Below are 72,089 nucleotides of genomic sequence, written 5' to 3' on the forward strand. Positions count from 1 at the left end.
CCGTCTCTCTGGCCGGTGTCGACTCCTTTCCCGGGTAATATCTTTTCTCTTCATTGACTGTTCATGGAGAGTCATGGAGTGAAGATGGCGTGTGAACCTCCGTGCATTATAGTTGAAATAATAAAATTTACTTGCTGGTAAATGCAGTTTCCCGGTACCTCACTGTTCATTATAATAAGGGATGATTTTTGTAACAGCAGAGTCCATCATTAAAGTTGCCCACCAACAGGACACGCCCTCTACACAGAGTTGCCATCGAGATGGAGATTAATTGCACTGCTAAGGAAAGGTAACAAATTTGATGACCTGTAGGGTTAAGTTTGTTTCTAATTCTGATTCAGTTGCAGTGGGGATGTGCCAGTTTGAATTATTTGAAAGCATGTAAGAACCTCGTGAGACGAAGGGTTATACTGTGCTGTAATATTCTATGTTCTGTGCTCTATCTCTTGTAACGTATCTCACTACTTAGGTCCAGTCGATTAATTATTCTTTAGTAGTTAATTATTAATTATCTACTCTCAATACGCCTGATAATATTGCAGGATCATTTAACAACAATAGAACATAAATGTCAGTTCCGGCCACAGGATGATAGTGATAGTTTTGCTCAGAATGGACGTCAACTATTATGCAATCAGGAATTGTACTCGGTGTTCAGATTACGCTGGTCATGGGGTATGAAGGGAAGTATCCGGACAAACAGGAACATTAGAGATAGTCAGGAATGGCCAGGCCCTAGTAGGTCATGTCTAACCAAACTTAAAAAGTTTTCCGAGGTAGTTACCAGGAGTTGTGTTGACGGCAAGGCAGCGGATGCCGTCTACAGGGAATTCAGCAAGGAATTTGCAAGGTTCAGTATGGGAGGATGCTCGAGAAGGTTCAGTCGCTTGGCTTTCACGATGAGGTAGTGAGATGGATTCGCCACTGGCTATGTTGGGGAAGCGAGAGTGTGGCAATGCATGGTTGTCTGTCTGATTGGAGGTCAGTGACGAGAGGAGTGCCTTAGGGATCGTTGCTGTGTCCGTTGATATTTGTAATCTATATAAACGATCTCGATAATAATGTCGTTAACTGGATCAGCAATTTTGCCGATGACACCAACATTCTGGGTGTAGTGCACAGCGAGGAAGACTACCGGAGCAGGAGGCGGGATCTGGACCAGCTGGAGAGATGAGCTGAACAATGGCCGATCGGTTTTAGCCCAGGCAAATGTTAGATGTTGCACTTTGGGAAGACCAGCCAAGGTTGGTCTGACACAATGAGAAATAGGGCACTGCGGAGTACGATAGAACAAACGAATCTGGGAATGCAGGTCCATAATTCAGTGGAAGTTGTGTCGCAGTTACACAGGGTCGTAGAAAAATGAAGCTTTTCCCACATGGTCTTCATAGACCAAACTATTGAGTACAGGAGTGAGTATGTTGTGTTCATGTTGTTCATTGGGGTCTAATTTGGAATATTGTGTGCGGTTGGGTGCAGCTAGCTGCAGGAAAGATGTAAATAAATTTGAATGAATACAGAAAAATATTACACGGGACTGAAAGCTTTTAATTAAAAGGAAAGAATACCTATGTTAGCACTATTCCCGAGGGGCTAGAAGACTGAGGGGAGATTTGATAGAAGTATACAAAATTATGAGGCGTATAAATGCAAGCAGGCTTTCTCCACTGATGTTGGGTGAAAATACAACTAGAGTTCATGGGCGAAGGGTGAAATGTGAAATGTTTAAGAGAAGCATGAGGAGAAAATTCTTCACCCAGACGGTCGTCGGAGCGTAGACACTGTTGCCAAAGCAAATGGTAATTGAGGTTCCGATGTCAAAGTTTAAGAGATGATCGGATGAATACACGGATCAGAGGGATGTTGATGGCCAAGGTCCGGGTGAGGTCGATGGGAGTAGGCAGGTTAAATAATTCCTTACTGACCTGACGGGCTGAAGACGCTGTTTCTGTGCAGTGGCTCCCTGTGGCTGTCTAACTGTATATCTGGGTTAGAACTTCAACGTCTCGCAGGACCGACGAATCTAGAAATTCGTTGATACTGTTTGATCCCTCTGTTCTTGCACACACTGAAGAACGGAGATTGAGATCATGGATGGTTACAGCATGAGAAGAAGGAATCGCAGATGTGAGATGATGAAGGACGTTTGACACTGCACGTAAGGCAGTAAAGACAGTAGTTCCGGGTTGGAGGTAGGTGTGACAGTGATCCCAGTACAGTGAACGAAACTGTTCCTTCAGCGGTGGTAATGAGGATCATTAACCCCAATTCTATACTACAAAGGGTCAATTAATCCGAATCCTATCCTTGGTCAGAAATTGGAGGTCAGAAATCCTGGAAGTCGTTGGAGGCTTGGAGTTGTGGGGTCGTCATGCTTTAATTGTGTTGAATAGTATGCCGTGGACGATATGTTACCTTCTGCGTTTCTTTGTCTTGGAGTCGAAAGGGTTTAAAAAGTGCTATATGATTCCAATTACAGATGTTTGTTAACCATTAAACAAATAAGAGTATGTCATTTTCTGAGATATTTTGAAAATATGAATGCATTGAAGTTTTTTATATATTTATTTATTTATTAAATTTTAGAAAATTACAAAGAATAAAAGTGATGATAAAATAGTGAGAAAAGTAATATTAACCCTCCCCTCTCCCCTTAACGCACCCCCTTAACCCTTATCTAAAGAAAGAAAAAAAAAAGAGAGGAAGATTGCCTGGATAACAGAGGATCCCCACATGCTCCATGGAGTTCAAAATAATTTTAATATTTATTTTTACTTTCCCCAATTACTTTATAATTTTATCTTCAAAGGACCTATGTATTGAATCCTATCTTTTGTAGGTATGGGAGCCAAATTTTCAAAAATATATCTCATTCATTTCTTAGATTGTATGTATTTTTTTCAAGTGGAATACAACTGTGTATTTCATTATTCCAACGATCCATTGATAAATATAAACCAGATTTCCAGGTAACTGCGATAACTTTTTTGGCTAATGCCAATACAATTTTTATATTTTTTTTCTGATACTTATTCAATTTAAGTTTCGGTATTGTCCCTTCAATGACTCCTAATAAAAATAATACTGGACCATGTGGGAGTTGTACTCCAGTAATTTGTTCCAATAAAAGTCTTAGATTTATCCAAAAATGTTGAATTTTAAAACAAGACCAAGTAGAATGTAAAGAAGCATCAATTTCTTGATTATATAAACAAAATTATTTTCCATTATTAAAAAAGTAAAAGAGGATCTTGATAAATGGATGATGTTACCAATAACATTAATAGGTAGAGTTAATGCTGTAAAAATGAATATATTTCCTAGATTGCAATATGTATTTCAAACTTTACCAATACAATTACCTCAGAAGTTTTTTCAAGAACTGAATAAATATGTAAGGAAATTTCTTTGAAAAGGAAAGATGTCAAGAATGCATTGCAGTTTTGAAATATAGCACGAGAATTGGACATAAGTGAGCTCAGTTGAAAGAGAAAGAGAAAGATTGTAGCCATGAATGGCTTTATGTGAGTTGCGTGTTTCCTTTGTTTGTATTGGGGGGTTGATTCAATTAATCTTCTTTTTCTCCATACACCTGACAAAAAAAGGTGTTACCTTGCTGGAAGTGATTTCCAGAAACTGATGCGAAATTCGGAGGCTGCATATCTTTCCGAAATTCTATGAAGTACTGGTGTATGTGAGCCTCTGCTCTCCACATCTCACTCTCCTAAGCTGTTTTTTTTTAATGCGCGCTGAGGCCTTTTGTTTTGGAAATTGTTTGTTCTGTATTCTGTAATTGCCTGCGATGGTGTTGAAGGAAGATAAGTATGAGACCGGGTGATATCTTTGCTCGCTGTGTTTTCGTGTGTGTCGTTTTGTATATTTCATTTATTATTAAGTTCAGTGGGAGACACGGATTTCACACCAGCCATATGGATTCAGCGTTAAATGGATCGAGGTTTGAGCATGTTTACACCCGATGCGATGAAACCATATTTCAGAGGTATTGAGATAAATTGGTGCGTACTTGAATTGTCATTCTGAAAGGCCGGTTATTTTAATGAGCACCAGAAGCTGCTCTGAACACCTTTAAAATGCTGGTTTTAAGATGTAAGACTCCATTGGAAAAAATTATTCGGAGGTCATTGTAGGATAGGTCCTGTAATATGTAATTGACAGGTCAGCTTAGATAACGTGGCGGTGTAGTCAATAGCTCAGCGATTTGCTTCCATCGTCAGCCCAAATTCCATCAATTATCCTGCTGCTGTTCTATGGTGAGATTAAAGCGATTATTTCACCCAGCTCTATTTCTCGGAACACTGCAACCACAGAGTCCGAAAGTTGTAATATGTCTCAAAATTTCCACACTCCAAGCGGGACGCGGCTGACCGCTGTCTTCCAGCCAGTATACATTCTGTCTACTACATCATCTGCCTTCTGTTAGGAAGCCAATTATAAATCAAAGCAGTCAGGATTACCTGGATCCCATGCCCCCGACTCTCGGAATTAATACACCTACATCTACTATTCAGATTTTTCTGTTTGCTTTATTTTCACTTTTACAAATAGTTCAATCTGGCTCTTATAGGACAACATGCCTCTCAGAGAGCCATGTTGCCTTCTCCGTAGCCAGACTACGTTTCTCCAAATACTCATAAATTCCCTCTTCAATTATCCTCTTCAATTGTTTACCCAATACTGATGAAAGACTCAGTTGACTATACTTTTTAGGAGTACCCCTATTATTTTCCTTCCACAAATGAACAACATTTGCCACCCTCTAATCATCTAGTTTTCCTTCCGTTGGCAGGGAAGACACAGATATCCTGTCCAGAAGCTCAGCAATGTCTTCGTTTCCCTTCCAAAATCACCTAGAATATATCCCTTCCGGCACCAGGGAATAATCTGTCATAATATTTTCCAAGTTTCCAGCACATCCTCTTTCTCGCGTCGGCATGTTAGAGCATTATCTGCCTTTTGACGCTGTGTTCACAGTGATCAATATATTCAGTGAAGAGCTTCACCCCGTCCCTGGACTCCAGACACAAGTTTTCCTCTTTTACTTCTGATCTGCCAACACTCTCTCCAGTCTCCTCCTGTTCCTCACAGTGCAACTCGCCAAGGACATCTCCAGTCCCCTACTAACTTCTAACTTTTATTTATTTTATTAAATTCTCTGCTGTCTGCATTTTGACCTTCCATAATCCTACCTGACCCTTTCTCCCTAAAACTTAAGTACCTTTCTTTCTTCCCCTTGACGAGTTGTTCCAACTTCATTGTCACCCAGGGTTACCTTATACTATTGTCCTTGCGCTGCGACAGTGAGACAAGCCCTTACTGAACCCCATGTCAGTGCTCCCAAAACAATCTCCGCATATCTGTTGCGCATTTCTCTGAGTGCATCATCTCGCAATGTTCGTCCCCAAGTTCATGACAGGTAGCACCATAATTCTCAGCCTTCCAATTAAACACATTCCATGCTCCCTGGTCCTCTCCATGGAGCAAGGTAAATAGAGGGAAGATCTGCCCAATTGCTCTGAAATGCAGACCCACCGAGAGCTCCGTCACCTGATCCGTTTCCTTTTCTAATATTAGGTCCGGTATGGACTGTTCGCTAGTCTGCCTATATTCATGTAGTGACACGAATAGTTACTGGACACAACCAAAAAAAATATGCCACGCCTAGACCTTTTACTCTGGGTAAGTGCCAGAGAATATTCTGGAAGTTTCTGTTACCCGTGCCGTTAACATGGCCGATGTCAAATATCGGCTTCCGATCGGTTCTTCACCGTTCCCGGAGCACTTATTTGGTTGATCTGTTGGGCGGCTCCATAGAATACTCCAAACGGGGTGATCAGCTTCTTGTTTGTGTGTTAGTCGCACTATCTATTAATTAGTAAACGCTCCACGTGGTCCATACATTCTGCATCTGCGATACTATCCCTGGTTTCCCATCGCATTCCCTTTCCACTCTGTTACCCGACCCTGTCCATTTTTAAACATCTGAAACCAGGAAAGCCCTCAAGCCACCCCTGCCCTTGTGACAGTCGATTGTCTGTGACAGTTTGGAACATACTTCAACCGATGTAACAATCACGCCAGCAGCATTGAGCGTTTGTATTGCTATCTACCTGAGCTGTATGAAGTCAGCTGTCTTCCACCATTTCTGCAATTTCTGGATGAAGAGGTATATGATTGTTTGAATTTATGTCATATTTGCCAAACCTTTTCTTTTTAAAATGCTTTATTTGAAAACTCCGCTGAATCACCATTAGACGTGGGCGCTATCTACACAGATGGCCATTTAATGTAAACACATACTTCATTCCATTCCTTAGCTCTTCTCTGAATTTCCTCTGTGTCAGTGTATAGATACAAGTATTGGTGCACATGCTGAGAATTTGCAACAAGAACCCAAATTGTTGTAGGATGTATACCGGGGAACTCAAATATCTGTTCTGGTAAAAATAGTTTTGCTTTTGCCAGTTGAGGGTATGGGCTACATGGGGCATCCAAAATAATATGAAATTAGCTGATATAGAAAACAGCAAAATCATCGATTTTCTGCGTTTTTCCACCTCGGCATCTTTCTGAATGTCGGTGCCATGCAAAAGCCTTCTGCGGACTCTATTTGCCACAACGATATGTCTTACGGTTAACCCGTTAAACACCAGGATTAAGATGATTGGTAGCAATGGTGTTAAAATACTGTCCAGTAATTGGTATCCTCTCCACACTGGTGAAGTAGTGTATTCATATGTAGCTGTGCACCGCCACGGCGTGTTGTCAATGATGACGTAAGGTTCAAGGGCAAAGTAAAACGGAGCACCTCTCCCGCAGCTCACTATAACCACGATCACCATAACCACCGTTGCTGTTCTCTCGGTGCAGTATCGCTCCCGCAGTTTTCGGGAACATATTGCGATGAAGCGATCGAAGGTAAAACTGACCGTGAACCAAACAGAACAGTCCGTCGTTACAACCCGAAATACAAGTGTCAGAGCGCATACCGGAGTGATGAGCAGGGATCTGGAATAAATGTGGATATTGTTGGTCTGATCCACTAAAGCAACAACGATAACCACCATCAGATCCGCTGTTGCCATTCCAACCAGGTAACGGGTGATGCATTTGGAGAGTCCGCATTTTCCCCGAGAAAGGATCACAATCGCCGTTAAATTAACTGCAAGAAATTTGGAAGCAAAACAGAAATATGGTCAGTTCCCTGCATGCCCCCATTTAACCGATGCTATGCAGGGTATGGTCTGTTTGGAAGTGGAAAGCTGGATTCCAGTGTGTGCGGTCTCGGTCGCTGCACTCCGGCTGGAGGACAATGACGGATGTGAGTGTCAGTGGATTGGCGACCTGCCCACAGTTTAGAGCGAGGCATCCGAGTTCCACGACTCACGTACCGGTGAGCAGTCGATCCTCCTGTAAACACACCATTTCCGTTATTAGAGGTGAAAGAGCTGACAGGATTGTTTGTAGCGGTGACTAAGTGACATCAAGGAGATATAAAACACAAGTGCTCATTTACTGACTTACAGAAGAAAAGACCTACTTGTCGAAAATAGACTGGACCGTCATTTAAATAAGCTGCGACGGTGTTATAAGATCGAAGTGTCTGCACTGATAGAGACTCGGACCTGGAAAAGCAGAGACCAGCATCACTTCAGAAAGCCTAGCGAGGTGAAATTGTGAATCAGTGATATTTTCGGCACGAACGTAATTGTCAGAAGATGAAAACACTGTGATCCTAGTATGGAAAATGGATATAAAACAACCAGATGCCCGAATCCTCCATTCCGGAAAGACGCCGATAATAGCATCTGTGCTCAGTAACAGTGCGGATACCGCAGCAGAGTAACGACGGCACCATACATAAAGTAACCAGCTCCGGCATCTTACCGGGGACACCAACCGCTACAAGTGTGGGATAGAAAATGGCCGCGATGTAGTAAATCGCCGAATATCCCATGTTCTGTAGAAGCAGCGTTCAGTTATGCAGAAGGTTTCAGCTGCTCAGATGGACTGCTGGTCGGTTTAACAGACTTTTATTGAGGTGAGAGCAATTCCACTGAGACAATTAGCGTGGCAGTCACGTCAGGGACATTAGTGACAACCAGCTGCACAAACAATTACGTTAAACTATTTTTACTCACTCTGTCCCCGTATCCTGAATTTGTCTCCTCAAGGGATATTGTAATCTATTTACTTTAAAACAAAATATGATGTGAATTTTCCATGTTATTTTCCATGATACCAGGCTTCAGCAAATTATTAAATTTGTGCTTTAAAACAGACATTCATATTGAATTCGATTTATTTTGTAATATTTGACCGTGCACATTCGCTTCTGAAATTGAGGGAAGGAGTTTGTTCTGGCGGGTGAAATGGAGAACACTTCTTTATTAAAGGGGAACATTCGTTCATTCTTTTCTTTCGTTTGTTTCAGTCATTCCGGGCGGTGTGAGTGATGGAATTGACAATGTCAGCTGACATGTATTACAATAACACTTCACTTAAAACTTCACATCAAACACTGGAAAAGATCCACAGCGATATTCCAGAGACCTGTGATCAAAAAGGGAACGTGTCCTGGGAAATTAGCGAGTGCTGTGGGCTGTTTGAAGGACAATGTTTTCCAGCACACACATGGGCCTTTTGGAAGGAACCTGACCTCTGCCAGTCAATGACTTGACCACCACATACCCGTGAACCTGCGATGCAGTCTGTTTAATTTTAACGATATTCTTAAACCAGCCACAATTCTACCAATATTTCGCCATCCATTCTGTTTGAACAAAAGTAACAAGTAAAATCTGTGAACATCCGCAGGATTTCGGGCTGTTCTATTATTTGCCACGAAGTTGTCTGTCTTTCTCCTGATTTGCTTTTGGGTATATTGTCTTTCATACAAACATAGAAACAAAGACCACAAAGTTGTGCCGAACATATCCCTACCTCAGAAATTACTAGCGTTAACCATAGCCCTCTGTTTTTCTAAGCTCCATGTACCTATCCAAAAGTCTCTCAAAAGACCCTATCGTGTCCGCCTCCACCATCGTTGTTGGCAGCCCATTCCACGCACTCACCACACCCTGCGTAGAAAACTTACCCCTGACATCTCAACTGTACCTAATCCCCACCACCCTGTGTCCTCTTCTGGCAACCATTTCCGCCCTGGGAAAAAGCCTCTGATTATCCACATGATCAATGCCTCTCATCACCCTGTACACCTCCGTCAGGTCACCTGTCATCCTCCGTCGCTCCTAGGAGAAAAAAACAGAGTTCAACAGTTTTCAGAAGGCAATCGTCACTATGAGTATGTGCAGAACAGCGGATGTGGTCAAGCTCACCTGTCAATCACACTTCCTTCTGTTCCTGCAGTGCACCGCTCCGTCCCGATTGTAGTTCTCGCACCGATGAGCGGACCTCGGCTTATTGGAGAAAGTTACATCACTCTGTTTCCATTGTGGAACTCGTACTAATGTGCTTCCCTCGGTTGACTCGAGCAAATAATCCCTCTGCCTTCAAATCCATTCTCCCAAAGTGAATCACTTCATAGCATTCGGGTTGAAATCCATCTGTAACTTCTCAGCGCTGCTCTGCGTCCTGACACTGTCCTGTTGTAATCTGCGACAATCTTCTATACTGTCCATAATTGCACCAAACTCCACATCATTACAAATACAATAACCCACCCTTCCATCTCCTCATCCAAATCATTCATAAAAACAGAAAAGCAGGGGGTCTCAAACTTATCACTGCAGGACTCCGCTGGTCACCGACATCCAGGGAGAAATCGCTCCATCCACAACTAGTCTGCCTTCTGTGGGCGTCAGTCCTGTATGAACCAGCCAACTCTCCCTGGATACCAAACCTTCTGACGTTATGTACGGTCCTACCATGGTTAACCGTATCAAAGGCTTTATTAAGATCTATTTATACCAGATAAACTTTTCTATATTTACCAATGTGTTTTGTCACATCCTCACCGAATTGAACCAGGCAGTGAGCTATGACCTGCCTCTCCCAAAGCCATTCTGATTCTCCGAAATCAAGTTCTCCCAAACCTCGCAAATTCGGTTTCTAAGAAACTTCTCCAATAATTTGCCCGTCAGTGAAGTAGGTCCCGTATATTACAAATGCGGCAGTGATAACGCAAAGTTAATCGCCAAGTGTGCAGAAATTTCTTCCTCCGCTTCCCACAGAAACCTAGGGTTTCTCGCAACAACACAAGAGGACTTAACTATCCGAATGTTTTTCAAAAGTTCCTGTACATCCACATTTTTACATCCTCCTCCTATTTTTGCACATCAGCCCGTTTAGAACTATCCTCCCAAATGTTAGGATCGCTCTTACTGTTGAAAATTGAAGTAAAGTCCGCATTTAAGGACCTGCCCCACCTCCACCAACTCCAGCCATATGTGGAATCTGCCGACTTGGATTTGTGACGTTTCTCAAGTTTGTTTCATTTATAGATACATCAATATAGAACTCTCAACAGTATTCTTGCTGTTATCTCTCTGGGATACACTGTACATATTGCATTGCCAGCGGGTTTGCGGGGCGTACTGACTCGTGGGTGCGCACTTGTTTGAGATGTACGTAGATTTGAGGATACATTTGGATTTAGGGTTACACACAATTTTGGGGAGTCGGTAGATTTTGTGGTGCGACGGGGATGGTGCTGCACATGGATTAGGGGAAGTGCACGGATTTAGCGATGTGTGTAGGAACAAGCGGGTGCGCACCAATTTGGGATCAGATCTAGACATAGGTGCGTCGGCTGATTGGGAGCTGCAAACAAATTTCAGGGTGACTGTGGATTTTGACAACAATTTTCTGAACGGTTTTAGTCCTGCTCTGAAATAATCTGTTAGTATGTGCGAGTGTGAGCGTGTCTGAGGTGGGCACTGCCTTGGGGACTGCGCACATTTAAGGCGATGTCAGTAAATACAGGGGTGGACAATTGGGGATGCGAACAGATTTAGTGATGTACCCCACACTGATGTGGGGATGTTTACCGGTTTCGGGATTGCCAGAGTTGTGGTGACTGCGGATTTGGCTTTGTGAGGTATCTCAAATTTAATTCATTTATAGGTACTGTCAAAATCAGTGCAATTTGAACTTGCAGACATTATTCTATGGCGGAGGCCTGCATTTTTGGAATTGTCGACATGACTCCTGCTCTGGGATACTCGACTGTGCATGTGGGGAAGTCAGCTGGTTTGGTGTGCGCACTGATTTGGAGATCGTGCAGATTTATCGTTGTGTCGGTGAATATCGGTTTTAGCGGTTCACATGGATTAGCGGTTCACTTAGGGATATGCTCTGATTTAGGGACGTGTCCTCAAATATGTGGCTGCGCACGGTTTTTCAGTGTTACTGCAATTACAGGCGCGACGAATTTCGATTGTTTCATTTATAGATACTTTATTAATAAATCTATAAATGTACTTTAAACTGAGCTTTGTTCTTGCTGTTTCTTTAACGAGGAGGCAGCTATTTTGAGAATTATTTGAAATTATTTTTTTTTTCTGTCGGATAACGGCATGTGCATTTGGGGATCTCAGCACGTTTGCAGCTGTACAGGGATTTGGGGATGTTTGCAGGTGTGTCGTTAAATACAGGGACGACTATAGATATGGGGTTTCACATTGCTTGGGGTTGCCGTTGGAGTCGGGGTCGTGGCGAATCTCAGGATTGATTCGGAAACACCCTTTCTTCACAGGCGGCTCCTTCGCCCTCGCTGGCTGTCTCCAACTCAGCGCCGCGAAACTCGCCATTCTCCAAGTTGGTCCGTCTGGGGTTTACACACTCGGTCCCGCCAATCCGCGAGATCCGGATATCTCGCCCACCGAAGCCCGGGTTTGTCTGAACACTGTGTTTTGCTGCCCAGTAACAGCGCATCACAGGAAATAACAGATTACACACGGCATACAATTAAAAGAAGTTTATTTATGAGCAGAAACTCCACTTAAAGTGCACAAGTTGGAGCCCAAAACCGATCTGCAGCAGACTCCATCACGCTGTCTCCACCGAATCACGGTCCCCTCCGGATCAAATCATACGACCTGTTCTCTCCAGCTTTCCCACCGGGAAGTAACGGCTTTGTTGGCCTGTTAAACAATGAGCATTTACGTTGGCGTGCGGGATTCAATATCGAATACGGTTTGGCGGTGAAGAGAGTCGACCCTCATATCTGGGACAACCATCTAAACCACGCGTGCTCGAGAGGAGGTTCAAACTGACAGCGTCGGAATTTAAGTTACGGTTAGATAGGATTTTACATATTAAGGGAATTAAGTGTTCTGGGGAAAAGCCAGGTAGATGGAGCTGAGTTTACGGACAGATCAGCCATGATCTTATTGAATGGCGGGGCAGGCACGAGGAGCCTACTCCTGCTCCTATTTCTTATGTTAAGTTTGCCCCTGTGATATGAATCTCAAGTTCCATTACTCAATAGTATACACGCATTATAAACGTGTTTACTTCTAATGACCATATCATCTGTGTCTTTCTTCTCTGAACTGCCTTGGTGATTTCCGTTGTGAGTGGACTGCTCTCCTGAGAAACACGGGCCTCTCTTCTCTGAACTGCCTTGGTGATCTCCGTTGTGAGTGGACTGCTCTCCTGAGAAACACGGGCCTCTCTTCTCTGAACTGCCTTGGTGATTTCCGTTGTGAGTGGACTGCTCTCCTGAGAAACACGGGCCTCTCTTCTCTGAACTGCCTTGGTGATTTCCGTTGTGAGTGGACTGGTCTCCTGAGAAACACGGGCCTCTCTTCTCTGAACTGCCTTGGTGATTTCCGTTGTGAGTGGACTGCTCTCCTGAGAAACACGGGCCTCTCTTCTCTGAACTGCCTTGGGGATTTCCGTTGTGAGTGGACTGCTCTCCTGAGAAACACGGGGAACAGTCGCAGCCTTTGGTCTCAATGGGCCACTTTGTATTCTGACAGGATCTTTTTGTTCAGGTTTCCCAGCGCCTGCCGCCTATTCAGCATCGCATCACTAGCGGTTCGCTGACTGTCATGCCCAGCCCGAGCTCCAGACATCCCCTGGCGATCCCCAGGCAGCGCCCGTGTCAGTCTGCTCCATTGACATCCCTCCATTTCTAAAGCCAAAGGGTATTGTCTTTTATACCAACAGACAGGATTTAGTTTCAGCCACCCCGAACATGGAGAACAGACGTTGACCAGAGCACCGCCTAATCTGGGTACAGACGTGTCTGGATTTGCTTCAGGTCTTCCACCTCATCTGGTGTATAAGGTGGCTGCCCTTGTAACCCACACTGTGCAGCGGGTACCTCCCTTATACCTTCCCGCTCCACCGTCTCATCAGTCTTATCCACAGTTACGACGATGGAGGGAAAATCCCCAGGGACTCCCTGCAGGCCATTAGTTGATAGGGTCGGCATGCAGGTTATATCACCCTCCCCAGGAGACAGACAAGGGATTCACCGGCAGCCTAAAGCTGACAGTGAGAGAGTTTGTTCTCCTCCGCTCATAATGTTTAATACGCTTGCCTCCAGGGAGGCGCTTACTGATAAGTCCTGGGTGGAGGGCTCCAGGTCTGTTTTAGTTGTGCAAACAGGCCTAGCACTAGCTTCCTGCACAACCACAGCACCTACCACAGGATTGGTGGCTACATCTGGGGATTCAGGGTTAGACACAACTTCCACCCGGATTCCCACCCCTTTCTGGGACTTCCCCACATCTACATTCTCTGCCCTCTTGCGGGAACATTCCCTTCTCCTCTTCAAGCCGGAGGAGCACATAGGTGCAGGATTCACCGATGGAGCGGTACTCTCCGCATCCATCACCCCGTCCGACTGTTCACATCCCCGAGCCTCCCGCTCCACTTCAGGGCAAATGGGCGTGAGCTCTGCGGTCTCGGGGGCCGACTTCTTAAAGTGTTTGGATTTCTTCTTCGCTTTCTAGCCCCGCACAGGTTCCATCCCGTCCCTCGCCTGGGCCTCCCTGCACGTAACCGCCTGAACCACAGGGGTAGGAGCAGGGACTGGAACAGATGTTGGAATAGAGGCAAGGGCAGGAGCAGGGGCAGGTACAGGTGTAGGAGCAGGAATGGGATCAGGGGCAGAGGCAGCTGGGGCAGTAGTTTCCGGTGGACTCCCTGGGTTTTCGGGCGCGAGGACAGTCCCTCCGAAAGTGCCCCAACTCCCCGCACGCAGGGCACCGTGGGCGCTGAGAGCTCCAATACACCTGATAATCTACCCCTGACAGTAAACCGGCCCTCAACTTCGTCCTCCTTTTCCAGCTGCATGAATACGTCCCGTAAGAGATTACGGGACGGAGGGTGAGTCTCCTGAATTTGCGCCTGATGGCAGTTATTTCTGACCGTACTTGCTCTAAGCGGGCTAGTGCGGGAAGCAGGTCCTCGTTGGGGACGAAAGGCTGTACGTGACCGAGGACGATGCGTTGTGTGGGAGCTGTCACCAGCTCCATCTGTAAAAAGATGTTTTCCATCGTGATCCCTCTACTGAGCGCCCGATGCACCAACTCATCATTCCTCAGGTAAAACACCGCCTTCCCGAACTCCTTCTCAGCGGCCAAAACACCATCTCTCCCCAACAAGTCCTCCATAGCCTCCGCGCACTTTTCCAGGGTAGTGCCAGTTCGCAAAATACATTGCACACCGCGTTCAACTTTCACCGTCCGAAACAGGGCGTTGTCCGAGGCTGGAGAGGCAGCCGCCTTTGCATAACTCCCCGAAGGCCTGCGACTCCCTGTAGACTGGCCGGCATGTTACTTGTGTGTCCGAATCGAGAATGATACGGTGGTGGTGCTGCTTATAAAGTCCTGGAGCGAGTTGAGTAACTGGCCGGAAAAGTTTGTACTCGACGGTAACTTGCTGGCTCGGCGCCAGAAATTCCAACGCCAGGAAAGGCTCCGTTAGTCCTGTAGAAACTTCCAGGCCGTGAGCGGTCGAGACGTCTCAAACGACGTTTCGGCTCCGACACCGAACGAGAATCCCGACGATCGAGATGGAAGGAGATTGTCCCGATGTCAATGGGGGAACAACGGCGTTTGTCTCCGGTTTTTGGAGTGACCTGGCTTCCTGGCGAGTTGCCAGTGGCCACAGCAGGGAGCTACGCAGTTCGAAGCCGTCAACGGACCCCGTCCAAACTGGCAGAAAAACTCCATACGAAGCTTCCACACTAAACCAGCCGCTCACTCACATGTCCAAGAGATTTTCAAACCACCTCCAAAGTATCCCGCGAACTTTATGCAGCAGTTTTCCCTCGATTTCTTTCAGCTCATTCAGAACAGCTCCACTCTGTGTCTGACCCTGGGAGTCTGTGATGGGATATTGGGGAGGGAGATTCAATCTGTTTGTGACCCTGGGAGTGTGTGATGGGAGGCGAGGAGGGAGATTTACTTAGTGTCTGTACACGGGAGTGTGTGATGGGACGGTGTGGAGGGAGATTCACTCTGTGTCTGACCCCGGGAGTGTGTGAAGGGACGGTGTGGCGGGACCTTCAATCTGTGTCTAACCCCCGGGAGTGTGTGAAGGGACGGTGTGGCGGGAGCTTTACTCTGTGTCTGACCCCGGGAGTGTTTTATGGGATGGCCTGGAAGAGAATCACTCTGGGTCCGACCTGGAGTGTGTGTGACAGGAAGATGTGGTGCGAGCTTCTCCCCCGTGTTCAACGCCGGTATTCCATCCCCCATCCCTTTTGTACTCGTGACCTAAATGAAATCACATCTGACATGACAGTTGATTTTTACTGTCCAATAGGAGTAGGGTGGAGGTGAGATACTGGGCACCCAGACTCTGCAAGACCGACTTCGCTCAGCCTGGAGCTGAGACGCTGCTGTCCCAACGTGAGGAGCTCAGACCCATTATAACCGTATAACAATTACAGCACGGAAACAGGCCATCTCGGCCCTTCTAGTCCGTGCCGATGCTTACTCTCACCGACCTGCACTCCGCCCATAACTCACCATTCCTTTCCTGACCATATACCAAACCAATTTACTCTAAATGATAAAATCGAAACTGCCTCTACCACTCTCTGAGTAAAGAAATTCCCCCTCATGTTACCCTTAATTCCCCTCATGTTCCCCTTAAATTCCCCCTCGTGGTGCCCTTAAATTCTGCCTCGTGTTACCCTTAAACTTTTGCCCTTTAACTCTCCTCAAGTCCTTTTTGAATCTCCCCTACTCTCAATTGAAAAATCCTATCCACGTCAACTCTATCTAACCCCCTCATAATTTTAAATACCTCTATCAAGTCCCCCCTCAACCTTCTACGCTCCGAAGAATAAAGACCTATCTTGTTCAACCTTTCTCTGTAACTTAGGTGCTGAAACCCTGGTAACATTCTAGTAAATCTCCTCTATACTCTCTCTATTTTGTTGAAGTTCGGTGACCAGAACTGTACAGAATGCAAATTTGGCCTCACCAATACCTTGTGCAATTTTAACATTACATCCCACCTCCTATACACAACGCTCTGATTTATAAAGGCCAGCATACCAAAAACTTTCTTCACCACCCTATCCACATGAGATTCCGCCTTCATGGAACTATGCACCCTTATTCCGAGATCACTCTGTTCTGCTGCATTCCTTAATGCCCTACCGTTTACCGTGTATTATTTCAGTTCACCGGGTGCAGAGAGAAGCAGTAACCTGAGGTCAATGTTTCTCCTCTAATGAGACTCAAGTCCGACACCAAGACAGAAAGTTACATCAGTTTATTGATTTCATCATGACAAATATAAATGAAACAATGTGTGAGCTGCTGACGTGCGGGAATAAATAAGCTGCTCCCAACTCACTCACAGTCACACACAATTAACTGACCGGCGACAAGGAGTGACAGTTTGAATAATCAGTCCCGTTTCTCACCGTCACTCTTCATCGGGGAACCGATGATTATAAAATCACACTTCAGAACCGTGTCCGAGATCGCTGCAGATCCAGGGTCACTGACGAGGGATTTGTCAATTTAACATCATTATATCGGCCAGGCTGCTGAATGCACTGTCCTCAGCAAAGGGAGCAAAAGGATTCTCTCCCAGGATTATTCTACCCCGGGATACCGGTGTACCAGATTGAATCCCGGTCCCCCCACACCCCGGCTCCTCCTGTCTGTGTAATTTCCCGGGGTCTCATGTGGGGAGACTCGAACACGCACATCGGGCAGAAGCTGCACCGCTGGACAGCAGGCGGAAATACGTGAATGCGGGACCACTTCCGATGTTACTGAGCTCGAGACTGGGGCCGATTCCGTTAAAACCGCTGGGAATTACCCCCAGCGCGCTGACATTAAAGGTGAACGGGGAGTTAAAGTGGACAGTGGGAAATCGGCTAAATGTCCCCATCCTGTGGGCCAGGATGTTCACACATTCAAATGTTCAGATCCGCACTGTCAGTCCGGGTCTCACTCCCTGCAGTGAGCCCATTTCCTTCTCCCCGGTCTCACTGAACCGATTCCCCCCCAGCCTGAAACAGATGGGAGAATAAAGATGAAATAAACAGATTACACAACAGTGTCAGTAACAGGGGACCGGGGTTAATGTTTCAAAACTCACAGACAAATATCACCAGAAAACCCGCGGATCCGCTGATATTTTATCACATTGAACATTAACACAAATACTTACCCTATCCACTCCAGACTCGGGAGGGTCAGTATGAGGTGGAGGAGAGAGGGGACAGATCGGTCTGTCAGCGAGTTTGATCCCAGGTACAGATCCATCAGTAATGGGTTTGCACTGAGAGAGGAGACGAGATCATCGACACCAGAATCAGTGAGACTGACATTTTCCAGCCTGGAGATGACAGAGAGTGAGGGTGAAGGACACAGAGAGACAGGAGACGGTACAAATCCCCAGAGTTTATCAGTAACACAATTACTGATCACACTAATGTTCAGTGTCAGACACCCAGTGACTGTAAACACAATCTCCCACAGTCTGGTACTTACACCAGTTTCTGTATTTTACACTCCGGGTTCCTCAGAGCCGCAGACACCAGTTTCACTCCTGAATCTCCCAGTTTATTCTCACTCAGATTCAGCTCCGTCAGTGTTGGGTTTGTATTGAGAATGGAGACGAGATCCTCGGCACCAGAATCTGTGAGACTGACATTTTCCAGCCTGGAGATTAGAGAGAGTGAGATTGAAGGACACAGAGAGACAGGAGACGGTACAAATCCCCAGTGTTTATCAGTAACACAATTACTGATCACATTAATGTTCAGTGTCAGACACCCAGTGACTGTAAACACAATCTCCCACAGCCTGGAGATGAGAGAGAGTGAGATTGAAGGACACAGAGAGACAGGAGACGGTACAAATCCCCAGTGTTTATCAGTAACACATTTACTGATCACATTAATGTTCAGTGTCAGACATCCAGTGACTGTAAACAAAATCTCTCACTGTCTGGTACTTACCACAGTTTCTGTATTTTACACTCCGGGTTCTTCAGAGCCGCAGACACCAGTTTCACTCCTGAATCTCCCAGTTTATTATAACTCAGGTCCAGTTCCATCAGTGATGGATTTGATCTGAGAGCAGAGGCGAGATCCTCGGCACCAGAATCTGTGAGACCGACATCCCTCAGCCTGGAGATGAGAGAGAGTGAGGGTGAAGGACACAGAGAGACAGGAGACGGTACAAATCCCCAGTGTTTATCAGTAACACAATTACTGATCACATTAATGTTCAGTGTCAGACACCCAGTGACTGTAAACACAATCTCCCACAGCCTGGAGATGAGAGAGAGTGAGGGTGAAGGACACAGAGAGGCGGGAGACGGTACAAATCCCCAGTGTTTATCAGTAACACAATTACTGATCACATTAATGTTCAGTGTCAGACACCCAGCGACTGTATACACAATCTCCCACAGTCTGGTACTTACACCAGTTTCTGTATTTTACACTCCGGGTTCCTCGCAGCCGCAGACACCAGTTTCACTCCTGAATCGCCCAGTCCAGTTCCCCCAAGGCTAAATACAAACAGATAAATTGATGAACAAAGTGATTCAAATCGTGGGCCTGAGGGTATTTCCCTCACTTGGCTGTTTCAAAAAACATTAAACCTTTAGTAAATCGCTGATTGGATTGCCCATCACTGCCCAGCTCCAGGGTATTCACGGAATGTCAGTCATTTAGACTGTGGATAAGACTCTGTGAACTCCAGATATTCTGTCTCATTCCCCAACAGTTAGAAAGTGTTTCTGACATGAGAGGGTCGGAAAAGGTGGGGGGGGGGGGAACGTGGGAAAAGTCCCAAAAGATGAGATGGGGAAGAGAGATCCCACAGGAGGAAGGGGGACGGGGGGGAAGAGATCCCACAGGAGGAAGGGGGATGGGGATGGGAGACCCCACAGGGGGAAGGGGGATGGGGAGGAGAGACCCCACAGGAGGAAGGGTGACGGGGAGGAGAGACCCCACAGGAGGAAGGGGGATGGGGATGGGAGACCCCACAGGGGGAAGGGTGACGGGGAGGAGAGACCCCACAGGAGGAAGGGGGACGGGGAGGAGAGACCCCACTGGAGGAAGGGGGACGGGGAGGGGAGATCCCACAGGAGGAAGGGGGACGGGGTGGAGAGATCCCACAGGAGGAAGGAGGACAGGGTGGAGAGTCCCCACAGGAGGAAGGGGGACGGGGAGGAGAGATCCCACAGGTGGAAGGGGGACGGGGAGGAGAGACCCCACAGGAGGAAGGGGGACGGGGGGGAAGAGATCCCACAGGAGGAAGGGGGACGGGGATGGGAGACCCCACAGGGGGAAGGGGGACAGGGAGGAGAGATCCCACAGGAGGAAGGGGGACGGGGGGGGAGAGATCCCACAGGAGGAAGGGGGACGGGGGGGTGAGATCCCACAGGAGGAAGGGGGACGGGGGGGTGAGATCCCACAGGGGGAAGGGGGACGGGGGGGGGAGAGATCCCACAGGAGGAAGGGGGACGGGGAGGAGAGATCCCACAGGTGGAAGGGGGACGGGGAGGAGAGACCCCACAGGAGGAAGGGGGACGGGGGGGAGAGATCCCACAGGAGGAAGGGGGACGGGGATGGGAGACCCCACAGGGGGAAGCGGGACGGGGAGGAGAGACCCCACAGGAGGAAGGGGGACGGGGAGGAGAGACCCCACTGGAGGAAGGGGGATGGGGATGGGAGACCCCACAGGGGGAAGGGGGACGGGGAGGAGAGACCCCACAGGTGGAAGGGGGACGGGGAGGAGAGATCCCACAGGTGGAAGGGGGACGGGGAGGAGAGACCCCACAGGAGGAAGGGGGACGGGGGGGAGAGATCCCACAGGAGGAAGGGGGACGGGGGGGGAGAGACCCCACAGGAGGAAGGGTGACGGGGAGGAGAGACCCCACAGGGGGAAGGGGGACGGGGAGGAGAGACCCCACAGGAGGAAGGGTGACGGGGAGGAGAGACCCCACAGGAGGAAGGGGGACGGGGAGGGGAGATCCCACAGGAGGAAGGGGGACGGGGTGGAGAGATCCCACAGGAGGAAGGAGGACGGGGTGGAGAGTCCCCACAGGAGGAAGGGGGACGGGGAGGAGAGATCCCACAGGTGGAAGGGGGACGGGGAGGAGAGACCCCACAGGAGGAAGGGGGACGGGGGGGAGAGATCCCACAGGAGGAAGGGGGACGGGGATGGGAGACCCCACAGGGGGAAGCGGGACGGGGAGGAGAGATCCCACAGGAGGAAGGGGGACGGGGGGGAGAGATCCCACAGGAGGAATGGGGACGGGGGGGGAGAGATCCCACAGGAGGAAGGGGGACGGGGGGTGGGAGAGATCCCACAGGAGGAAGGTGGACGGGGGGGAGAGATCCCACAGGGGGAAGGGGGACGGGGGGGGAGAGATCCCACAGGAGGAAGGGGGACGGGGAGGAGAGATCCCACAGAAGGAAGGGGGATGGGGAGGAGAGATCCCACAGGGGGAAGGGGGACGGGGGGGAGAGATCCCACAGGAGGATACTGATGGGAAAATATAATCCCAAAAGATGAAAGGATGCAGAAAGGGAAGGGTTTGTCTGAACTGAGGCCCGTAATGGGGAGAGGAGATGCGCCTATGGGGTCTGGGTATCTGTTAGGGAGCACAGTCAGACAGGTGGATTGATGATGATAGTCACACATGGGGAAGGGCAAGAGAGGACAATCTCACAATGGTATTTCTCCTCTTCTCACTGGGACAGTCTGCTGACAATCCCTTGTCCCTCACCGGGAAGGGGGTGTGAATCTCTGACCCACCTGCTGCAGTCAGTGTTGGTCTGGGTGTCAGTGACAGTGAGAAGGAACATTGTCAATGGACGTGTCACAGGCAGCGAGAAACACGGCCATTCCTGTTATTTACTACCATTAAACCAATGACCGTTGTTCACTGATCTGATGAAATTTTCAACTTCCCTTCACAAGGAAGCACAGAACCATCCCATCCTTGCTGACCGATCCCTTAGGGGTTTATCACAACCTTCACAATCTGATTTACTACAGTTATAGTGAAATTCCTTTACATTGAAACAACACAATGGAACAGTTTCGCAGTTCAGAGTGAGAGATAAATCAAGTTACCTCAACTCCTGGCACTTGTGCAGCCCAGGCCCCAGCCGCTGGATTCCTTCACACTGAATGTGGCAGTTCCCCAGGTTGAGGTGTTTTATTGTATCACAGAGTCCGATGACATGAGACAGGACCGCGCAGTCAATCGGGGTCAATGTCATTCCACTGAATGAAAGTGTATCCACAGATCCCAGTGCGGCCTGAGCCAGTCCACGATTCTGAGTCTCAAACAGGAAGTGCAATGCGTTCAGGAAGCTCCTTTTACCACTCTGCCGTTCAACCTCCTCCTTCACCCAGTCAATCACCTGGCAGGTTGTTTGATGCGGAAATGGACCCAGAACCTCCTCCAGGCCCCGAGCTGTCATTGGGTTGGAGAGACCAGCAACAAAACGGAGAAATACATCAAATCGCCCATCGGTCGTGTTGTGGGCTTCAGTGAGGAATTTCAGGATATCCCCGGGATGTGGATTCAGGAATTGTGCGACTGCAGCTACAAACTCTTGGATGGTGAGGTGTGGGAATGTGTACACCACGCTCCGGGCAGAATCCTCTCTCTCCAAAAGCTCCATCAGGAACCCGGACAGGAACTGGGAAGGCTGCAGTTTGTAGTTGATCAAATCTACACCTGTAAACACAATCTTCATCTCGGACACTCCTCTGAAGGCCATCTGACCAACCCTGAGTAACACATCACGGGGATTCTCAATCTCACGGACGTGGTTTTTCAGGATGTTGTAAATATAGTAGGAGTACAGTTGGGTGATGGTCTTGGGAACTCGCTGCGGGTCCCTGACTCTTTGTGTGAAGAAGGGGCCCAGTACCAGAGCGAGGATCCAGCAGTAGGAGGGGTTGTAGCTCATGGTGTACAGGATCTCGTTCTCCTTCACATGTTTGAAAACAGCTGCTGCCACCGTCTGATCTTCAAAATGCCTGATGAAATATTCCTTCCTTTCCTCACCAACAAATCCCAGGATTTCAGCCCAGACACTGATCTCAGCCTTTTCCAGTAAATGTAAAGCAGTGGGACGGGTGGTCACCAGCACTGAACACCCTGGGAGCAGCTTGCCCTGGATTAAACTGAACACAATATCTGACACCTTGCACTTGAATTCAGGATCTGTGTATTGTGCTTCTGTGTCTCTCCGACCATCAACAAAACTGATTGTGTCCTTGAATTCATCCAAACTATCGAATATAAACAACAATCCCTCTGGGTTCTTCCAGACCTCTTTCAGTAAATTCCCAAAGTAAGGATACTGATCCAGAATCAGTTCTTTCAGGTTTATTCTGCAGTTAATGGCATTTAAATCCCGGAATTTGAAACTGAAGACAAACTGGAACTGTTGGTATATCTTCCCCGTGGCCCAATCATAAACAATCTTTTGTACCATTGTTGTTTTCCCGATCCCTGGGACTCTGGCTACTGCTGCGGATATCCCGGATTTGTTTCCAAAGACAGATCTTTTCAATTTCTGAACAAAACTCCTCTTGAATAACTGATCAGTCCGGATTTTTTCCAGCTTACCACGGAGATGTTTTTCTCTCCAGTCCTCATGGTCTCTGCCTCTTGCCAGCAGCTCATGTTCCACCAGTCTCCGATCTCGAACAGTAGAAATGACCGTGAGCTCAGCGTATCGATCAACCAGCTGGAAAACCTTCACCTTCTCCCTCATCAAGATCGTGTTCACTCTCAGTGTTTCAGTTTGTGCCCGCAGAGTCTCCATGTGTTTCCTTCGAACATCTTAGGACGGGCAGAAATAGGTTGTCAATGCCTGATCTGATGAACATGGAGCATACAACATATTTTCTTTAATAAAAAAAAATACTCTTTAAAGACATTGTTTGAGTGTAATCGGGAGATCAGAGATAATAGTGTCTGAAAGTGAACATTGGCCCGGAAACAATTCAGCTCTGATTGAGATTCGCTGTTAAAGGCTCCACTCTCCCCTCTGTTGGTAGTTTGCAGATTCCCCGGTGATCCAGCGAGGACCAAGTGCACACGTGATTCTGGAGAGGAGAGTGTTGTGTGGAGAGGGTGGTTTCACTGCTTTCACTGCTCAGCTTCTGCTGAACTGTGCAACCCTACAGAGGGTAACGGGGGGGGGGGGGGGGAAGGGGGCATTTACTTGCTCTAATGACTTTTACTTTTCTCACAATGGACCCCATGTTCCTGACACTCCTTTAGGATTAAGCTGTCAGTACTGAGTCACAGAACAGGGACATAATTTCAGTTTCCTTTTCCAGGCTGAGACAGTCACGATGTAACACACCCCGCACTGGTCTACAGTCTCTTATTCTCCGAGGAGCTGGTACATGAACCCAGGCAATTCCCCGATGATGTGCAGAAGAGCAGGAAGCTGAAGAGGATGGCAGCGGTAATGGGGAACTCTAAAGTCAGGAGGGCAGGCAGGCAATTCTGTGGACACAAAAAAGAAACACTGATGGTACTTCGTCTCTCAGGTGCCATTGTCCAAAATGTTTCTGGATGTGCCCATAATATCCTGAAAATGGAGATTGAGCAGCCTGAAGTCGTGGCAAACGTTCGTACCAACGATATAGGAAGAGAAAAGTGAGGAATCTGGAAGACAACACGGGGAGTTAGGAAAAAAGCTGAGAAGCAGGAGCTCAAAAGTAGTGTGTTATGTACCCGTGGGTGTCTTGTACTTCTCACGTGACAGAGGTGTACTTCTCACGTGACAGTGGTGCTGAAGCTATACTGAGACTAGGTGATGGTCTTATGATGGTGGAGTGACGTCATTTTCTCGTCCGTAGAGGTCACGTGACAGTTTTTTTTAAACAGGGTATAAAAGGAGTACCCCTCCCTGTGAGGAGGGGCAGTTCGTGGCTGGATTTGCCATTTTGACTACATGCCATTGCGTGGTCCAATATTATGATGCAGTTTGGTTGAAAGGTGGAGTTTTATTTAATGCCTAAAGTTTAAAAGGTGATTGCCGGCAGTTGCTTTATAATACTGCCCGTTAAAAATCAGTGGAGAGTGAAGATCGGAGTTCGGGAGCTAAAAGATCGAGGAAAGTCGACTTTGACGGTGAAACAGGTTTGACCTTGTTTGATCCTCATTTGGAAGGAATTTGTTGGCTGTGCCCACGTTAGCCCCTGCGTTGAGAGCAGAAAGGGTTTGGTGCACAGTTTCGTCAAGGATAGGTCAGTGTCTTTAAGCAGTTTCATTTTCATCTTCGTAAATTCTCCGGCAAAATTATAGTTCGACTGGGACTGCAGCAACACGACGTGAAAGAGAATTTATATCGTCTAAAAGACTCTCTCCTATAATGGACTGTAAGCATTTTGAACTTTTGCCGTACTACTATGAAGAACTGTTTTCGCTTTATTCCTTTAGGAACTGTTTTTTCTGCTGCACAGCAGTTGATCCCCAGTTGCGTTAGCTGTTTGCTTACTTTTGGGTTTGTTTTCAGTGTTTAATAAATGTTTTATTTGTTCTAAAAGACACTGCCTCACTTATATATTTATTGTTGCTGACTCCGTAATAAGTGATCTCAGGATTGCTCACTGTGCCACAAGACAGTGGCAATAGGAATAGAATGAGGTGACAGAGAAAGGAGTGGCTGAAGATTTGGAGCAGGGGGCAGTGATTCAGATTTCTGGATAATTGGGACCACTTCCGGGGCAGGTAGGGTATGTACAAAAGGGTCGTGTTGCACGTGAATCCGATGAGGACCAATATTCTTACGGGCAGATTTACTGGAGCTGTTGGGAGTGTTTTAACCTAAAATGGCAGGGGGATTGGAACTAGTACGATAGAGCTGTGGATGAACCAGCAGGTTTACAAGTGGGTGTAACATGAATGTAAGGAAGGACAGGCCAATGATTGGATTTAAATACAGACAGAGCAACGTTTTAAATTGTACCACATAGACAAAATTCTAAAGGGCGGGGATGCAGGACTAAACACATTGTATTTAACTGCACAAAGCATTCGGAATAAGGTGGACAAACTCTTGGCGCAGTTAGAGATTGTTGTGGGCATCACTGAGTCGTGCCTGAAAGATGGCCATAGTTGGGAGCTTAACGTTAAAGAATAAACATCTTATTGAAAGGCCAGGCAGGAAGGCATAGGCGGTGGTGGTAAGGCTGTGTTGGTTCATGATGGAATCACATATTTAGAAAGAGGTGACATAGTGTCAGAGAATGTTAAATCTTTGTGGGTGGAGATAAGAAACTGCAAGCGTTAAAACAAAAAGCTTTACGGGAACCCTATATTGGCCTGCAAATAGTAGCAAAGGTGTAGGGCTGTGATTGCAAAGGGAGCTGGGAAAGGCGTGTGATAAAGGTAATGACGTAATTGTAATGGGGAACTTTAATATGCACAGGGAATAAGAAAATCAAACAAACTTCAGGAGTCGGATTGCAAGAGAGGGAATTTATTGAATACCGATGAGTTAGTGTTTTAGAGAAGCTTGTGCTTGAGACTACTCAGGAAAAGTCTATCTTTGATTAGGTGTTGTGTAATAACCCTGGTCCTAATGAGGGAGTTTAATGCAAAATAACACTTAAGCGTTAGTGATCATAATATGAGTGAATTCATACTGCAGTTTGAGAGGGAGAAGCGTAACTTACCGTATCAGTATCGCAATGGAATAAACTGAATTATAGAGGCATGAGAGGGAAGCTTTCCCAGGTAGATTGGAGAAGGATACTAGTGAAGATGATGGCACAGCAGAGATGGCTGAAGCTTCCGGGAAAAGGTCACAAGTTGCAGGACAGATATGGCCCATGGAGGAAGAAGTTCACAAGTGGCACGTGTAGATTGACAAAGGAAGATAAGGACGGCATACAAGCCAAGGAAAGAGCATACAAGATAACAAATGTGAGGGAAAGCTGGATGAATAGAAAACTTTTAACATCCAACAAAAGGCAACTAAAAAAGCTAAAAGAAGGGAATAGATTAAACATGAGGGCAGAAAAACCAGTAATATAAAGCAGGATAATAAACACTTTTTTACATTTATATGAAGAGTAAAAGGGAGGTGAGAGTTCATACTGGAACATTGGAAAATGATGTTGGTGACAGAGTAATGGTGAACAAGCAAATGTTAGAATAGCTTAATGTGTACTTTGCATGTATCTTCACTGTGGAAGACGCTAGCAGCATGCATTGGTTTGCGAGTGACAGGCAGTAGGAGTGAGTGCCATTGCTATTACAAAAGAAAAAGTTCTCGGCATACTGAGCGCTCTTCCGATAGATAAGTCACCTGGGTCAGATGAACTACATCCCAGAGTCCTGAGAGAGATTGCTGAAGTGATGACGGATGGATAGGTCATGATATTTGAAGCATCCCTTGATTCAGGCATGGTCCCGGAGGACTGGAAGATTGCTATTGTCACTCTACTCTTCATGAAGTGAGGAAGGCAAAAGAGGGAAAATTATAGGCCAGTTAGCCAAACCTCAGCGATTGGTAAAGAGTTCGAGTCTCTTATTAAGTTTGAGGTTTCAAGGTACTTGGAGACGAAAGACAAGATAAGTTGTCATGGTTTCTGTTGGAATTCACGGTGGAAGTAAGAAGCAGGGTGGACAAAGGAGAGTCCGTGGATGCCATTTACTTGGATTTTCAGAAGATATTTGATAAGGTGCCGCACGTGCGTCTGCTTAACCAGATAAAAATCTATGACATCACAGGAAAGATACTGGCAGGTGTAGCGGAATTGCTGACAGGCAGCAGACAGCGAGTGGGAATAAAAGGGGCCTTTTCTGGTTGGCTGCCAGTGACCGGTGGTGTTCCGCACGGATCAGTATTGGGATCGCTGACTTTCAGATTGTTTTTCAATGATTTAGATGATGGAATGAATATATTTGTGGAAAGCTTTGCGGATGATACAAAGATAGGTGGAGGAGTCGGTAGTGCGATTGCAACAGGACTGAGACAAATTGGAAGAATGGGCTAAGAAGTGGCAGATGGAATATAGTGTTGGAAACGTATGATAATGCATTTTGGTAAAAGGAGCTGACTATTATCTAAATGGGAAGAAGGTCCAAGCATCAGAGGTGCAGAGGGACTTCGGAGTCCCGAGCAAGATTCCCAGAAGATTAATTTAAAGATTGAGTCTGTGGTAAAGGCAGCAGATGCAACGTTGCATTTATTCCCCCTCAGTTAAAGAATATGAATGTATTCTAACTCTGACTGCAGAGAAAGCCTTTGATAGGGTGGAGTGGCCTTATTTATTTCAAGTTCTGAAGAGGTTTAATTTTGGTCCGAGATATATTTCCTGTATTAAATTGATTTACCATACCCCAGTGGCTGTGGTTATAACTAATACTCAAAAGTCTCCTTACTTTAAATTAAATAGAGGAACCTGTCAGGGATGTCCTCTTAGTCTTTTATTGTTATAATTTGGTTTTAGAGCCAATTGCTCTTGCCCTTAGGGATTCTAATGCCGTGCAGGGTAAATTACATAAGGTTTCGTTGTATGCGGATGAGTTATTAATTTACATTTCAAACCCTAGGAAATCTATTCCTTTTATGCTATCTATATTCATGGAATTTAGTAGTTTCTCTGGATATATACTTAATTTACATAAAAGTGATTCGTTTCCTCTTAATAATTATTCTGATTATTATGATCAAATACCTTTTAATATTGCTAAAAATTATTTCACCTACCTTAATATCACAATTACTAAAATTTTAAAGTCCTATATAAGTATAATTTTTCCTCTCTCATTGAATATACTCAACATGCGCTTTCTAAATGGTCGCTTGTGTCGATGTCATTGATAGGTCAAATTAATGCTATAAAAATGGTTATTTTACCGAAATGTTTATATATATTTCAAGCAGTTCCCTCTTTCGTTCCAAAAATAATTTCTGATAAAATAGATTCTCTGATCTTGTTTTATGTTTGGAATAACAAAGGCTCTAGAGTGAATAAACTTTTATTGCAAAGATCAAAAAAAGATGGAGGACTGGCCCTACCAAATTTTAGATGTTATTATTGGGCAATCAATATTCATTATGTTACTTTTTGGATTTATAATACAGATAAATAGGATCACCCTCCATGGTTACATTTGAAGGAAAATTTGGTAACGGAGTTTTCTTTAGCTTCTTTGTTAGGAGCTCCCCCACCTTTTCGTTCTCCAGAATATGTAGACAAACTCTCAACCCTATTGTTAAACATACTTTAAAAATCTGGTTTCAGTTTCGTAGGTTTTTTAAATTAAATGATTTTTCTAACTTTCTCTTAATATTTATTCTATGTTTTTAAACCATCATTTCTGGATAAGACTTTTTTAACATGGAAAACTAAGGGAATAAAAACTTTTAAAGATTTGTTCTTACTGGATTGTTTAATGTCTTTTTTACCAGTTAATGGATAAATATGATATCTCTAATACACATTTTTTAAAAGATATTTACAGGTGAGGAATTTTTTATGTGCGTTTTTACCGAATTATCCCTTGGCCTATTCCTCAATTTTGGCCTGCGTTATTTTTCAGCTTAAACCATTTCAGAAAAAATTAATAGCTATCATTCATAAACAGTTAATGAATGCTCACTGGTCGCCTAATGATAAGGTTCAACCTTCACTTTCAGAAGATCAATGGAGTAAAATTTATTATCTAGTTAATAATTCATCTATCTGTGCACACCATTCCTCAATTCAGTTTAAGATAGTACATAGTATGTATAAAGATAAATCGGCGCATGTATTTCCTAATATAAGCCCTATTTGTGACAGATGTAATGTAGAGGTGGCTACTTTAACTCATATGTTCTGGTCCTGTGTAAGCTTACATAATTTTTGGAGAGATGTACTTCGAACACATTTTTAGATGTATTTAAAGTTATAGTTGTGGACGTTCAGCCCAGTTAACTTATAGCAATTTTTGGGATTATCCCAGAGGAAGTAGGTAGAGTATCTGCTTCTGCTCAACATGTGATAGCCTTTTCAACTTTGCTAGCTAGGAGAACTATCTTGTTACACTGGAAAGAATCTAATCCGCCTACTGTTTTCAATTGGCTCTTCTCCATTATCTCATGTTTAAGCTTGGAGAAAATTGGTAGCCAGACCTTTGACACATCTTTTAATTTTGAGCAAGTTTGGCGACCCTTTATTCAATATTTTCATATGATTCAATTTGATGTATTTATTTATTTTTCTTTATTCTCTTTGGGGAAAATCCATATCCATGAAGGTTCAGAGGAGATTGGAAGGATGTTCTTTCGTTTTCCTTTTTTTTTAATTTTTTTTGCTCAAATGGACTGCCCAATTTTTCTTTTCTTTTCTTTTCTCTTTCCCTTTTTTTTGTTTTTATTTAGTTTAGCGGGATTTTCTCCCCTTATATAAATAAAATTTTCCAATTTTTTTTACGATCTGTTAAGTAGAGTTTTTTTGTTATAATATATATATATAACAGTGCAACATTATACATATTTGATTTTGACAATATATACTTTTCTTTATTGCTTTTTATATTTCCTTTGCGTTATGTTTGCTGAATTTCTCCTCTGATTTGTATATTTTTTTACTGGAAATCATTGAAAACTTTGAAAAATGAAATGACATTTATTTTAAAAGGAATCGAATATAAACGCAAGGAGAAAATGCTGAGCCGTTACAAAACTGTAGTCAGGCCGCACTTGAAGTATTGTCAACAGTTTTGTATCCCGTATCTATGAATAGATGTGTTGTCATTAAAGACAGTCCAGAGGAGATTCAAGAGGACGACTCTGGGATTGAAGGGCTTAACGTTTGAGCTGCGTTTTGGCAACTTTGGGCCTGTACTCACTGGAATTTTGAGGAATGCGAGGGAATCCCTTTGAAACTTAACAGATGTTGAAAGGACCAGATAGAGTGGATATGGAGAGGATGTTTCCCATGATGGTTGTATCCAGAACTAGAGGGCACAGCCTCAAATTTGAGGGGTGATACTTTAGAACAGGTAAGGAGGATTTTTGCACCAGTGAGTCATGAATCTCTGGAAGTATCTGCCACAAACTGCAAAGGAGGCCACGTCCATGGGTATTTTTAAGGCAGAAGTTCCTGACACGTCAGGACATCAGTGGATAATGCGAGACGGAAGGTGTATGGAGTTGAGTGGGATCCGAGATTAGCCATGATGGAATGGCGGAGCAGACTTCAGACTTCGCCCCTACAGTAAGGGGAACGCCGAGGATTCTGTCTGACTGACGGGAATGCCTGTTTATAAAACTCATAGAGGCCTCTGGGTAAAGATCCCGAGACTGGGGAGGTGGCCGGTGTTGTGACAATTGCAAATCACTTCCTGTCCTCTAGCCACAAAAAAAGTCTCCCAGATCCAGATAGTCTCTAAACAGGCCTCTAAAGACACGTATTCAGACACTCAGAGTGAAGTAAAGACATTGAGATTTCCATTACATCGCTTACCTTTCAGATGCGCGGGCACTTCAGATAAACCCCGCTCAGTGTCCATGTAGGCGAACTGGCCGTCACCTGTTCAAACAGATTAACCTGCATGAAGTCTGTTCCGTGTAATACTGTAAATTCATCAGCATTTACATCTGTAACACACAGTGTATTGTTCACCGTACCTCGCTCCCGTATTTCATTCAATATTCTGCTCAGCTTCGGTAAATGGTGATGTAGTTTCAGAAAGGATTCCCACATCACCCTCCGGGCCCCGGAGCCCTTCTCCATCACCAGATCCAGGAGGAGTTTGGAAGCGCCCGCTCGGTTTCCCTTCTCAGCGAGCTCAGTCACGCTCTGTAATGAACAATGGGGAATATACTGAGGAGAGGAGGGATGGGTTCAAATCTACCCTGAACATGGACTGACCCAGCACATTCTGCAGGACAAAGATCACTGAGAGCCATTGAAGTGTTTGTTGCAGGAAAGAGATTTTAAAAGAAGTTAGCGTGGTCAGTCATGACTTTCTGAACGCCACAGATTGCAGAGTACTTACCCATTTGGCAAGGATTAAAAGGAGCAGACATAGTGTGAGTGAGCCAGAGATAGAGTAGGTTATTGAGGCTTTGTGTCAGAGAGGATTCAGTGAGGAGAGGCGGAGGATTTAGATAGATCTTGGGTAAATTTCCCTTCTCTTTTTCACTGTTAGAACAGTGGGAAAGCCAGGCAGGATAGTGGGATGCTCTTCCTACTGGGTGCGGCGTCAGGGAGACCTCCAGTGTCGCTGACATATGCACCTTCTGGAATTGCATCCAGCTACAGCTTCCTGCAGTTTGTGCTCAGGAATCGGAGCTGAAGCTGGATGAACCCGGAATCACTCAGGAAGCTGAGGTTGACTGACAGTCTGTACAGGGAGGGAGATCTACCCAAGGCGCAGGACACAGGTAACTGGGACACCATCAGGAGTGGTAGAGGAGATAGACAGCCACTGCAGGAAACTCCTCTGTAACAGGTATACGGCTTTCTGTTTCGGGGTATGGCCTCACAGAGGAAAGCCACGGTGATTATGTCTCTGGCTCTGAGTTTGGCTTTGTGACTCGGAAGGGGTGAGCAGAGCAGACTGCACTAAGAGGGGGAATTCAATGGTTAGGAGAACAGACTGGAGATTCTGTTGACGAGAACAAGAATTCTAGATGGTATATTGCCAAGAGCAGGATATCTCGCATCGAAATTGAAACAGTTTCAGGGCGGTGGGGGGGGGAGCAGCCAGAGATTTCGGTCCACGTTGATACCAATGACAAGAGAAGGAAGAGTGCTGAGATCCTGCAAAGTAAGTTCATGGAGTTGGATAATAAGCTAAAGGCAGGACCTCCATGGTTGTGTTCTCAGGATTGTTTCCCATATCAAGTGCCAGCGAGACCTCAAATAGGACGTGAATAGAGTCTAACATGTGGCTGATGAAACGGTGCATGACCGAGGACTTCAGACGTTTAGATGATTGGGCTCTTTTCTGAAGAAGATGGGACCTGGACAGACATGATTGTTTTCCACCCGAACAAGAGAGGAACTGATACCCGCTTATTAGCGCTGCATGGGGAAAGAGGATGTGTTAAACTTGAGTTGCAGGAGGATGAAGAACTAGAGTGGATAATTGAGTGGTTGTGTGTGAAAGATGTTGGTAAGCTGACATACAAAGTCTGGAAACAAAAGGATTAGTTTCACGGTAAAACTAACGATTTGAAATGCGTATGTCAATGCAAGGAGTATTGTAGGAAAGGCAGATGAGCTTAGAGCATGGATCAGTTACCTGAATCAGCATTGTAACCAATAATGTGATTTGGTTGGAAGAGTTGCTGGACTGGCAGCTCAGTCTTCCAGGGTTCCGTTGCGTTTGACACGATTCAATTGAGCGGAAGGGATTACAGAAGGAGGGGTGGCATAACTATTCAGAAAAAAAAATGTCACTGCATTATTCGGACAATAAAAACTTCATAGCTGGTCCAATGAGACTCCATGGGTGAAACTACCGGATAAGAAATGGAGAACCATGATTATGGGATTATATTATAGAGCACTGAATAGCCAATGGGATTTAGAGGATTAAATTTGTTGAAAGTTCATAGACATTTGCAAAAAACACAAGGTTTTCATGGTAGACAATTCTAGATTTCCTTTTATTGACTGAGTCACCCATATTCTAAGGACTGGATGGGAGCGTGATGGTCAAAGATATCCAGGGAAGTTTCCGTACTCAATATATTGAGGTCATAACGTTAGGCAGTGCGTACTGGAATTCCACTAAAGAACAAGACAGGGCAGGTGACAGATGTGTGTGCACAGGAACACTTTGGAACTATAGTTTGATGATCATTATGGAAAAGGATAGTTATGGTCCTCAGGTTAAGATTCTTAATTGGAGAAAGATCAATTTTAATGGCATCAGAAAGGATCTGACGAAAGTGGATTGGGACAGGTTGTTTCCTAGTACAGATGTGACTGGTAAGTGTGAGACGTCCAAAACTGAAATTTTGAGAGCACAGAGTTTGAATGCATAAATGAACCCAAGTACAGAGTTTGAATGTTCCTGAAAGAATAAAAGGCAAGGGTAAGATGTTTAGGGAACCTCAAGTTTTGAGAGATATTGACGCCCTGAGCGCATGGCCAGTACAAGGTCGAAGGATCAATTTCATGAGTACAGGATATGCAAGAGTTACAAAAGGAGGAAATCAGGAGGGATAGAGTATGGCATGAGTTTGCTTTAGCAGACAAGAAAAAAGAGAACACCAAACTCTTCATCAAATATATTTAGAACAATTGCATACCAATGGATAAAACTTGTCCTGTTGATGTTCAGAGTGGGCCTTTATGCACGAAGCTGAACACGGTGTGGTAGATTTTAAATTGATTCATTTGCATTTATATTTACTGAGGAGGCATACAGAGTATTTACAGTGAGGCAAAATAGCAGTGAGATCATAGACTCTATGCAAAGTACAGAGGAGGAGATGTTTGCTGTCTTGAAGCAGATTAGTGAGGGTAAAACCCCAGGGTTTCCTTCATACCTTTTTTGTGGCTAGGTCAGAGATTGCAGGTGATCCAGTAAAGATATTTAAAATGTTAGATGTGTTGGTATTGGATGGTAGCGAAAGTTGATTTGCAGTTTGAAAAGGATGTAAGAATAAAACAAGGAAATTACAGGTCTGTGAGCCTGATACAAGTGGTGATAAAGTTATTGACAGGTATTGTAAAGAACTGGGTATGAGTATATGGACGGACAAGGATTGATCAGGCATAGTGAACACTGATCTGATCCTGGTAGATCCTGTCCAGCCAATCTTACAGTGTCTCCAAGAAGTTCTCAAGCAAGTTCCCAAACAAGTAATGACAACAATTGAATGTCAGTGGATGTTGTCTTCAGCAAGGCCATTGACACGATCCCTCATGGATCGATGGATCAATCCCTTATTTGCTTGGTTAATGGTGATTGATTAATTGGTGATTAATTCGCTTGGCATTCATGACATTGTAGTAACCACATAACCATATAACAGTTACAGCAAGGAATCAGGCCATCTCGGCACTTCTAGTCCGTGCCGAACGCTTACTCTCACACAGTCCCACTGGCCGGCACTCAGTCCATAACCCTCCATTCCTTTCCTGTCAAATACCTATCCAATTTTACTTTAAACGACAATACCAAACCTGCCTCTACTACTTCTACAGGAAGCTCGTTCCACACAGCTACCACTCTGAGTACAGAGATTTCCCCTCTTGTTACCCCTAAACTTTTGCCCACTAACTCTCAACTCATATCCTCTTGTTTGAATCTTCACTAAACTCAATGAATAAAGCCAATTCACGTCAACTCTATCTATCCCACTCATAATTTTAAATACCTCTATCAAGTCCCCTCTCAACCTCCTACGCTCCAAAGAATAAAGACCTCTCCTGTTAAACCTTTCTCTGTAACTTGGGTGCTGAAAACCAGGTAACATTCCAGTAAATTTCCTCTGTACTCTCTCTATTTTGTTGACATCTTTCCTATAATTCGCTGACCAGAACTCTACACAATACTCCAAATTCGGCCTTACCAATGCCTTGTACAATTTTTTACATTACATCCCAACTCCTATACTCAATGGTCTTATTTATAAAGGCCAGCATACTAAAAGCTATCTGCACCACCCTACCCACATGAGATTCCACCTTCAGAGAACTATGCACCATTATTCCCAGATCACTCTGCTCTACTGCATTCTTCAATGTTCTACCATTTACCATGCCTGTCCTATTTGGATTATTCCTACCAAAATGTAGCACCTCACACTTATCAGCATTAAACTCCATCTGCCATCATTCAGCCCACTCTTCTAACTGGCCTAAATCTCTCTGCTAGCTTTGAAAACCTACTTCATTATCCACAATGCCATGTACCTTAGTATTATCTGCATACTTACTAATCCAATTTACTACCCCATCATCCAGATCATTAATGTACATGACAAACAACATTGGACCCAATACAGATCCCTGAAGCACACCATTAGTCACCGGCCTCCAACCTGACAAACAGTTATCCACCACTACTCTCTGGCATCTCCAATCCAGCCACTGTTGAATCCATTTTACTACTTCAATATTAATACCTAACGATTGAACCCTCCGTACTAAACTTCTGTGCGGAACCTTCTCAAAGGCCTTACTGAAGTCCATATTGACAACATCCGCTGCATTACCCTCGTCAACTTTCCTCGTAAACTCTTCAAAAAATTCAAATAGATTTGTCAAACATGACCGTCCACGCACAAATCCATGCTGTCTGTTCCTAATCAAACCCTGTCCATCCAGATAATTATATATACCATCTCTAAGAATACTTTAATTTAATTTACCCACCACTGACGTCAAACTGACAGACCTATAATTGTTAGGTTTATTTTAAAGCCCTTTTTAAACAATGGAACCACATGAGCAATACGCCAACCCTCCGGCAGCATCCCCTTTTCTAATGACATTTGAAATAATTCTGTCAGAGCCCCTGCTATTTCTACACTAACTTCCCTCAAGGTCCTAGGGAATATCCTGTCAGGACCCGGGAATTTGTCCACTTTTATATTTCTTAAAAGCTCCAGTACTTCCTCCTCTTTAATTGTCATATTTCCATAACTTCCCTACTTGTTTCCCTTACCTTACATAATTCAATATCCGTCTCCTCAGTGAATACTGAAGAAAAGAAATTGTTCAAAATCTCCCCCATCTCTTTCAGCTCCACGCATAGCCGTCCACTCTGATTCTCTAAGGGACCAATTTTATCCCTCACTAGTTATTTGCTATTAATATAACTGTAGAAACCCTTCGGATTTACTTTCACTTTACTTGCCAAAACAACCTCATATCTAAGATGAAAGATGAAAGGGAACATGAGGGGGAACTTCTTCACTCAGAGTTTACCGAGAGTGCGGAAGGAGCTGCCATCGGAATGGTATATGTGCATTCGATTTGAACATTTAAAAACAATTTGGATATGTACATAAATGGAAGGGGTATGGATGTCTCTCGGCGGTGTGCAGATGACTGGGATTCGACATATAATATGTCAGTGCGAACTTGATGAGCCGAAAGCCTGTTGCTGCACTGCAGATTTCGATGACTATGACTAGGTCAAACTATGACAGGGTGACTGTTGATTTTCTCCTGGCTACTCCCTGCTGAACCACAGCATGTTCACACATCAATGCCAGGCTCCATGAGGGTCCAGTGTCAGCCTACAGCCAGGAATTGACAGTGAGGAGCTACACGATTTCAGGGCGTTTATGCATGTGTGAAAGACCAAAGTCAAATGGCAGTAATTCAGCGAAGGAAGTTTGGTTTGAAATTGTCAGCTGTCTCCTGTGGATTGTTAGGGTTAGGGATAATGTTTGGCTCTTCACTAAAATTCATTCTGGAGAGCAATATGGTGAGTGTGTCCCAGTAACATGAGGATCATTATAAAGGTGTTTCTCGGCAATTCAGTGTCAGCTGCAGAAGCTTGGAATATTTCTAATTGTATTATTTTGCAGTTCTCTGTGTTGTGGTAATTACAAACTCCAAATGGAACAGTCACAAGGAACAGAAGGTAACTGAACCCTGAGGCATGTTGGGATACTTGATCAAATGCAAGAGGGTCAGCAATTGAAAAGAGAGACGATATTCAGTACTGCCTGTTCAATTGACGATGGGGTTGAAGGTAGACTCGAGAAATTAGCTGATAATTAAGTCACTATATATTCAACTTTTGGGAAACCCGAGGGTAATCAAGAGAGTCTGGTGATGGCCATTAAGGTCGAACATTGGGAACATGATGTGATGTCAGACTGAGTGGTGTAGAGTGGTTCTCTGTCCACTTGCAATGTCCGGCAAGTGTCACATCACTAAATTCACCTCTCAATCATTGCCTGTATCCTAACGTGTCTAAAAGTGAATGTGTTCAGAAATATGGACAGAGGCTTGTATTGGTTAATGAAAGTTCAGGGTTTCTGAAAACGAAAAATCTTTTCTTGATGTTGACCACAAAGATTACAGGATTTTCATTGCCCAGAGATGCCATTACACCAGTTCTGTCGGTCTGTGATAGATTCAGTAGAATTTACACTTCGTCTATGTCCCTTACACTTACGTGATACTCTGGCCCGGAGAAGTGATCCTCGCCCATTAACATGAAGCTGACTCCCTCCACACCCTCCTCAATCGCCTGCTCCAGTCGCTCCTTGTAGAATCTCGTCAACCGGAACAGTTGGTTATCCTCACAATTTGACAGAAAGGCGGAGATGGTGGAGTTCAGATCTGTAGTCAATCATAGAACATAAAATAGTAGAATGTACCATGTGTATGCAGACATGATGCCAATTTAAAACAATCCCATCTTCAGGAACCTGGTGAATGTCCCTCCGTTCCCGGCCTATTCATGAGTTCAAACGCCTCTCAGATGCTGCTGAGAATCTGTTTCCAGTCCCTCCCTCGGCAGCACATTCCAGACACCGATCACTCTCTGTAAAAAAAACTGCATCCTAAATCCCCTTTAAACTTTACCCCCTAATCTTAAATCTATTCACTCCAGTACTTGATATTTGCACCAAGGCACAGACTATCGAACTGTGCCATGTCTTTCATAAGTTTATGAATTCTCTGAGATTGAGGCCTCAGTCTCCGTCACTCCAGAGAAAGCAATCCAAGCTTGATCGACCTCTCCTGGAAGCCAATATTCTCTAATTTGTGTAACCGAGTATATTCTGTAATCGTGGTGAACTCGTCTGCACCCTCGCCAGAGCCTCCACATCATCCTCGTGATATGGCTACCAGACTTGTGCACAATACTGAGATGGTCTCTTAACCAAAGTTCATCCAGTTACAGCACAGCTTTGGAAAAAATACAGACTCACACATCAACTTGTCGTTAGCACGCTGTGAATTGCATTGCCACTTTCAGGGAGCTGTGCACCTCCATCACAACACCCGTCCGTACACCAGCTTTCCTAACGTTCCCAGCATTCGCTGCGCACATTGCTCGCGAACTTGACCTCCCAAGGTGCAACTCCTTACATTTGCCCGAATTAACTGCACTTGGTGACTATCTGTTCATATCTCTAATTGGATGCTGAATATTTTGACAACAGTCGAAAATTTACACAACTTGGCCGAGTCTGTAAATCGACGAATCAGTCCACCAATGTTATTCTTTCTATATTATCATTTTGAGTAATACATAGTTTATTATTAAGTTATTTACACCACACACGACGCATAGCGACCCAGTGATCCTTGCAGAGAATACTGGTCACAGACCATCACCCAGAAGTTATCCTCCAATCCTGACTCTATTTTATGTGACCAAGACAACATTGAAATCAATGTACAAAGTCTCTGATGAAGATTCCTCAACCCGCAACGTTGATTGTTCATTTCCCTCTATAGATGCTGCCTGACCTGCTGAGCTCCTCCACCATTTTGTGCGTTGCCCTTTCTATTACTCTCTTGTTTTACTTTAATCTTTAAAATTTCTCCTGTTCACTGTCTCTAGCACCCAGCCTGTTCTCCCACAGTATAACGTTCCGTTACTCGGCCACAGAAAACAGATACCAGGAAACTCCCCTCATCTCCACTGAGCAAAAACCCGAAAATCCAGGGAGATTTCACCACTGACCTTCCAAAAGATAAAACAACATCTGTTTCTCTCACTGGCTGTCGGAAGCATTTCCCACATCAGGATTGTACCAAGTACTGACAGAGATTCTGTCTGGTCCCTGGACTGTTACATTGCCCGCTCTTGTATTCCTATCTGAGTTTCATTCACATCCACTGTATTTTCAGAAGCTCCTTCCCATTCACTCAAGTGAAGATTTGTATGGTGAGCGGAGTGATTCGACCATTCCCGCTGTTAGGCCCCTGCACTGGAGCTGGTAAATTGTTCCAGTGCTCAAGGTCACTTTACCAGTAGAATCAATGATGGCAGTTTTGCAGTGCCCCTTTATTGCCCAATTCTTTGTTCCCTCAGAATTATTGATGATTTGACTACACGTGTACCATAAGGACAGAGTTTTAATGAGAAAGAGCCTAGTGAGCATACCTGTGTCCATTCTGACTCTGACTGGGGTTGGTTGATTGTTGTCTGCTTGTCTGCCGTCCGGGTGGAATTAAGCACCTCCTGCTGGCAATAATCTGAATTACACAAACAAAAAGAGTATGATTCAGTTACTCTGTCCTTCAAATCTGAAACACTATTGTTAGGTCGCTGCTCAGTCTCCTACATTCCCGGGAGTAAAGACATAGAGTGGCATCCTCTCCCCAGGACTGAGGCCTTCTGGCCCTGACAACACGCTCACAAATCTCCGTACTCTTTCCACTTTAACCATGCGTTTTCAAATACACAGCGGCTAGAAATATGCTTTCTACTACAAACACACTATCACCAACGTCTTGGACAACGGCCCAATAGCGGTTAACACAACTTTTTACAGTTGGAACTGCCCGGTTGAAATTCTCTCCGCTGCCTGTATGAGGTTGCAGGTTCTCAAGATGATCGCATTTGTTTCCTCCGGGTGATCTGACTGTCCCCACCCCCCATAGACTTAAGACGTACCAGTGGGCTGGTTAGTTTGTCATTGTAAATTGTCCTGTGACAAGACTAGCGTCAGATTGGAGGACTTATTGGGCATAGCGGCTCGCTGTATCTGAGTAAAAAATAAATAAAATAATGCCCCAACTCCTGCACTCAGTACCCTGACTGTTGAAGAGTGGCGTGGTAAACACCTCCTCTCCACCCCGTGTTGCTGCATTGAGCGATCTGTGCACTGAATCTCTTCACTCCCACTGTTCTGCAACAATCTCAGACCATGAGCTGTTTGTGACAATATTCAGAATGAAACTGAAGAGCACCAGGAAAACCAACGCACCAGAGAAGTTTGACGTTAACAGTGTCCCTCAGGAATATGCCACAGAGGTGAAGAACAGATTAAAGCTGGTAGAGAGAAAGCCAAAAGAGTTATGGATAGAAGTAAGGAGCTTTATACAAGAGGTGCCAACAAAAACTATTGCAAACAGAACGAAGACCTGGAAAGCAAAATGGATTTCTCCGGAAGCTGAGCAGCGAAGGGGACTGACGGTCAACGGAGATTGGAACGAATACCTCCAAATGAACACAACGTTCAAGCAGATAGAAAGGAGAGATAAGGAAACTTACTTAAAGGAGCGATGCAAAGAAGCTGAATAAAAAACAACGGAATTGGAAAAACAAGAGATCTATTCAAGAAGTTTGGAGAATTCAAAGGAACAATTCACGCAAAAATAAGTATAGTAAAATACAAAGAAGTGGAGGCCCTTACAGAAGCATGAAACATCAAAAAGAGATGGCAGAAATACGTAGAGCAATTGTACAGGAAATAGCCGAACAGCGAAGACACTTGCAGTGACTCCCTCGTCGATCTAGAGCTGGACGTTCTGGGAAGTGAAGTCGACTGGGCGATGGAAAACATTGCCAATAATAAGGCTGCAGGATGTGACAGCAGTCCAGTTGAATTGTTTCAAACTTTAAAAGGTGATGATGTAAAAGTGGTGCATGTAATTTGCCCAGAAAACCTGTTAACCCTGACAACGGCCTTTAGACTAGAAAAAATAACATTTATATCCCAATTCCCAAGGACCAACAGGCTTGGGAAAGCTTCTTCCACCAGGCTATCAGACTAATTAACTCATGCTCATTTGAGTATACGTTATATTATATTGACTGATCAATTTATTCTAAATTATTATAAATGTCTTTGATTTCGCATTAGACATTTAGACCGAAACGTAACATAAAGATTTTTACTCATCGTGTATGTGAAGGATGAAATAAATCGATACGATTTTATTCAATCCAATTCAAACTTGCTAATCGTGCCACGTCCATCCATATACAAATCAGTGGCATGAATAATGAACCACAGAGGTCTCGACACTGACACACACATCCCAGTTGCCACAGGTCTCCATTCGCTAAAATCATCTTCAATCATCTTCCTCTGCTTCTTGTTCTCGAGCCCGGAGTGACTCCACCTCGCCATCTCCCCATGAATGCGACGTTATCAAAACTTTCCGATTCGCTGCCATGCGGAATCTTGTTACAGACATTTCTAAAGTCCATGTGGACACATCACTGCCCAAATTCACCTAACTCCCTAGTTAACTCTTAACTAATCTCCAAAATACTTGGCAGATATGATGTTCTAATGGGCAGTGTTGACGGTGATTTCCCCATAACCAATGTCTAACATCCCGGGATTTCAGCTTCACTGCAGACTGAGAAAATTCCGATCCCAGCTGCAGAATTACCAACCTGGACTGAAGACCGTATACTGCCAGTTCCATATCCTCAGAGGCACCAGCCCAATATCATCACCCATACATAGACGCTTTGGTGCCGGCGATTTGCCGTGGTGTTCCTGCCATTTCCGATTCACAGACTAAGGTGGAATTGAAACCTAATGACCCTCTGCCGGGGCCGGTGCTCAGGCTGGTTCCCCGGTCTGTATAGAGAATGCGGATACACTTCAGCCTGACCCCAGCAGCTGAACCGAGCAGATTTGATCACAATCTTCCTGCTGTGTGGGATCTTGCCCAGCACAGCTGGCTGCCATGTTTCCTGCAGCGTAGCAGGATCAAAATGTAAAATTATAAAGTAGAAAGTGCCGGGAACTCAGTACATCAGACTACGTCTCTGAAAGGATAAATGGTGGATGACCCAGTTCCAGAACGGAGACTGTTCAAGATGCTGCCGATCTGCTGAGCGTTTCCAGTATTTTCTCCTCCTTATTCAAACTTCCTGTAACTGTAGTATTTTCTCCATTTTCATTTTAAAGCACAGATAGTAACTCATTGCTACCCTAAATTGTAAACGCCACACCACCCCAACCGCTCTGTTAGTTCAGAGTTCATTCTGACCCTGGAGTAACACATCCCATACAGTCAATGCTCTCAACATCCTTTCCTCCCACTATCACTCTGTTACATTTGCTCCCGAGGACTGTCTCTACGCTGAGAGGCAGTGACCACAGAGCGATAAAAACTGCAACACTTGCTACAGCTCTGACGGGCCGTTACCCTGGAAACGGAGGAAATGGCTCACCGAAAATAAATAAAACATGAAATAACAAACTCAACTTCAGATGCTATGGGTTCCATTATGGCAAAAATTAACACTGTAGCCATTTTGTAACGGTGAAACTAAAATTAAAATGGCTGCTTTTTCCCTGCCACGTGCTGTGTTCAATTGAACTTCTGGTAGTCCTAACTGTCAAAAAACAATTCTGGAAAAGATGCAAAGCAAAACTTCACAATGAAGACAAGTTTGAGAGAGATTGCTGAAATATATCTTTGTAGCAATGGGAACAGTCTGGGCAGAGGTTGAACAAGATGGTTGATATATATCATTGAGGTGGTGGAATACAGACTGGACCGAGGATTAACAAGATGGTTGATATATACTGATGGGTTACAGGTTGGACAGAGTTTGAACAATATGGTTGATATATATCATTCAGGTGGTGAGACAGAAACTGGACAATGGTTCAACAAGATGTTTCATATATATCACTGAGGTGGTAGGAAACAGGCTGGACAGTGGTTGAACAAGATGGTTGATATATATCATTGAGGTGATGGGGTACAGGCGGAACAGAGGTTGAACAAGATGGTCGATATATATCACTGAGGTGGTGGGATACAGACTGGGCAGAGGTTGAATAAGGTGGTTGATATATATCGTTGAGGTGGTGGGGAACAGGCTGGACAGAGGTTGAACAATGTGGTTGATATATATCGTTGAGGTGGTGGGGAACAGGCTGAACAGAGGTTGAACAAGATGGTCGATATATATCACTGAGCTGGAGGTATACAGGCTGGACAGAGGTTGAATAAGATGGTCGAAATATATCACTGAGGTGGTGGGATACAGGCTGAACAGAGATTGGATAAGATGGTTGATATATATCACTGAGTTAACCTCTTTGTTTATGGAATTAAATTCCATCTTCTGCAGCCTCGTGTTGCCCCGACCACTCACCCCCACCCTTGTCACTATTTCTACCTTCCTACCTTCCCCTCACCTGGATCCACCTCTCACTCCCCAGCTCTTGCCCCATCCCCACTCATCACCTCTTTTCTCTGACTATTTCCCGCCAATTCTCAGTCGAGGGGGAGGGTCTCGGCCCGAAATGTTGACGGTCCATTTCCCTCCACAGATGCTGCCCAACCTACTGAGTTCCTCCGGCAGTTTGTTCTTTGGTCTGTATAACCCGTGTTAGTATGGGGAGCATGATTTTACACCTTATTACAGGTACAATCTCAACTACGCCCAAAGAAGTGAAGTCATGTAACTCCTTTACACAATAACATTTACAATAAGCACAATGTACCTTCGACCTAACCCCCTACCCACTGCGGGGAATGTGGAACAGTCCTTGTTCCAAGCCTGCACCGGTATCGCTTCCCAACTCCTCTGACACAACACTGCCGAATGCATTGGTGCTTCTTCCTGCGCCTGCTGTCAAGTTTACTTAGTCCATTTACTGACTTGTCGAACCCTTTTCTCGAACTATCTTTCTTCATCTCAGGAGGTCGTATATCCACTGACATCTTGTATAAACTCAGTGATTCTCTCAGCTACCTGCACTATACCTATTCCATCCCTTCTCTCAGTTCCTCTGTCCCCGCCGCATCTGCTCTCAGGATGAGGCTTTTCATTCCAGAACTAATGAGATGTCCTTCTTCCTTTCTTCCCCAGCAATGCTGCCCTAATCCGCATTTATTCCGCCCATTTTGCGTCTGCCTTCAGCCTATCCACCCGCGGCCCCACAAGGGAGATGTTTCCTCTGGTCCTCATCCACTACACCAGCAGGTTCAGCATCCAGCATACAATTCTCCGTAACTTTCGCCATCTCAAACGGGATAGTAGCAACAAACATATCTTTCCCTCACCCCTCTCCCCCACACCTCCGCTCCCTACGCGACTCCCTCGTCCATTCTTCCTTTCCCGCTGATCGCCCTCCTTGAGGTTTTCCTTGCGAGCGTCACATGTGCCAGACCTGCCACCAGGAAGCACAAGTTCCTCTTTATATTAGATACTGTCTAATCTTGCTGTTAACATTGAGTTTGTTAGGGCCCCAGAGTCTGCAAACAAATGATTGTTAGGAAGCAGAAGCTGACGGTGAGAAACTGTTTCTTGGACTTGAGTTCCGTGCTTCGTGATGTTCCCGGGATTACACCTATTCCTACTTGTCTTGTATATCGATAATTTGGTTCAGAAGATAATGGATATGGTTAGTCATTCGCACAAATTAAGTTCAAGCAGTTACATTTCTGAAAGACAGTAAGTATAAACAAACCCCTCTTATTTCCGCTCCCCACTCAGAACTGACCAAAAACTACTTCAAAACACGCAAAAGCTTGAAAGGAGCAAACACCGAGGGTATGTGAGTGGCTTTAAAGAGCTGGGCTGCGGACAACACATTACCACACTTGGAGTGATTGCAACTGGGTCTGACAGAGGAATAACTGGCACAGTCAGTCTCATTCCAATTGTTTCCTACCTTCCTTTGTATAGATATGTAATGTCTAAAGGACCAGTGTTTGACTAAATGAGACTCAACAGACTTTCTGCTGACCGAATCAATGGAAACTCTGAGTCAGGAGGGTTCTGTCCAGTTGATGCTCTCAGTCTTCGGGCTGGTTCACTTGTTGCTGTCCCTTCGTTTTCAGTCGTGGTTTCCTTCCAGTTGGGTTTTTCTTCCAATAGATCACTCACCGCAGGTCTAACTTTAACTAGAGAGATAATAAAGCACATTAACAATACAAATGAGAAAAAAACTATTTCCGTTTATCGAAGTTTAATTATTGAAGACAAATATAACGATCTCAAAGAACAAATCTGAAATTGCCCCTCGCACTTCCCAATGCCTGATATGGGATACGAAGGAGTCATCGTTCAGCTGTGGTCCGACACAAGATGTAGGAGGAGAATTCGATGATTCTGCCCATTGAGTCTGCTCCACCATTCAAACTTGATATTTAGTCCAACACCATATTCCTGCCATCACCCTGCAACCCTGAAGTTACTTAGCAATCACGGACGTATTAATATCTGCCATAAATCTACGCAAAGGTCAGCCTCCACCACCCTCTGTGGCAACAGTTTCCACACAGCAGCCATCCTTTAACTGAAGAGATTTTTCTCAAGCAAGGCTGCAGGCCCGGATGGTGTCAGCCCCAGTGTGCTCAAAGCCTGCCCCGCCCCCCAGCTATGTGGAGTACTTCACCATGTCTTCAACCTGAGCCTGAGTCTCCAGAGGGTCCCTGGGCTGTGGAAGACGTCCTGCCTCGTCCCTGTACCGAAGACACCGCGCCCCAGTGGCTCCAATGACTACAGACCGGTGGCATCACCTCCCACATCATGAAGACACTGGACAGTCTTGTTCTGGAGCAGCTCCGGCCTATGGTTAGGCCACACTTAGACCCCCTCCAGTTCGCCTACCAGCCCCGACGAGTAGTTGAGGATGACTTCTTCTACCTGCAGAACCGTGTCTACGCCCACCTGGACAAGCCGGAGAGCACTGTGAGGGTCATGTTTATTTACTTCTCCAGTGCATTCAACACCGTCCGCCCTGCTCTGCTGGGTGAGAAGCTGACAGTGATGCAGTCTGATGCTTCCCTGGTGTCATGGATTATTGATTACCTGACTGGCAGACCACAGTACGTGCGCTTGCAACACTGTGTGTCAGACAGAGTGGTCAGCAGCACTGGGGCTCCACAGGTGACTGTCCTGCCTCCCTTTCTTTTCACCATCTACAGATCAGACTTCAACTACAGCACAGAGTCTTGCAATCTTCAGAAGTTTTCTGATGACTCTGCCATAGTTGGATGCATCAGCAAGAGAGATGAGGCTGAGTACAAGGCTCCGGTGGGAAACTTTGTCACATGGTGCGAGCAGAATCATCTGCAGCTTACTGTGAAAAAAAACCTAAGGAGCTGGTGGTGGACCTGAGGAGCGTCAAGGCACCGGTGAACCCTGTTACCATCCAAAGAGTCAGTGTGGACATGGTGGAGGATTATAAGTACCTGGGGATACGAATTGATAATAAACTGCTGGTGAAAATATACTGAGGCTGTCTACAAGAAGGGTCAGAGCAGTCTCTATTTCCTCAGGAAACTGAGGCCCTTTAGCATCTGCCGGACGATGCTGATGTTGCTCTACTAGGCTGTGGAGGCCAGTGCTATCATGTTTGCTGTTGTGAGCTGGGGCAGCAGGCTGAGGGTAGCAGACAGCAACAGAATCAACAAACTCATTCGTAAGGCCAGTGATGTTGTGGGGGTGGAACTGGACTCTCTGACAGTGGTGTCTGAAAAGAGGATGCTGTCCAAGTTGCATGCCATCTTGAACAATGACGCCCATCCACTCCATGACGTACTGGTTAGGCACAGGAGTGCATTCAGCCAGAGACTCATTCCACCGAGATGCAACACTGAGCGTCATAGGAAGTCGTTCCTACCTGTGGCCATCAAACTTTACAGTCCTCCCTTGGAGTGTCAAATACTCTAAGCCAACAGTCTTGTCCTGGACTTATTTCCACTGGCATAATTTACTTACTATTATTTAATTATTTCTGGTTTTATTTTGCTATATTTCTACTCTATTCTTGGTTGGTGCAACGGTAACGAAACTTAATTTCCCTTGGGATCAATTAAGTATGTCTGTCTCTCTGCCTTTTGTCAACACAATTTTAAAGGTAGGCTTCTTTATTCTGAGACTGTGCTCTCAGATCACAGACTCTCTGTCTAAAGGAAGCATCATCTCCATGTCCACTGTATCCAGGCCTTTCAGCATTCGGTAGGTTTACTTAACCATACATCCCCCTCACCACCCCTACCGTCCCTCTGAACTCCATTGACCATAGGTGCAGAACCATCAAATGCTCCTCATACATAAAGCCGATCATTCCTGAGATTATTCATGTGAATACGCATCAACTGAACTGAACAGATTCCCAGGAACAACAGGCAAATGGATACCAGAACAATTTAGTGCCATTTCCATTCCCAGGTTAAATCAGGTCAATTTCAGGAAATATAACACATTCCAGGGTGAATGTAATAAAAGGAGACTGGAATTATGAGGAACACTCAGCAGGTAAGGAACAGCTGTGGGGAGAGGAACACATTTGACGATTGAGGTTCACACCTTTCGTCACAATTACTTCAAACATTTTCAGTTTTTACTGCAGATCTCCAGCATCTTGAGTTTCTGTTAGATTTCCACTGCCTGGCAAACGTGTGACACTGAAGGGGAATTTACAAATACGGTTTGAAAAATGAACCCACAGACCAGAAATACTCACTCAACACCTTATAAGCCTGGGCAAGTTGACCCCCGGGTTCATTTTACTTGATCTAAAACAATGATATCCCATGATCCAACCTCACAGGGCCACACAGCTGAACCTGTCACTTACCGACGCCAGAAACCTCGCACATCGTCCCCACATCTCACAGCAAGTGGTGTATTCAGGGATATACCCACAACCAATGTCCAGATGCCCGAGACTTCTGATTCATTTGGAAGGAGGAGCATCATGTCCCATCTGTATAAGTACTAAGGATTACAGCCCAAACCTCAACTCTTGGACTGCTTGTTACCGGTATAATGATGCAGTGTTTCAGCCAATCAGAGTTCAGAAACTAACACTCCATCAACCTATGGCAGAATGGGAACATGATGATCATCTGACTGGACCAATGATCGGGCTGGAAAACCTGGGCATGTGTCACCAGATACCGGGGATACGTTTCACATTGTCTCCGGCAGCTAAACTGAACACAATTTATCATTATCTTATTGTTTAAAGAGGTCTGGCCCAGCACAATTGGCCATCACATTTCCTGTAGGCTAACAGGAATAAAACGCTTTTAATATAACATTGAAATAATAGTGCTGGAAACTCGTTTCTTCAGATTAGATTTGTGGAAAGAGAAACTGTGGAAGACCCAGTATCTGAACTGGGACTGTCCAAGATGCTGCCCGATCTGCTGAACGTGTCCAATGATTTCTCTTTTTACTTTAATTGATGCACAACTATTGACTGATTACAAGATGTTTGTGACGGCCTGAACAAAGTCGCACAAATGTAAGTCCCACATTCATTAGTTTTGTCTTCATTTCAACACAGGGATAATACAGTCAATACAGTCAGTGCTCAAAATCCTCCCCACCCCACTATCAGTCTGTTACATCTGTCTCTCACTGAGGGACCGTGACCAGAGAGCGATAAAAATGAGCACCACTCCCTGCAAGTCTCTGTTACCCTGGCAACAGAGAAAGTGGCTCTCCAAAAATGAAAAAAATAAATGAAATAACAGACTCACTTTAAATGCTGTCAAGATTAACACTTCGCCATTTTGTAACGTTGAACCTAAAATTGTAATTATTGATGCCATACAGACTGTCATTGGGGTGGTAGGATACAGGCTGGACAAAGTTTAAACAAAATGCGCGGGGAATAAGCAGATGGGACCAGATGGGAAAAGGGATCATCAATAATTTTCTCTTCATTCCAACACAGGAATAATTCAGTACACGCAGTCAATACTCACAGCATCACCACCACCCCTTTATCAGTCTGTTACATCTGCTCCTGACGCCACTAACTCTCACTGAGCAACGGTGACGAGAGCGCGATAAAAATGTTTACCACTCCGTACCGGTCACATGGGCTGTTATCCTGGCAATGCAGAAAGTGGCTCTCCAAAAGTGACCGAAAATGTAAACAGGGTCAATTTCAAACGCTGTGAGTCTCGTTATGACAATGTTAACATCATTCAATATTGCATGTGCTTGTTCAAAATAAGTCTGTGAACCTTGGCTTTCATTAATTGATGTGACCTCCCCCCCCCCGACTCCGCCGCGCCCCCAATCCCCCGTACAGCAATAACTTCAACCATATGCTTCCGTTAAATGTTGATCTTCCTGCACATCGGCTTGGAAGAATTTTATGTCATTCCGACTTACAAAACTGCTTCAACTCTGGGATGTTGGTGAGATTCCTCGACGGAACTGCTGCTTCAGGCCATCCCACAATATTCCAATGGGATTAGCGTTAGGACTTTGGCTCGGCCATTCTAATTTTCTTTTGAAATTATTTTCTTATTGATTTACTGTTGTCTTTTGGATCATTGACTTGTTGGGTTATCCAACTTCAATTAAACTTCAGTTGACAGAGTGCTACCCTGACATTCTCTTGTAAAGTGTCTTGATATAAAATTAACACATAGTTATTTTATAACGTTGAAACTAAAATTGTAATGTTTGCCTTTACCTTACCTCAGGCTGCATTCAATAAATCCTCTGCCATTCTTAGGTAACAAACACTGATATTGAGGCAAAAAACTTCACAATGAAGCGACAGTAATAGTTTCAAGGATTACAGCTCAAACAGCAACTCTCCCAGGACTCCTTGCTACCAGTAATATGATGCAGTGTTTCGGCCAATCAGAGTTCAAAACCTAATACTGCGTCAACTTACGGCAGAATGGGAACCTGATGGTCATCTGACTGGACCAATGATCAGGCTGGAAAACCTGGGCGTGAGTCACGAGATACTGGGGATACGTTTCACATTGTCCCCTGCAACTAAACCGAATTCAATTTATCATGGTCTTTTTGATAAATCAGGTCTTGCCCAACACAACTGGTCATCACGTTTCCTGTAGGCTAACAGGAATAAAATGTTTTTAATATAAAATTGAAATAATAGTGCTGGAAACTTGTTTCTTCAGATTAGATTTGTGGAAAGAGAAACTGTGGAAGACCCAGTATCAGGACTGGGACTGTCCAAGTTGCTGCCTGATTTGCTGAACGTTTCCAGCATTTTCTCTGGTTACTTTAAATTATGCACAATTATTGACTGGTTACAGGATGTTTGTGACGGCCTGAACTAAGTTGCAGAAATGTAATGCCCACATTCATTAGTTTCGTCTTCATTACAACACGGAGTTAATACAGTCGTTACATTCACTGCTCACAAAATCCTCCCCACCCCACTATCTGTCTGTTACATCTGCTCCCGAGGCCCATGTCTCTCACTGAGGGACCGTGACCAGAGAGAGATAAAAATGAGCACCACTCCCTGCAAGTCACATGGGCTGTTACCCTGGTAACGGAGAAAGTGGCTCTCCAAAAATGACAAAAAATGCAATAACAGACTCACTTTAAAAGCTGTCAAGATTAACACTTCGCCATTTTGTAACGTTGAACCTAAAATTGTAATTATTGATGCGATAAAGACTGATCAGAAATTGACAAGAAGTTTGATATATATTTCATTGAAGTGAGGGCATACAGACTGGACAGAGGTTGAACAAAATGGTTGATACATATTATTGGGATGGTGGATACAGGCTGGACAGAGTTTGAAGAAGATGGTTGATGCATGTCATTGGGATGGTGGGTTACAGGCTGGACAGTGTTTAAACAAGATGTGCGGGGAATGAGCAGGTGGAACCAGAATGGAAAAGGGATCATCATTAGTTTTCTCTTCATTCAGTACACACAGTCAACGCGCTTCAACTCTGGGATGTTGGTGGGATTCCTTGCCTGAACTGTTGCTTCAGGCCATTCCACAACATTCCTATGGGATTAACGTTAGGGCTTTGGCTCGGCCATTCCAAAACGCGAAATTTTCTTTTGAAATTATTGTCTTATTTATTTTCTCCTGTCTTTCGGACCATTGTCTTGTTGCGTTATCCAACTTCAATTAAACTTCAGGTGACAGACTGCTACCCTGATATTGTCCTGTAAAGTGCCTTTATATAAAATTAACACAGCTGCCATTTCATACCGTTGAAACTAAAATTTGAAATGGCTGCCTTTACCCTACCTCATGCGGCGTTCAATAAATCCTCTTCTAGTTCTAGGTAACAAACACTTAGTGCGGTAATAACTCAGTGAGGCAGAATACTTCACAATGAGGTGGGAGTAGGAGAAAGATTGCTAATGTATAATTATTGATAAGATACAGGTACAATATGAACAATACAGCACGGAATGAGCAGATAGAACTTGATGGAAGAAGACATCAAGGACGATCACTGATGGTCCTACAGAAATAGACAGTTACTGAATTAACAGTATAAATGATATAAATGATCCTAAAGTGAAAAAGCTAGAACGAACCAATGTACACTTTGCATATGCACTTTGAAATTATGCATGCCTTGTAATCCAGGAAATTTCCTGGTCTAGCTCGTCTGCAATCGCTCCAAAACCACGACATCCTTCCGAGAATGAGGTTACTAGAACTGTATGAAATACTCCAGATGTGGTCTAACTCGTGCTTTAACATAACTTCCTGACATTTGAAATCAACGCCTCGATTATAAAGGTAAGCATGCCATTTGCATTCTTAACTACTCTGTTGATCTGAGTAGTCTCTTTCAGGGAGCGGTGATCTTGGACTCCAAGATACTTCTGCTCATCAACAATGGTCAGGTTCTTGTACTTAACAGTGTTCTGTCTCTACATTTGACCCACTGAGATGACAAGATGATAATCAAATCTCACTGAGTTTTGTGGGGTCCTGTTGAATTCATTACGAAGTGCACAACTACGGGAAGGCCCAGGTCCAGAGAAACACTGAACTGCAACAGCATCGCAGGCAAGTACATTCAGATAAAACACAGAACACAAATTAAACAATTGTGCCATTAACAATATCGAAATGTGTTTTATGTCATTAAATACAGGTTCAATGAAATGATATAATATATATTATGTATCAATAATATATAATATAATATAATGTATCAATAACAGACAGAAATCCCATCAACAATGTAGAGATATAAGTTTTAGGTCCTTAACAATATCTTAATATACATTTGTGTCATTATCAGTATATAACTATACTTACATGTCTACAACAGACTTAGAAATGTTGGATTTGGTCCCTCGGTCAGATTGCTGATAGAGTTTGTAAAAAAACTGGGCTCCAACCACCGGTCATTACAACACACACTGAAACATCTCACAGACCTAGGAAGGATTTGGTTATTCCATCTCCTTAAAAACAGAGACAACAGGAACCGGAGCAGGCCACTCGGCCCTTCCAGCCTGTACTGTCATTCAATAAGCTCCCGGGCCAGTCCATCATTGCCCCACAACACCACTCCTATCCCCACTTTTCCCAGACCATTGGCCCGTCCTGGAGGTCAACAGTCTTTCGGTGTTTGTCCACCAGCTCACCACCACCATGGTTTCAGACATTTCCCAGCTGAACCCCTCCTATCCCCACAGGGATAGATATCGTCTTTGCTCCTTCTCACACCACCGGTATCCTTTCAATAAAATCCCCCTCCCCTCCGTCTTCTGCCGGGATCCCTAACTCCCCCGGGAGCTGATTCAAGCTGATGGGCCGAGCGGTTTACTCCAAACTCTCAGCGATACATCAAAATCCGGCCGCAGGAGACACTTCACAAGCGCCGGAAATTCCCTGGGAGGGAAATGGAAATAAATCAAAAAGAGGGACATTTACTTTAGGGTTGGCTCCGCTTTGACGGGGTGCTCGCTGAGGGAGCGGGGTTACCGCACTCTTGGATGCTCTCCATCCGCTATTGGGTGTAACCAGTGATTGATATCACTTCGCACCAATGGGACAGCTCAGCTCCAGAATCCCTGTTGACGGCAGTGTGTGGGTGACGCCACTTGTGGAAGAGAGCTCGTAATTAAAAACACCTGAATGGACGATTCTTATGATTTCAGTGGGACAACGACATTAATCACGGATTTCATCACTGAATCCAGTGTTGTGGGATGTAAAGTCCCCTGTTATGTGTCCGGCTGTGCCGTGTTGTTGGTGAAGTGGGCAGCGTGGTGTTTGTCTCGATTCGGGTCACAACACCAGAATTGCCAGCGGGGTCCACACATAGTGTATTAGTCAACAGAAAACCTCCCGTCCCTGCAGTCTTTGTCTCCTGGTAAACTCAACAACCTTAACATGTGGACCATAGATATCCCGTCCTCTAAAAGTCAGTGAATATTTTGGACAGCTGAGCGCAGAAAAGAATTAAGTTTATTGGTCATAAAACCTCGCACAGACTTGGTTGGATGGATTTAGTTTGGAGTTCGGGATGTCACAGTGAAAGAGCCGGACGGCTGAAATCTCTCCATTGTCCAAACATCCTTCCAGATAAGGCAACAGTTCAGTTGCGAATCCCCCTGTGGTCGCCTAATTCGATGCAGCCTCCTCCACACTGGTGACACCAACTCCTCCACATTTGTGCGGCGTTAGGTTTTATTTTGGGGGAGAGGGGTGTTGATGTTCTTGTTGCATTTTTTGAGGGGAGAGGAGTTTTTTGAGTTTGACGATCGGTTTGCCATTCTATTTATGTTTGTGTATGTGTGTGTGTGTGGGGGGGGGGTTATGTTTCTCTCTGAATGGCGTTCATGTTCTTTCTTTGTTTCATGGCTGTCTGGAGGAGAAAAAAATCAGAGTTGTATATGGATACATGCTTTGATAATAAACTAACCTTTGAATTATCTGCTATGAGTGGGACTTCTAGACACTAGACACTCGAATACTACAGCATAGTACAAGCCCTTCAGCCCTCAATGTTGTGCCGACCCATATATTCCTTTAAAATGTACTAAACACACTCTACCCCGTAATCTTCTAAATTTCGTTCATCCATGTGCCTGACCAAGGGGCTCTTAAATACCCCTAATGTTTTAGCCTCCGCTAACATCACTGGCAAGTCATTCCAGGCACTCACAAACCTCTGTGTAATAAACTTACCCCTGATGTCTCCCCTAAGCTTCCCTCCTTTAAACATGCACATATGCCCTCTGGTGTTCGCTATTCGTGCCCTGGGGAACAGGTACTGAATATCCATCTTATCTATACCTCTCATAGTCTTGTAGACCTCTAGCAAGTCCCCTCTCATTCTTCTACGCACCAATGTGTCTCATAAGACTTGATTTCAAATCCAGACAACATCCTGGTAAATCTTATCTGTACTGTCTCCATAGCTTCCACATCCTTCCTATAATGAGGTGACCAGAACTGAACACTGTACTGTAAGTGTGCTCTTGCCAGATGTTTGCAGATTTGCAGCATGTCCTCACTACTCTTGAACTCAATCCCCCTATTATCCCATAGGCCTTCTTATCTATCCTATCAACCTGTGCAGCGACATTGAGGAATATATGGATTTCAACCCCAAAGTCCCTCTGTTCATCCACACTCTTAAGTAACCGACCAATAACCCTGCACTCAGCCTTCTGGTTTGTCCTTCCAAAATACATCACCTCACACTTCCCCGGATTGATCTCCATCTGTCGCTTTTCAACCAATTCTGCATCCTGCAACTTTCGATAACCTCCAGCTCCACCCACAACTCCTCCAATCTTCGTGTTATCTGCAAACTTCCAACCACCTCTTCATCCAGGTCATTTATAATAATCACAAGCAGCAGGCATCCCAGGACAGATCCTTGCGGCACTCCACCAGTCACCGACCTCCAGGCAGAATACTTTCCTTCCACTACTACACTCTGCTTTCTTCCTGCAAAGTAGAAAAAATTTGCCCACGGCTATATAGTTTAAAGGTATCCCATAATGTTCCACTGGAAATGTCTTCCGTTGAGTTAGTTGATAAGAAAAATACAATTTGTTCTTTAATGAAATTAACAAAAATTAAATCCTGAAGCAAAGCAGAGTTGAACCACCAGGGTCGATTGGACCTCTTGCGCGTACTAGGCGCTGTCTCCGCGCCGGCTTTCGAGTCTCCGTATTTTTCTTCTCGGGTGTGTTCGGTTCCTGCCTCCAACGCTGGAAATTGCCCAGTGTGTTCCGTTACTAACAGGACTCTGTATGAGAGTTTCATCATACCACTTTGCGCTTTCGTTACAACAGCAGTATTTTGTGGTCACAGAGACGAGGAGGGAGGATGAATATCGCGAAGACAGGTCGAAGAAACTGAGATCGCGGATACGGTGTGGGAAGGACTCGGGTCAAGCAGGCGGGGTGGGAGAGGTCAGAGAAATGGCACGGGTTGCTTGTTTCAGAGGGACTATAGAATGTAAGCGCTGTAATCCCAGAATACCCCGCAGGTAGGAAAGTCAAAATCGCTCAGTGTATTTATGTACAGTATTCTCTGACTCACAATTCCCTACCTGATCCAAGTCTCTCTCTCTCTCTCTCTCTCTCTCTCTCTCTCTCTCTCTCTCTCTCTCTCTCTCTCTCTCTCTCTCTCTCTCTCTCTCTCTCTCTCTCTCAACCCCAGTGTCTGTTTCCCTCCCCAGCTCTTATAATATTCCGTCTCCCTGTATTCACCCATCTCCCCAACTCCTCTGGCCACCAGTACCTAAACCCACCTCTCCTTCTCTCCATTGACTCCCCAATCCTGGTTTCTCCCTCACACGAGTTTCTCTCTCTACATGCCGACACACCTACTCTACCCATCAGACAGCCGCGTCTCGGAATCTCTCCTTCTGTTCTCTTCGAATCTCCCTCCACACCCCGATTCCCAAATATCGCTCCTCACCCCAGAACTCTCGACTTCCCCTGCCCCCTCCCCCGTCGATCTCTCTCTACTTCACCGGTCTCTCTCCCAGACTCTCCCCTCAGTCATTTCGTCCCAAGTCTCTTGCCTCATCTCTGACATACAATTCTCACTTTACCCCGCCCCACTCTGTCTCGCTCAGTTTCCCTCTACTTCTGCCGTTCTCCTCTCCTAGAATCTCGGCGGCATCTCTCTTCTCCCACCCCCACCATCCTTCTATTCTCAGACACTCGCCGCCGTCTCTCTACATTCTCCAGTCTCTTTCTCACCCCACCAGTCTCTCACATTCTCTCTAACCGATCACTCCGTAACCGCGGCCTCTCTTTCCTTGCCTCTCTCTCTCTCTGTCTCTACCTACCCCAACCCTTCGACCTCCTCTGGAGATTCACTCCGCAAATCTGGTTCTCATTCAGTCATTTTTTCGGCCTGGGGTATCTGCTCCGTCCCCCTCTCCGTCGCGTTTCTCTCTCCCAGCTATCCCCCTCCCGCTTTCTACCGACACCAAATTCCCGACTCCGATCTCACTCCACATCTGATATCAGTCTCGAAACCCTGATCTCTCTCTACATCAGATACCTCGAACTCCCCAGGGTCTTTCTCTGCCATCCTCTTTCTCTCGCTACCTCACCAGTCTCTGTCCCCGTCTCTTTCTCCCGAGTCCCTCTCTCTGGCCAGCCTCGAATCGGTTCCCGGGTAATGACTTTTCTGTTCATTGACTGCTCATGGAGTGTCGTGGAGTAAAGACAGCGTCTGAACCTTCGTGTTTTATAGTTGAAATAATAAAACATACTTGCTGATAAGTGCAGATTCTCTGTACATCACTTATCATTATTACAGGGATGATTGTTGTAACAGTGGCGTCCATCACTAAAGTTGCCCACCAACAGGACATGCCCTCGACACAGTGTTACCACCGGGAGGGAGATTAATTGTACCGCTACCGTGAAGTTAACAAATTTCACGACGTGTGCCTGTGATATTAAATTTGTTTCTAATTCTTTTTCACTTGCAGTGGGGATGTGTCATTCTGAATTAGTTGAAAGTATGTTACAACCTCGTGAGACGAAGGGTTGTACAATGCCGTAATGTTCTATGTTCTGTGCTCTATCTACTGTACCACATCTCACTATTTAAGTCCAGTCGATTATTTATTTAAAGCTACGACACCTTCGTTTCCAGACTGCTCTCAATGCGCCTGATAATATTGCAGGATCATTTAACTATAGGCCATAAATATCAGTGACAGCCACAGGATGATAATGATAGTTTTGCCGCGAAGGGACTCGTCAAGTTCTACGTAAGGAGGAATTGTCCTCGGTGTTAAATCTACGCTGGTCATGGGGTATGAAGGGAAGTATATGAACAAACAGGAACATTAGCGATAGTCGGGATGGGCCAGTGTGTAGTAGGTCATGTCTACCGAAACGTACAAAGTTTTACGAGGTAGTTACCAGCAATGGTGTTGACGGGAAGGCAGTGGATGCCGTCTGCAGGGACTTCAGCGAGGAACTTGAAAGGTTTCACATGGGAGGATGCTCGGGATGGGTCAGTCGCTTGGCTTTCATAATGAGGAAGTAAATTGGGATCCTTGCAGTGTCCGTTGTTATTTGTAATCTATATCAACGATCTGGATAATCATGTCATCAACTGGATCAGCAAGTTTGCCGATGACAACAACATTACGGGTGTAGTCGAGGGCGGAAAGAGTACCGGAGCTTGAATCAGGATCTGGACCAGCAGGGAAAATGGGTTGAAAACTGTCAGATCGAATTTAACGCACACAACTGTTAGATGGTGCACTTTGGGAGGACCAGCCAGGGTTGGTCTGACACAATGAGAAATAGGGCATTGAGGAGTACGATAGAGCAAACGAATCTGGGAATGCAGGACCATAATTCAATGGAATTTGCGGCACAGTTAGAGAGCATCTTGAACTTTTCGCACGTTGGCCTTCCTAGACCAAAGTACGGAGTACCGGAGTTTGGATCTTAGGTTGCTGTCGTTTAAGACTTTATTGGGGCTTAATTTGGAATATTGTGTACGGTTGGGCTCAACTACCAGCAGGAAAGATGCAAATAAGATTGAAAGAGTACAGGAAAAATGTTACACGGCCATGGCTGGGACCGAATGTTTTGAATTAAAAGGAAAGATTACATATGTCAGCACTTTATTTCCGAGCGAGTAGAAGACTAAGGGGAGATTTGATAGAGGTAGACAACAGTATGAGGCGAATAGAGAGTGTAAATGCAAGCGGGCTTTCTCCACTGACGTTGGGCGAGAATACGACTGGAGGTCATGTGTGAAGGGTGAAATGTGAAATGTTTAAGGGAAACATGAGCGGAGGCTTCTTCACCCAGAGGGTCGACAGAGTGTAGACGGTGCTGACAACACAAATGGTAACTGAGATACCGATGTCAACGTTTAAGAAATGATTAGAGAAATACACGGATGAGAGTGATTTGCATGAACTGATGTGAAATTAGAAGGCCGCATATCTTTCCGAAATTCTCTGAAGTGCTGATGTATGTGAGCCTCAGCTATGAAGCGTTAGTGTTGGTGAGGCTCAGATCTCCACATCTCACTCTCCTAAGTTCATTAGAATAGGTGCTGAGGTCTTTTGTTTTGGTAGTTGTGGATGGCCACGGTCCGGGCCGTAAAAAAAAAAAAAAGAAGCTTTTGACTTCATTTGACTTCATAGGCCAATGTACTGAGTACAGGAGTGAGGATGTTATGTTGATGTTCTTTAAGACATCATTGTTGTCTCATTTGGAATATTGTGTGCTGTTGGGCTCATCTACCTGCAGGAAAGATGTAAATAAGTTTGAAAGAATATAGAAAACAAATGAAGACTGTAGTTCCGTGTTGGAGGTGGGTGTGACAGTGGTCTCAGTCCGGTGAACAGATCTGTTGCTTCAGAGGTGCTAGTAGATGAAAGGGATGATTAGCCGCGATACTATACAACAAAGGGTCATTTAATCCGAATCCTATCCTTGGTCAGAAATTGGAGGTCAGTAATCCTGCAAGTCGTTGGAGGTTTAGAGACGTCATGTTCTAATTGTGTTGAATATTAACTCGTGGAGGACACGTTACCTTCTGCGCCTCTTTGTCTTGGAGTCGAAAGGCTTCATTACATTGTTTTTGATTGCAATTACAGATGTTTGTTAACGATTGAACAAATAAGAGCATGTTACTTTCTGAAATATTTGGAAAATATGAATGCATTGTAGCGATTTGCATAACATTTGCCACCTTCGAATCTTCTAGTTCTTCTTCCGTGGTCAGGGAAAAAAAAATATCCTGTCCGGAATCTCAGCAATGTCTCCGTTTTCCTTCCCAAATCCGCAGAACTGTATCCATTCCGGCACCGGGGAATCATCTATCATAGTGTTTTCCAAGTTTCCAGCGCATCCTCTTTCTCAGCGCCGGCACTTTCGAGCATGTCTGCCTTTTGACGCTGTGTTCACATTCATTAATGTATTCGGTGAGGAGCTTGGTCTCCAGACGCAAGATTTCCTCTTTTGACTCTGATCTGCCCACACTGTCAATACCCGTGCCAATATCATGGCCGACGTCAAATATCGGCTTCCCGATCGGATCTTTATCGTTCCCGTTGCACTTATTTGTTTGATCTGGTGGGCGACTGTATAGAATACTCCAAACGGAGTGATCAGCTTCATGTGTGTGTGTTAGTCACACTACCTATTAATAAGCAAACGCTCCACGTTGTCCTCCCTTTCTGCAGCTGCGATACTATCCGTGGTTTCCTATTGCGCCCCCTTTACACTCTGTTCCACCACCATGTCCATTTTGAAAAAAAAAACTAAATCCAGAAGAGTTCTGAAGCCATCCCTTCCCTTGTGACAGTCGAGTGTCTGTGATAGTTTGGAACATAATTCAGCCAATGTAACCATCACGCCAGCAGCATTGAGCGTTTGTATTGCTACCTACCTGAACTGTATGAAGTCAGCAATCTTCCGCCAATTCTGCAATTTCCGGATGCCCAGGTATATGATTATTCCAATTTATGACATATTTGTCAAAACTGTTCATCGTAAATCGGCTTTATTTGAAAGCTCTGCAGAATTGCAATTGGAGGCCGGCGTTATCTGCACAGATGGCCATTTAATGTGAACACATACTTCATTCCATTCCTCAGCTCTTCTCTGAATTTCCTCTGTGTCAGTGTATAGATACAGGTATTGGTGCACATGCTGAGAATTTGTAACATGAACCCAAATTGTTGTAGGATGTATACCGGGGAACTCAAATATCTGTCCTGGTAATAATAGTTTTGCACTTGCCATTTCAGGGAATGGGCTACATTAGGCATCCACAATAATATGAAATTAGCTGATATAGAAAACAGCAAAATCATCGATTTTCTGCGTTTTTCCACCTCGGCATCTATCTGATTGTCGCCACTGTGCCGAAGCCTTCTGCGGACTCTATTTGCCACAACGATATGTCTTATGGTTAACCCGTTAAACACCAGGATTAAGCCGATTGGCAGCAATGGTGTTAAAATACTGTTGAGTAATTCGTATCCTCTCCACACGGGTGAAGTGGTGTATTCATATGTGGCGGCACAACGCCAGGGCGTGTTGTCAATGATGACGTAAGGTTCAAGGGCAAAGTAAAACGGGGCACATCTCCCGCAGCTCACTATGACTACCGTCACGATAACCACCGTTGCTGTTCTCACGGTGCAGTATCATTCCCGCAGCTTTCGGCAACATATTGCGATAAATCGATCGAAGGTAAAACTGACCGTGAGCCATACGGAACAGTCCCTGGTTACGACCCGAAATACAAGTGTCAGAGCGCAGACAGGAGTGATGAGCAAGGATCTGGAATAAATGTAGATATTGTTGGTCTGTTCCACTAAAGCAGCAACGGTAACCACCATCAGATCCGCTGTTGCCATTCCAACCAGGTAACGGGTGATGCATTTGGAGAGTCCGCATTTTCCCCGAGATAGGATCACAATCGCCGTTAAATTAACTGCAAGAAATTTGGAATCAAAATAGAAATATGGTCAGTTCCCTGAATGCCCCCATTCTACCGATGCTATGCAGGGTATGGTCTGTTTGGAAGTGGAAAGCGGGAATCCAGTGTGTGCGGTATCGGTCGCTGCACTCCGGCTGGAGGACAATGACGGATGTGTGTGTCAGTGGATTGGCGAACTTCACTCCTGTTAGCAAAACCGTTTCCATTACTAGTGGTGAAAGAACTGAAGGGATTGTTTGCAGCCGTGACAAAGTGGAATCAAAAGATACAAAGCACAAGTTATCATTTCAAGACCAGACCTACGTGCCGAAAATAGACTGGAACATCACTCAAATAAGCTGCCACGTTGTTATAAGTCGAAGTGTCTGCACTGATAGAGACACGGACCTAGAAAAGCAGAGACGAGCATCACTTCCGAAAGCCTAACGAGGTGAAATTATGAAACAGTGACAATACCGGGACCAACTTAATTGAGAAAAGAAGAAAACTCTGCGATCAAAGTATGGACAATAGAAATAAAACCATTAGATGCCTGAGTCCTCCATTTTCAGCCGACGGTAGCATCTGTGCTTAGTAACAGTGCGGATACCGCAGCAGATTAACGACGGCACCAGACATAAAGTAACCAGCTCCGGCATCTTACCGAGGACACCAACCGCTACAAGTGTGGGATAGAAAATGGCCGCGATGTGGTAAATCGTCGAATATCCCATATTCCGGCAGAAGCAGCGTTCAGTTGTACGGAGCGTTTCAGCTGCTGAGATGGACTGGTGATCGGTTTAGCAGACTTTTATTGAGCAGAGAACAATTCCACTGAGGCAATTAGCGTGGCTAATACGTCAGGGACATTAGTGACAACCAACTGTACAAAGTCAAAATATTTATCCTCACTCTGTCCCCGTGTCATGAATTTGACTCCTCAATAGAGTCCATTACTGTAAAACAAAATATAATGTGTTTTTTTCCATGTTATTTTGCATGATACCTGGCTTCAGCTATTTAAATGGCATTTTTATATCATTATTGCATTAAAACCGGCATTCATCTTGAAGTTGATTTCTTTTGTAATATTTAACCCTGCACATTCTCTTCTGAAATTGAGTGAAGGAGTCTGTTATGGCAGGTGAAATGAACAACACTTCCTTATTAAAGGAGAACATTCGTTTGTTCTTTTCTTTCGTTCGTTCCAGTCATTCCGGTCTGTTTGTGGGTTGAAAATCACAGTTACAGCTGACATAAAATAAAATACACTGCAAGTATTTCTGCAAACACTGTAAAAGATCCACAGCGATATCCCAGAGACCTGTGATCAGAACGGGAGCGTGTCCTCGGGAGATTAGCGAGGGTTGTGGACAGTTTGAAGAACAATGTTTTCCAGCGCACACATGGGCCACATAAAAACACAAAAAGAACCCTGGGTCTCAGGCAGATCTCTTCAGGACACCTATCACCAACATACCCATGACGTGCAATGCCTTCTACTTAACCTTAAAGATATTCTCAAATCTGCCACTATTCTACCGCTAATTTTCCATCCATTCTCTGTTTCAGTAAATATAGTAACTAAAATCTATGGACAATTCGCAGGTTCTCAGGCCGTTCTGTCATTTCCCACGAAGTTGTATTTTTTGTTCCTGATTTACTGTCAGGTATATTGCCTTTCGAGCGTCACTATGAGTGTGTGCAGAGCAGCTGATGTGGTCAAGCTCACCTGCCAATCACACTTCCTTCTGCAGAGCACCGCTCCGTGCCGGTTGTGATACACGTAGCGATGAGCGGCCCTCGACTGATTGGACAGAGTCATCACTCCGTTTCCATTGCTGAACTCGTACTAATGTGCGGCCCTCGATTGACTCAAGAAAGTATCACCTCTCCCTTCAAATCCGTCCTCCCAAAATAGATCACTCCGTAACCTTCGGGGTTGAACTCCATCTGTAACTACTCAGCGCTGCTCTGCATCCTGTCAATGTCCTGTTGTAATCTCTGAACAAACTTCTATACTGTCTATAATTCCACCAACCTCCACATCACTGGAAATACAATAAACTATTCTTCCACATAAAAACACAAAAAGAACCCTTGGTCTCAGGCAGATCTCTTCAGGACACCTGTCACCAACATCCAGAGAGAAAACCCTCCATCCACAACTATCCTCTGCCTTCTGTGGGCGTCATTTCTGAACCTAGCAGCTAATTTTCCATGGATACGAAACCATCTGACGTTATGGATGATCCTACCATGATTAACCTTAACGCCTTGTTAAAATCCGTTCATATCATATCAATTATCCCACACTTTATTTCCAGAAGACCACACAACAAACACGTTCTCCCATCTGTTTCTCTCTTCCATTGACTCCAACATAGCTCGGGCGAGTGCAAAGATGTGACCTATCCTCATCCTACGGGAGCAAACTGCAAGTAGTTGCCCAAGTCACTGAGGGGGCAACTGCTCCTTCATCCCCATCACCGTCGATTGCCTGAAACATAAATCTAAGAGGATCACTCATCTCGGTCCAGAGCATCCCATTGACAATATATTTTCTGGAACTCAGCTACTAGAGGACAATGACTATTTCTAAAGGGTTTGAGTTTATTAATATGATACTAACCCAACTTGCTTGGAGCAGTCTGAATTCGATATACTGATGGACTGGTTCTGTGCCGACAAAACTGGAAGGTGTAAAGGGTCTCGGCTGATGTAGTGACATCATAACCTTCAGTCCTATTTTAAACGCCCGCGGTTTTGCTCGAACCTCGAAACAAGCTTCGCTCTGCCGCTTCTTCCGTCACGTACTAGGGGCGGCATCATAATAGGCCTCCTTAATAGAGTCAATTAATTGCTGCTTGCATTCGTCCTTTTCAGCGCCATCATACTCGGCCTGTGATAAATCTAGCCAAGAAAGTATACAAACACACTCATTTTTTTCTCCCAATTGTCAACTTAAAACGTATAAATGCAGGAGAGAATGCTTTTGTGGTGAACACTATCATAAGAACATAGAGTAAGACAGTGACCCATGAGCCGTTTAGTCATTTTGGACAACATTGTTGTTAAAGTCCAGTTCATCCGTTCAACAATCGCACTGCATTCTGGTCGATAGGGGATATGGAACAAGGATTCTAACACTTTCATTCTAACTAAAATTGTCATTAAAGTTGTGTTCATCCATTCAGCAATTGCACTGTATTGCGGTCGATAAGCGATACCAACTGTGTTTTACCCCCAAACAGTTTCATTAGATATTGTATCACCTGTACAGTGTAGCGGGGACCGTGATCTGCTTCTGGAGTCCCCAACGGGTAAAGACGGGGAAATCCTGGCTGTGACGTCAACACTTTTCATTGTCTAGTTGTGGAAGCCTCTATCCACTTGGTGACCGCATCCACTATCTCGAGGATATATTTATATATTTCAGGGGATGCGAATATCCAACAAAATAAACCTGCAAATCAACACGTGGTCATTCTACGGGACGTGTCTTAAAACTGCTTCTCGAGCCGATTTATCTGGGTTAGCTCAACATAGATAAAATCCAATTACTTTCATATTACTATCGCCCACCAAGAGAAAGTAAAATTCGAAACCCCTTACAAGTCTTTTAAATATTTAGCCATCATTATGCCAAAAGATTTGGCAAAATGATCAGAATGTAACTATCAGCCTTTATATAAAAAAAGAAAAATAAGGAAGATGTGGCAAGATGGAGCCTGATTCCTTTTCTCAGTCTCAGTTCAAGGATTGAGTCTATTCAAATGAATATACTGCCGAGACTGTTATATCTCTTTCAGACCCTACAAATAGAGATTAATCAAAATCAGTTCAATGAATGGAACAAGACGCTATCAAGGTATATTTGGCAGGGCAAACGGCCTAGTATTCGTCTAAAAACTTTGCAATTAGCAAAGGAAAAGAGGGGATGGGGCTTGCCTTCGCTTAGAGGTTATTATTTTGCAGCACAGTTGAGAGCTGTGATATGTTGGTGCAACACATCATATGACGCTCAATGGAAAAACATTGAGGAGCGGGTACTTCCCATCCCCGTACAAGCAATTTTGGCAGATAACAACCTGCAAAGGTACTTAAATACTATTGCTATCCCATGGGTGAAATTGACTGTTGAAATATGGAAATCTACTATAAAATAATATAATCTAGAGGGAGATATTGCAATTCTTATCTGGTGTGCCTATGACTTGGATTTTACACCGAATAAACTGTATGCTAGATTTAAGGACTGGACGCTAAAGGAATAACAGTTCTTTGCAACATAATGAAAGAAGGAACACTGTTCAGTTTTGAAATGCTTAATGAGAAGCACTTTTTAGAAAAAACAAGATTTTTATCGGTATTTACGGATGCGACAATGTTAATAAGACGCTTAAAAATGTAGCCAAGGCAATTACATGCTTGATTGAACTCTTTAGAACAGCATATAATTCAGATAATGGTAGTAGAATAATTTCAAGTATGTATAATGGGATGTTAAATCTCAAAACACATTTGACTTCATACATTAAAACAAAATGGGAGAAGGAAGGAGGGATAATTATATCTGAGGAAGAATGGACAACAATATGGAGGTATCAATGGAAGTGTACCAGTTCACAGAAATGGAGGGAGTTCGGATGGAAAAACTTGATACGATATTTTATTACACCCTCTCAGAAATACCATTATGATAGTCACCTCCCTGTTTGCTGAAGAAATTGTGAAAATCAAAATGCAAATCATTATCATATTTTTTGGCACTGCCCCGTTATCAAAGACTACTGGAGGAGGATACACGATGCCCTACAAGACATCTTTAAATGTGAAATACCCTTAGAGTGTAAGACCATATATTTTCTGTACATAGCGGAAGAATGGTTGAAAAGAGATAAATATTTAATGAACATACTGTTGGTGGCTGGTTAAAAAGACACTTGCTAGGAAATGATTATCACAGGAGAGCCCAACTTTAAATGCATGGATAGAAATTACAATGGACATTTACAAAATGGAGAAGAGAACAGCATCTGTTAATCATAAGCTGGAACAATTTGATTCATACTGGGAAAAATGGCTTAACTATATAATGCCTCATAGTCCTGATTTTATTCTCACAAATCAATGAATCTGTTGTAAAAAAAAACGATGACGCCCTACTTGTACATAGTTCGTTCCTTTTGCTTATTTTTTTTTCTTTCCACTCTTTTCTATAAGTGTATACCTTAAATCAAGTCAAGTCAGGTCAAGTCAAGTCAACTTTTATTGTCATTTCGACCATAACTGCTGGTACAGTGCATAGAAAAAATGAGACAACGTTTTTCAGGACCATGGTTTACATGACACAGTACAAAAAACTAGATTGAACTACGTAATACAAAAAATCACCGAGAAAGCTATACTAGATTAAAGACCTACACTGGACTGGATAAAGTGCACAAAAACAGCATTACAATAAATAATAAACAGGACAGTAGGGAAAGGTGTCAATCCAGGCTTCAGTTATTGAGGAGTCTGACAGCTTGGCGGAAGAAACTGTTACATAGTCTGGTCGTGAGAGCCCGAATGCTTCGGAGCCTTTTCCCAGACGGCAGGAGGGAGAAGAGATTGTATGCGGGGTGCACTGTCCATTCATAATGCTGTTTCCTTTTCGGATGCACCGTGCAGATAAATACTTTGTGGAGATTTGTGATATATATGATTATTTGGTATATATGTACAATGTCTGAAATACATCTTATGGAAATATTTTTTTTAATGATGAACTTCAATAACAAATAAATTACAAATCAGACAGTTCTTACAATAACATTGTACATCTTCTCTCAATTTCGACCTCCAACACAGATTCTTCAACTGCTCCTTGATACACACAAATGTAATGGTGACAATACATCACCTGGTTTCCTTCACATTCTGGCACAAAAAAATACCATTATTAAGTACAATCCGATTCCTTGCCTGTATCCCTGGATATTTCCCAAACGCTTCAGAATCCTCGCCTCTTTCTAGCTTTGCTAACTCCTGACCCTGTTAATGAGTCATGACTAAGTCTATATCTGTACAGTTTGCTGGTTTCTCTGTCATCCCTACCTCTACATCTGGATTCCCTTTCAGCACCCAGATTGATTCTAGTTTGGCGAACTCACCAGCCTTCTTGATTCCTTCCGGGGACATCTGTAAATGAGCCTTCACCTTTTTGTTTAATCCATAAGTGTTTCCACTTCCCTCCTAAAATATTTACTTCAACATGGGCGCTGATGGTACTGGTTTGTCATCTTTTGAGTTATATCCTCTAGCTTCCCATAACGGTAAGTATTAAGCCAAAGCTCATGAATATGAAGTGAATGAAGGGAGATGGGTCAGGTACAGTCATCAGAGTTCAATCTCATTCGAGTTGTTATTCAGCGCAGAAGTAGTGAGTCAAAGGGCTTGTTCCCGTGCTGTACTGTTCCCAGGATCCCAACATCTCCAGCCGATGTGTTCACATTGTAATATCAATTTATTAATTATCATCTCTCCATTCTCCTCCATTCATACTCATTCTTCAGCACTGTGTCCTATAAGCCACAGTGTCCTGCAACACAGGAGCCTTCTCTTCCTTCCATCCTGTCCCAAACGGGCGGAACAGTCCCGTCCGGTCTGTGACATAACCAGTAACGTCAAATTTTCAGGAGGTGATCAATGAATCGGATGCTGCAATGTGGAACTTGGATAATGCGAAAGGTGGAACTTGACTTTCCCTCGCATTCCTATTCACAAACTCTCTCAGCCACTCAGAACAACGGAGACAGAATTTTATCAATGGAAAATGCAAGGCATATTGCAGACAAATCTGAAATTATCAAGTCTTATGCAAAACCTCCATCATCCACCCTGGTACATTCAAACGACAACAGACCCGAGAAAGTTACAGTCATATCAGATTGAATAGTTCATAAAACACTGTTGGCCAGAAGAAACCAAAGTCTGATCAAGGACAAGGGAGGCAGACAAACCAGTTCACTCTGTCTTCCCCCACTTTGTGGACTATGAACTGATTCTTGACTCTGGGACAATCTAATCAGAGCAGTATACCTGAGACCATGCTCAGAGGAGCAGCTATTTGTTATGTGAAATGCCAGACATATCAAAGAAGCAATCTGCAGTCTTGTTAGACTCTGTCTGGGTTGCCTCATTTAAATGGTTTGGACTAGTCAGGGTGTAAAAGATAAGAATACTGAAGGCTGGGGTGGGCAGAGCCAGGTAAAATATGTTGGTTGTAAGTCCGTACAATGATCAGTAACCAGGTGATCCAGGTAGGTCAGGTGATCTTGAGCCAATGGTTTGGGGATCCAATGGTTCAATTGATGAGGAACAATATAAGATTCCGGAGCTTCAGATATGCAGGGGTGATAACTCTCCAGCGGCCAGAGACCAACCATTGCCGAAAAGCAGGACCACACGGACTCGTGGAGATCGGGAACATGAGGATTGGAAGATGATGAGATTCATTGGTCGTGCGGATATTAAGAATCTTGTTTTCCCAGGGCTGAAATGGTTGCCACAACAGCACACAGGTTGAAGGTGCTGAGGCGTCGGTACACAGGAGATGTCAGGGTTAAGTTTTTTTTACTCAGAGAGTGGAGAGTGCGTGGAATAGGCTTCCGGCAACAGTGGTGGAGGCGGATACGATTGGGTCTTTTTAAGAACCTTTTGGATAGGTACATGGAGGTTAGAAAAATTGAGGGCGATAGGTAAGCCTAGTCATTTCTGAGGCAGGGACATGTTCGGCACAACTTTGTGGGCCGAAGGACCTATATTGTGCAGCAGATTTTCTATGTTTTCTATGTTTCTATGGAATGTCTTGCCAGCGTAGACTCTGTTCCCGGATAATACCTTTTCTCTTAACTGACTGTTCATCGAGTGTCTGGGTTTCCAGTAGGGTGCACTCAGGAAGATAGTGTGTAAATCTATGTGCTTTTAGTAGAAATGATAAAAGATACTTGTTCGTAAATACTAATTCTCTGTATTTCATTGATCATTGTCTCAAGGGATGATTCTCGTCACAGTGACGCCCGTCATTATCATTGCCCACTGACGGGACGTGCGCTCTACACAGTGTTACCATCGGGAAGGAGATACTGAAGCCTGAAAGCTCAGGCTCAGCGAGTCAGGAACAGCTTTCTCCCCGCTGCCACCTGTATCTCAGTTTTGTTTTCTCTATATTTATTTATCCTGTATTTCATTGTACTGCTACCGTAAAGTTAACAATTTAGCGACGTATGGCTGTGATATTAAATCTGGCTCTGATTCTTTAAATGAAAGTCGATTAATTATTAAAAGCCATGACGCCTTGCTTTTCCAGAGTCCTCTCAATGCGTCGGATAATAAAGTGCGTGAGAAATTATAAAAAAAACAATAGGCCATTAAATCAGTGCCGACCGCTGGATGATCTCGATAGCTTTGCTTGGAAGGGACTTGCCAAGTATTATGTAATGAGGAATTGCCCTCGGTGTTCAGACTACCCTGGTCATGGGGTATGAAGGGAAGTATTTGGACAAAAAGGAACATTAGCGATAGTCAGGATGGGCCAGTGCGTATTAGGTCATGTCTAACCAATCTCACAGAGCTTTACGAGGTAGCTACCAGGAATGGTGTTGAAGGCAAGGCGGTGGATGCCGTCTACAGGGACTTCAGCAAGGAATTTCTCAAGGTTCCGTAGGGGAGGATGCTGGAGAAGGTTCAGTCGCTTGGCTTTCATGATGAACTATTAAATTGCTGTCACCATTGGCTACGTTGTGGAAAGTAGAGTGTGGTAATAAATGGTTGTCTGTTTGTTTGGCGACCTGTGCCGAGTGGAATTCCGCACGGATCGTTGCTGTCATCGTTGTTTGTTGTTTGTCATCTGTATTAACGATCTGGATATTGATCTCGTTAACTGGATCAGCAAACTGCCGTTGACAGCAGCATTACCTGTGTAGTTGAGAGTGAGGAAGAGTCCCAAAGCATGGTACCTGAAACGGGACCAGCTGGGACAATGGGCTGAAAGAAACCGGATCTGGTTTAACACAGACAAGTGTTAGATGTTGCAGGTTTACGGTGACACAAAGGAGACTGCAGACGCTGGAAATCTCCTGCGATACACACACTGAGCTGGGAGAGCTCAGCAAGTCAGACAGCATCTACGGATGGGAATATGCAGTCGACGGTCAATCCGAGACACCTTATGAGGACTGGAAGAGCAGAGGGAAAAACTGGAAAAGGAAGATTTACAAACTCGCTCTCTCTCGGCATTGACAAATCCAGTACAGCGCAACAGACTGTAGCACTCTAGCTGCAGTGCCTGTGAAGTGTATTTACCCCTTGGAATTTATATATTTGATTGTTTTAAAACAGTGAACCTCAGTGGATTTAATTTGGCTTCCTTGACACTGGTAGACAGAAAAAGAAAATCTCCATGCCAAAGTGAACAAAGATCACTGAAAAGTGATCTACATTATTTACAAATATAAAGCAAAGTAATTGATTGCATAAGTATTCACCCCCTTTACTATGATACACCTAAGCATCACTGCTGTGAAGATTTAAAAATCGCCAGAGAGTAGTAAATCTTTGGAATTCTCTTCCACACACTGCGGACGAGGTCAAGGTCGTGTGCATGTTTAAAGAGAAAGTTGATCATTTCCTGATCGGTCAGGGGATCAACGGATAAGACGAGAGGTCAGGTGTATGGGGCCGATTGGGATCCAGGATCAGCCATGATGAACTGGCGGAGCAGACTCGATGGGCCTAATGGCCTAACTCTGCTCCTGTGTCTTCAGATCTTATGGAGCATCCAATGAGTCATATAAATAGTTAAATGGAGACCAAAGTGTACAGTCAAAGTGTTTCGATTTAAGGTTGTCTAAACACACCTGCACCTAGAAGCTGCAACTGCTGGTGAGTATGTATCCTGACAAAAATTACACCACGAAGACAAAAGGACCATAACGGTTATTGAAAAGCACAAGTCAGGAGACGGATAAAGAAAATTGATTGTAAAATCACTAAATATCACTCAGAGAAGAGCTGAGACAATGATCAAGAAATGGAAACAATATGGCACGGCTACAAATGTGTCTAGAGCATGCCGACCTCAAGAACTGCAAGACGGGGACTAGTGAGTGAGGCCACCCTACAGACCTGTGACAACTCTAAAGGAGTTACAAGCTTCAGTGCCTGAGTTGAAGGAGACTGCGCATTCAATAACTATTGACCGGATGCTTCACCCGTCGCATCTTTATGGGAGAGTGGCAAAGAGAATGTCACAGTTAAAAAGAAAACTCACATGATATCTTGGGAGAAGGCATGTGGGAGGTTCTGAAGTCAGCTGGAAGAAGGTTGTAATGTCTGAGGAAACCCAAGTTGAGCTTTTGGCTATCAGACAAAACGCTACGTCTGGATTCCATATCAAATGTAATGTATCTGAAGCCCGGGAGATAGCAAATGTGTCTTTATATAAGGGAAGTAGAGATAAGCCTGGAAACTGGTGAAGAGTGCCTTTGAATAGTGGAGAGTCATCTAATAGATGGGACTCGGATGGGCAGGATTTACCTTCAGAGACATTTAGTGTCTCCGGCGGGGATTTAGTTTCACAGAATGGGCAACGGAGTGACAGATGGAATGCAGCCTCCGGAAGTGTGGGATATACACTTTCAAACCAACGATTAATGTGTAGAAACGTTTCTGACTTGGGAGAAAATAAGAACTCAGAGACATATGGCCCTGGATGTCCTGGTGACCATCTTGCAGGTTAAATTGGTGGTAATGAATGCAAATTCAGTACTGGCATTCATTTCAATTCGATTTTAACGCAACAGAAGTTGTGGAGGTCAAGTCATCCTTGCAGCTAAGGAAAGTATAACGAAGTATTCTTGCCTGCTGAGGAAGGAGACTGGGGTTGAGGAACAGATCACACAAACAAATAAACACGGAAAAGCTTGATGGTACGAATGGCTCAGTTCCGCTTCTGCATCCAATGCCACTTGATCGTCTAAATTAACCATTGGCTCTTCGCCCATAACCTCAACAAAGTGTTCATCAGCGG

General features: G+C 44.5%; 1 protein-coding gene across 1 annotated transcript; it reads right to left on the reverse strand.

The window, feature by feature from the left end:
* Positions 1–16,707: 16,707 nt before the first annotated feature.
* LOC132390094 (NACHT, LRR and PYD domains-containing protein 3-like) lies at positions 16,708–39,640 on the reverse strand. Its single transcript, XM_059962688.1, has 9 exons — positions 39,514–39,640; positions 37,567–37,733; positions 31,097–31,268; positions 30,933–30,998; positions 21,564–23,292; positions 18,898–18,984; positions 18,428–18,598; positions 17,958–18,128; positions 16,708–17,802 (listed from the first exon to the last, which is right to left on the reverse strand). Exons 1-9 carry the CDS (start codon positions 39,521–39,523, stop codon positions 17,631–17,633), a joined length of 2,745 nt encoding a protein of 914 aa, XP_059818671.1. The 5' UTR covers positions 39,524–39,640; the 3' UTR covers positions 16,708–17,630.
* Positions 39,641–72,089: the final 32,449 nt, after the last annotated feature.

The sequence above is a fragment of the Hypanus sabinus genome, unplaced genomic scaffold (genome assembly GCF_030144855.1).
Source record: "Hypanus sabinus isolate sHypSab1 unplaced genomic scaffold, sHypSab1.hap1 scaffold_764, whole genome shotgun sequence".
In the NCBI taxonomy this organism is placed as follows: Eukaryota; Metazoa; Chordata; class Chondrichthyes; order Myliobatiformes; family Dasyatidae; genus Hypanus; species Hypanus sabinus.

Coding starts and splice junctions, on each gene's coding strand:
- LOC132390094 (XM_059962688.1), bottom strand. Junction 31,269..37,566: donor TCTCCGGGCCAGAGTATCAC/GTAAGTGTAAGG, acceptor TGTTCATTACAG/AGCGTGACTGAGCTCGCTGA. Junction 18,985..21,563: donor CACAAGTGCCAGGAGTTGAG/GTAACTTGATTT, acceptor GTTTGTATTTAG/CCTTGGGGGAACTGGACTGG.